The sequence below is a fragment of the Oryzias melastigma genome, linkage group LG20 (assembly GCF_002922805.2).
Source record: "Oryzias melastigma strain HK-1 linkage group LG20, ASM292280v2, whole genome shotgun sequence".
Classification (NCBI taxonomy): Eukaryota; Metazoa; Chordata; class Actinopteri; order Beloniformes; family Adrianichthyidae; genus Oryzias; species Oryzias melastigma.
In genome coordinates, this window is record NC_050531.1 from 4,467,786 (window position 1) to 4,536,649 (window position 68,864).

The 68,864-nt window shown below is 38.4% G+C and overlaps 1 protein-coding gene across 1 annotated transcript; it reads right to left on the minus strand.

The window, feature by feature from the left end:
* Positions 1 to 21,753: 21,753 nt before the first annotated feature.
* On the minus strand, positions 21,754 to 27,574 carry LOC112151458 (dermatan-sulfate epimerase-like protein). Its single transcript, XM_024280414.2, has one exon. It carries the CDS (start codon positions 26,517 to 26,519, stop codon positions 22,905 to 22,907), a length of 3,615 nt encoding a protein of 1,204 aa, XP_024136182.1. The 5' UTR covers positions 26,520 to 27,574; the 3' UTR covers positions 21,754 to 22,904.
* Positions 27,575 to 68,864: the final 41,290 nt, after the last annotated feature.

Here is a 68,864-nt window from a genome sequence, read left to right on the forward strand (position 1 = left end):
ATATATATTTTTTTAGAGCAACAACAGCTTGGAACTTTTTCCACTAACTTAAATGGAAAAATGTTCAAATGATGCTTTAAAAAAACAACTGAGGTCACATTTTGGAGCCGCATATTTTAAATTCGGTATATATCAGAGTAAAAGTTGAATGAGATGCAAAGTTTGATTGTGTAAAGCATCAATATTATTTAAAATATGAGTTTAATGTGTTTCCATAATGTAGTTTTGAGATAGCAATAAATTGTGTTTTTTAAATATTTTTATGAATTGTGTTTGATGATGTGTTTCTTATAAAGTATTCCAGGAGGTGTAGCTGTCTACTAAACACAGCTAATGGGGATACTAAACAATAAAACAACACATTTGTTTGAAATGTTACCAAATACACTGTATTTTTTAAATTTAAAGGTTCATAATTGGGTAATTTCTCAGTTATTTATTAAAAAAGGGGGAAAATATATTTAAAAATATTCATTTTGGTGAAATACTTGTTAGTATAACCTAATTACTAAATATTTATTAGATTTATCACAACATTTATGCAAGAAAAATTGAATTTTTATAAGTTTATAGTTTGTACTGAATTTATTGTTGTTGTGTGTGAACATACATAACAAATGAAAAGGTTTAGATAGAATTTAGATGCTGTACTTTTAAATTCTGCTTTATAACAGATGTTCTTCCTCACCTTTCATTGAAGCTTCGCGGAGCTTCATCCCACCAGATGCTGATTATTTAATCAGCGTTAAATCCTTGGTGCCATTGTGTACCGAGCCTGCAGCGTCCTTTGTTGCAGCACATGGTCCACATCAGAGGGTAACCTGCATTAAAAAGTACACGCTATTTTTTTGTTTTACAGCTGTAGTCATGAAAAGATGTGAGGACGTGTTGAGCTCTGGGACAGCTTTGTTCTCGGCTCACATCTGTTCTGGACTGTTGTAGACGTGGTCCCTCCGCTCTTTCTCTGAGACGAAGTTCTGTGTTATGTGTAAACAACACAAACACTTTCCTGATGTTGTTTTTGGAGCCCAAACGATAGTTCTGTTATTTATGATTCTGCTGTATACATTTAGGACATAGTTTCTGCAGAGCGGTAGTTGAGGAAAACAAAATTGGGCGGGATGACAGGTGCGAAATGGGCCTGCCCCCTTTGTTTACATTCTGTCCCACTAGCTTACAGCCCCTCACAGTACGAATGCAACAAAAATGGCGAGTAAATGTCGTTGTAGGGCCCGCCCCCTCTTCCCATCCCAATTACTCTGTTTACACTCTCTCCCACTAGCTTACAGCCCCTCATACCCCCAACCAAATGATTTGATACTAGTGTGATAAGATTGATACTTTTGTTGAAATTTTCTGCTAGCTATTGTGACTATTTTAGCATTTACTAAGATTTTTAGGCTATTTTGGAGTTTAGCTAACAGTTCCAGCTACATGCTAGCTGTTTTAGCTAAATTAGGCGTTTTTTCAGGTTTTTAATTTTTTTTTGGAGTTTAGCTGTTTCAGCTAGCTGTTTTGGCTAATTTAGGCTCTTTTTCAATTTTTTAAGCTATTTTGGGGAATCCACCAATCAAATGTTTGAGGTGGGGCCAGTGGGCAGCACATGCTTTTACTGAGGCGTCTGATTGGTCAGTTTATAATTTGATTTGAAAGATAAGATGTTTATTTTTCTGTAGAAATCTATGGGATTTTAGCTTCTTGGAGCCAGTGGGTACTTCCTGTTTGGAACGCAAAGGGGGAGGGATTACTCGGTCCAGTGCTCATATACAGTCAATGATCAGAAAAGAGCGTCACATACAATTTTCTTCAAACTGCATTTTTTTTTCCTCTGCTCCTGGTTCAAAATTAATGAATAATGAAATACTTTTAAGCTTCATATTCCCTATAGGTGAGAAAAATGCTACAACAATGCCCATTTCCTCAAACTTTAACATTAAAACCGGTTATCAGAGCGCGGTTGTTGCCTTTACCTAAATGTTCTGGCCTCTCTGTCAGCGGCCGATGTGACCTTCCACCTGCTGCAGGATGCTGCGCTGCTGTCAGATTGATCATATCAATCCTTCAGGCATTTCATCCTGATCTACTGAAACAGAACAGGTCACCGGTGACCTGGAACCAACAAATCATCTCACCAATGTGCCACCAATGATGACCCCTTTTTCCTGTCACTTCATCCAAGACGGTTTATTACATCTTCTGTCTGTAAGAAAGTGCTGTTTCTAGCATTTATTTACTGGCTGCTTTATTGCACTGGAGGCACTCTTCTCTCATAAAAAAGCTGAATGTAGTTCGGTCTCAGCTGTCTTCAGTTGCCTCCTCTCTTCAATCTTAAACATTTTTTTTCCTCCAATCAGGCCAGGAATTTTGATCTCTGAGGAAAATAACCATATGAGCAGAGAATCTGACCATCTGGCTTCCTCTCCAGCTCAAAAATCGCGGGGGACGAGAGGAGACTGACGACCGTCTCTCGGCTCTGCCGCCTGCCAGTGTCAAGATGCCTCTTTTAAAAATAAAATTGCTGTTGTCAGGAGCTTTGCTGATCCGATCCGACGCAAATCTGAAACCATCTTGATGGGGATTTTCTCTTGCAGAGAGGAGAAGAAGTCTTGCTTGTTTTGGACGGATTCCAGACGTGGGCGGGACATTTATGGGAAGTGGATAAAATGTGTGAGCGGGATAATGATCTCGGCTTATCGCTGAGGTTCTCAGAGTGTGAATGGCCCTCTCAACCATTTGTGGGAAGCAAATTTCCATTACTGCTGTATCAAAAAGTCCATGACAGAAGTGTCAAACTCAATCGCACAGGGGGTCAAAATCCAAAACACACCTGAGGTCGCGGGCCGAACAGGATAAACATTTATTGAACACTCTAAAACTTTAAAACCATAACTTTTTAACATAATTATAAACTAGATATATAGCATTAAATGCAATGATACTAGCGTGAATGCTGTAAGTTGAATTTAGTAGCTGAAGATGCTCGTACTGATAACTGAACATGCTGAAATTGATTGCTAAAAGCTCTGAAGTTGATAGCCAGCAAAAATATTAGCTAAATGTCAAATTAGCCTAAAAAGTTAAGTTAGCCAAAAAGCTGAAAAAATAGCAAAACTTTAGAATAGTCTAAAATATGATTAAAAAGCCTAATTGAGCCGAAACAGCTAGCACATATCTGAAATATTAACTAAATTAAAAAATAGCCTAAAAGAAAACAAAAAAATAAATAAAATAAACTGAAAAAAGCCTAAATTAGCCAAAACACCTAGCATGTAGCTGAAATGTTAGCTAAACTCTAAAATAGCCCAAAAAACTGAAAAAAGCCTAAACTAGCCACAACAGCTAGCACATAGCCGAAGTATTAGCTAAACTCCAAATGGGGGGAAAAAAAAGGAAAAAAGTGAAAACAGCTAGCACATAGCTGAAATATTAACTAGACTAACAAATAGCCCAAAAGAAAACTTAAAAAAATAGCCTTAATTAGCCAAAAACACATAGCAAGTAGCTGGAATATTACCAAAACTCCAAAATGGACAAAAAAACGAAAAAAAGCCAAAACAGCTAGCATGTACCTGAAATGTTAGCTAAACTCTAAAATGGGGTAAAAAAGGAAAAAAGCCAAAAAAAAGCTAGCATGTACCTGAAATAATAGCCAAATTCTAAAATAGCCTAAAAAACCTGAAAAAAAGCCTAAATTAGCCAAAACAGCTAGCATGTAGCTGAAATGTTAGCTAAACTCTAAAATGGACTGAAAAAAAACTGAAAAAAGCCTTAATTAGCCAAAGTAGCTAGCATGTAGCTAGCATGTCTTAGCTAAACTCCAAATGGGAAAAAAAAGGAAAAAAAACAAAAACAGCTAGCATATAGCCGAAATATTACACAAAAATAGCCTTAAATATCTTCATAAATGCCAAAATAGTCCAAAAAGCTAGCAGAATGACAATTTTTAAAACCTTAAAAACCAAAACTTTTTTGCATAATTATGAATAATAAAAGAGCAGGAGTATTATTCCAGAATAAACCAACTGAAATTTTAAACAACTTTTAATATTTTACTCTCCATAAAAATATATTTTGTCAAAATTGTTCAAGTTAGAAACTTAAGATAACATGGGGCCATTTATAAAAATAAATAAAATGGTCTGGAGGGCCAGATCCGGCCCCCGGGCCTTGACTTTGGCAGATGTGATATATGAGATTAGAATATGTAAGCCAGGATGAAGAGCTCTAGTTATCCCGATTCCTTAGCTCCAATCTAACTTCCAAGGAACGCTCAGACCAGAGTCATCAACAACATCATTAATTAGACACGAATGGCTTCTGCTTTATGTAATGTGGCAACTGGAATCTCAACACATGAACTCTTTGGAGCCCATTATATGTCTGTGAGTGTGAGTCTGCAATAAAACATGAAAATAATCCCCCCGGCGGACATGCTCGGCAGAAACACGGTTCAGGAGAGCGTTGGAGGCTGCAGCGCTCTGACAGCCGGGTTCTGCTCACTGGGTCTCCGTAATGAAGGTCCACTGAGAGTGTCATACAGGAAAAGGGATTCTCCTCTGTCTGCCAGACAGGCGGTCTCAATCACCTCAGAATGGAAGCTCTGGTTTCCAACATCTGTCTTCACATGCAGAAAGAGTTTCCCGGATCACAATTTATTGCATCAGAGGACTCACACTGGTCACATGGAAGCTGAATCTGTATTTTTATTCCTTCTCTTTTTCCAGCGGACACATCATTTTGATGCTGTTTTAGAGCTGAATGTCTCTGGAAAATACAGTTTTCATCCTGTCATTACTTCTGACACCATTACTCTCAGTCCAGCTCGTCCCCCAGAGAACTTGTTTCTTCTTTCTGGCCAGAATATGTCCTTAAGGTCAGGATTTTTCCACTAGTACCATGGGAATTTAGTCAATTTCACCTAATTGGTCTAAAAACAGCATTTCAGGATATCAGCTCCGAACAGGATCATGCTGAGTAGTTCAGTTTGAAAGATCATAATAACTTTACCAGCATTTTGCCTCAAATTTGGCCAAATTTTGACCCCCTAAACAATGCGACAAAGTCACGGCCCGGGGGCCGGATCCGGCCCTCTGGGTGATTCTATCCGGCTCTCCAGATCATTTTAAATTTTATAGTTATTTATGGCCCGATCTTATTTTGGGCTTGTTTTTAACTTGTATAATTTTGACAAATATATTTTTACAGAGAGTAATATAATATATTTAAAGTTTAAGTTGATTTATTCTGGAATAATATTCCTGCTTTTTAATTATTAATAATTATGTTAAAAAGTTACGGTTGTAAAGTTTTGAAAATTGGTATTCTACTAGTTTTTTGGACTATTTTGGACAGGACAAATTTAAAAGGAAAAAAAATGTTGGGACTATTTTGGCATTTAGGAAGATTTTGTTTTGGCTTTTTTGGAGTTTAGCTAATATTTCAGCTACATGCTAGCTGTTTTGGCTAATTTTGGCTTTTTTGGTTTTTCAGGCGTTAATAATAGCCTTTATGCTTTAATAATAAAGCATAAAGATGCAATCCAGCATCACTGTTAAACTACATCTCCCATGATTCACTAATAAAGGAAACAACATTAAGCTTAAGTTGCCAATAGACACATTTAGCTAAAACTACATTAAAATCAATGTTTTTTATTTCTTAAAATTTGAAGGAAATCTTTTTTAGTTGAGTTAAATAGTTCATTTAGACAAAAGAAAGTAATAAAACCTCAGCTTTTATTTTCTAGTTACAATTTAACTTATAAACATTTAACTTATAACTTATTGACATTTTCTGTCAAATTTATCCAACATGCTGCAGTCATACAATTTTTTTAAACATGACAAAAAAATATTTAGAAAATAAATCACTGTTTAGAAAGAATATTATGGTTTTAATTTCTTTTATTTTGAGTGAGGTTCCATAAAGTCACATGTAGAAACTCTAATTTAAACATCCTATTACAGTCTTTAGTTAAAAATTATTATTGAAAACTTTAAAGAAAAACAGATGCAACTTCAAGCATTTTGTTGCTGCAACTATTTAAAAAAAATCCATGCGAGATTTTATTTATCTGGCTTAGAAAACAAAATCAAAACTCTGAATTTTGCTGAACACTTTCTGGAAGATCAAAGAAAACTAAAGTTGGAAGAACATCATCAATGAACAAACACAATTCCAAATAGAAGATTTTTCTTGCTAATCAGCTTAAAGTTAATGAGGAATAAAGGAAAGAGCAGGGCATTAAAACAGACGCCGGAGTCTCTTTTTATTTACTTTTTTTGGTTGCTGGTCTTATTTGTAATTTTTTTATTTTATTTTTTTTGGAGGAAAAACTAAATCTTTGCTACAACAATTTTTTTAAAATTAATTAATTAAGACGTTTTTGCATACGAATACATTTATAAAACATTTTTTAATATATTATTTACATCTATTTTATTTAACCAGAACTTTTCTAATATATATATATTTGCTTTAAACATTATTAATTAACCATAGCTTAGACTTTCATCTAGGAATAAACTCTTAGCTCCACGACTTTATTGAAGTGTTTTTAAAAATATACTTTCAATAAACGCTGACTAAAGTGCACACTCAATTAATGAGAGCGGAGCATCATAACTGTGGTTTGGTGCAGACTTTTGGGTTGTACGCCTAATAAAACACATTTTTAGTCTTACTCTGATTTCTGTTAGTAAAAATATATATAAATAATGTGAATGTTCTTAGTTTTGAACTGTGCATCTAAAACCTTTGCTCAGTCTTGCACAAGAAAAACAAGCAAAAAAACAAGTTTCTGCAGGAAGAAGTGTCAAAAAAAGCAAAATATTTAGTAAAATAAAATGAAACGAATGAATCATAAAGTCACTGAGATGCAGCCGCCTATAGAACTCATTCCAACCGCTGACAGGCTTGTTTGACTGACTCCTCCCCCTTGGCGGTCCAATCAGGAAGGGCTAAAATCCCATAAACTTCTATGGAGAAATAAACAATTGATACTCAGTCATTCGATTGATCAGATACTTTTTTCTCATAATATTTGTTCTATAATGGAAGTTAAAACTGACCAATCAGATGCTTCAGTGAAAGTAGGAGGAGCCTACTGGCCACCATAGCAACAATGAGTCGGACTAATTGCTCCAAGTTGATGTAGTCTGGTCCACATCACGACATAAACTTTATTATTTAATTGACATTGGGCGTAAATTATTTCCTTTCCAAGGAAAGAAAAATAAAGTGATTTAGATCTTTGACCCTCCAGGTTCTGTTCCTGGTAGATACTTTAAAAAGACATTTTTCGTAAATGTTTTGCTCATCTGCTCCTAAATGACTGTAAATGACTTTTTTATGAATACACGACAGTGAAAAGAGTTTGAAGCTTAAGAAACAGCAGCGCTGAGCGCAGTCATGCGACGCTTCCTCCGATCCAGGAGTGACTGAAAACCATCCGCCGGAGTAGGGATTAACCAGAATGTCAAGAGAGACAGGTGAGGCTGGCAGGATATTAGCTCGTACCAAAGGCTCTCACTTTCAAAGGCACAAACGTCTCAAAGCGCCGTCTGTTTGCTCTAACTCTAGACTTTCATTTGACTTTCTGTTTGGCAAAACTCCATGTTTCTGTGAGGGCAGAAGCATTTACTGAAATCAGCTGAATCCAAACAAATCCCGGGAGAAATGTGTTCCAACTGTCCTGCTCAGCAACGAAAGCACAAATATTTAACAAAAGAAGAAAAATCAATTGTCATTAAAAGAGAGAAACGACTAAAGAGAACAACGGGAGGACATAAAGTACAGAAAACGTCTCGCTGTGGAGATTTCCCTCCGAGGAAATCCAGAAAATCTCAACGGATTTAATGTTTTTAAATTCTATTGACATCTACTGCAACTGAAATGATGTTTTTTTGATGATGGAGGACGTGTATAAAGAAATTAAGATTAAAGTAACATTTCTATGTAAAGTTCTGTAAATGTGTTCTGTTTCCTGTGACCTGGAGACATGAAAAAAGAACTTGTTTTATATCTCTTATTCTCTAAAATTTAGATTTTATGACAGTTTTTCTTCACCAAACAAGAATATTTGATTTTTTTTATTTAAAAATATTAATCAAAGTTTTATTACAATTTAATTTTATTTTTCAAAAATACTTTGGAGAATAGTTTTACCAATGCAGATGAGATTTCTTGATTTGAAGATAAAATTTTGAATTTTACTCCGTGTGATACTTTAATTTGAAAGGCTGCACAGAGAACGTCTAACAAGTCAAGGTGGAAATTGAGAAAACTAGGCCATTGAGTAAAATATTTCACCGGACTAATTTAATTTAATTTAATTTAATTTAATTTAATTTTATTTTATTTAATTTAATTTAATTTAATTTAATTTAATTTAATTTAATTTAATTTAATTTTATTTTATTTTATTTTATTTTATTTTATTTTATTTTATTTTATTTTATTTTATTTTATTTTATTTTATTTTATTTTATTTTATTTTATCTTATTTTATTTGATCTTATTTTATTTGATCTTATTTTATTTTAATTTAATTTATTGTAATTAAATTTATTTAAATTTTATTTTATTTATTTTTTCTATTTTATTTTATTTTATTTATTTGTTTCTAATTAGTTTAATTTTACTTTAATTTAATTTAATTTACTTTTTTATTTTATTTATTCTATTTTATTTTATTTTATTTATTTGTTTTTAATTAATTTAATTTTATTTAGATTTAATTTATTTAATTTATTTTATTTTAGTTTATTTATTTGTTTTAATTTAACTTTATTTTATTTTAATTTAATTTAATTTAATTTTATTTTATTTTATTTTTTTATTATTTATTTATTTATTTTTAATCTTATTTATCTAAATGCTTCTCCCCATAATCAAAAAATGAACCAAAAAAAAATATTTTTCTTTCAAATGTCTCTGAAAGACCCAATACAATGAAAATAGAGTTTTGAGTCTTTTTAACTTGTTCTTGTGGCAATTTTCCTTGAGATTTCTTAATTTGAAGTTAAAGTTTTTAATTTTACTCAAAGTTGTATTTTAATTTGAGAGGCGCTGCAGAGAACTGTCAACTCAAATTAAGGAAATTAGCACTTGAAAACCCGCTGGGTAAAATTTGTGACCAATTTAAAAAATATATATTTTATTGTGTATTTATTTATTTGAATGATGTTGAATAATTACAATGGTTTATTAGGGCCAGTTTATAAAAAAAAAAGGAAAGAAAAAAAAGCTAAATTAAAATCATGACTTTAAATCTTGTTAATTTACAGAAAAAAAATAGCAATTGTTAAAATTACAAGAATAAAGTTACATATTTATGACTTAAAAAGTCAAAGGCTGAATTTATGACTTTTTCTCTTGTGAAATCTGTTTTAAAGTCTCATAAATGTATGACTTTCATTATTTTTATTATTATTTAATATGATTTATTTTATATTAATCAATAATAAATATTAAAAAGGAATATATGCTTGTATTAATAAATTTATAATATTATTTTTTTAATTTACTATTTTACTTATATAATATATTATAGTTTTTATTGATATATTAGTTTTTTTCTTTCTTTTGTGGCCCTAATACTCCATATGAAAACAATTGTTCCCAAAATAAGCCCAAAAAACTTTTTTTTCTTTCAAATTTACTTTAAAGATTAAGATGGAATTTATGGTTATGATGTGAAAAAACATGTTCTTGTAACATTTTTATAACTATAAAGGAAAAGAAGCTCTAAATAGCATTTAAGATTATTTATTTAAGCAGTTTGTTGTGAATAAAAAAATACAAAAAAGATTCTATTTGCGATGTAGAAAATACGCTGGGCGGGGCCAAAAGCTCCCTGCTCCGCCCCCATTCTGATGCATTGGATTACAGACAAACTGATCCATTAACGTCTTCGTTTTCCTCTTCTGGATCTAAGCCGTACATCTGGATCGCTCCATTATTGTTCCACATTTTTGGAGCTAGCATGTAAACAGAGAGGGGAAAGAGGGGGCGGGGTTGCTCCGACCACAACTAAGAGGTCAATTTCTAATTAACTTCTGCCGCTCTGCAGAAATACATCCCAGAAAACAACTTTTTTTCTTTTAATTGTGGCTATTCGTGCTTAATCATAATTAAAAGTTCAAAGTGAATACTTGTAAAATAGATCAACAAATGATCGTATTGGGATTTTAGTGATTATTTTGCTCCATTTTTCTCCATCAATAGTAGCATACTTGCTAAAAATCCCCTGTTTGTCATGCTAATGAGGACCGAGTCTGACATCTGAAGGACACTCTCCATTTGTTGTGGAAGTTTCAGCAGCGGCTGAAAGGCTGACCGACCCTCTTCTCTCCACAGTATCAGGCCGCTCTCTGACTGCAGGCGGCGGCGGCAAAGGTTAATTAATGAGCAGTGGCAGGAGCGATGGCTGCCGGCGAGCCAGAGGCCCTCCCGGGACCGGGATTCACCGGAGGCGAAAGATAAAGGTGGAAAAGGAAAAGGGTATGACTACTCAGCTGAAATTGAGTCCCCCCTTTTCTATCTGGATAACCTCGGTGAGCGTGAAAGCAGCACGATCCCTTCGCCGGGCCTAATGCACGGAATTAGATTCAAAAGCAGCTTTGCCCATTTAAACTTCGTCGGCCGGTTCTGCGCCGGTTCTCAGACATTAAAGACAAAAAAATGAAGCCAACTCCTGCCTAAAATTTGTTCTGCAAATCTACTTCTTGTGATCAGACTTCAGAGGGATTTAATGATCCCTCGTAAATTCCAAGGACTGAAACTTTTCTGTTTTTATCCGGATTCTATTAAATTAAAGAGGTGGAGATTATCTTGTCGGGCTGCTTTAAATCTGAGAGATTAATGAGGGAAACCAGAACAGAAGTGTTGCTATTGTGGTTAAGTTCAGAACAGATCTTTGTTCGCCCACTTATGGCTTTTATGTGACCTTCCCACCGATGAATGTGCCGTTTGTTGATCCATTTTGGAGCCTCCACATGTTTAGATTAAAGCGTTAAAATGAACAAACATGTAGAAAAGTTGTGTTGTTTGAGTCATTCTAACCTGATGCAAAGTTCAAACCAGATCCATCAATAAAACAATACAAAAAATGAACTTTTATCTTTACATAAGTGGTAGTTTAGGTCGCCATGACAACCGTCTCATACTGTTTTCGTCCTTGTCTTACGGGTTAGAAATTGATAGGGCTCGGTATCGGTTACGATTCGATTCACAAAGAGCCTGAAACGATTCGGTTCCTATTTTTTCCGATTCTTCAAGTTCAATTTTAAGTTATCAAATTTATACACAATTGTTAAGAAATACATTAAAAATATTTTGTTTTAATTTGAATATATTTATATTAATCAGATATAGTTCTATAAAATGTATTAGTAAAATAATGAGATTGATAATATCATACAGTGTTATATAGATTCTCTAAACAAAAATGTTCAGATCATAAACATTGTAAACACTGCTGCTTCTCCTGGAGGACGTTTCAGTTTGGCCACTAGGTGGCGATCGCGCTATAGAAATACACTTAATTCAAGAAGAAGACAACAGTATTAGGGGAAAAAACGAAGTTTTAGACCACAAATAGTTACTTTAAAAACTATTTTTTAAAGGAGTTTGGAAACCTTACTGAGTGTAAGTAAATAAAGTTCTTCATTTAGTCAGCAATGCATGTTTTTGGTCAACCGAGCGTTAGCATTAGCCGTCCTATGGGAAATTCTAATGAACGTTAGCATCAAGCTAGCGGACTGTAGCTTTGTGTGCTAAATTGATTATTAATTTATTGGCCATAAATCGATTCAAATCGATGCTAATCGATTTAGCAAAAAAAAAAAGAGAGAGAAAAAATCAGTAGTCTAACATTTTGTATTAATTTCTTTTTAGTAAAATCAGATTAAATTTTCTAAAATCTTGGGATTTTTTTTTTCACAATTTCCTAATAAAAAACACATTTTAAATAGATAAGAAGGTGTTCTACAAGTAAACATGGTAGTAGTAGTAGTATAATTATATTTTCAGTGTTACTCTTTCCTCCATGAGAAGGGAAAAAGAAGTGAGTAAAAAAAAGATTTTTGTTAATTTTTTATTCCAAAAAGGAGTGTCTATAATAAATGTGTCAGCAGCTCATCACATGGTGTCACAGAAACGGCAATTTTCAATTTAGAACAACATTTCATGCGTTTGTACGTCAGGCTGGATGATCAGAGCCGCTTTGCTTTTTAAAAATTCACCAGAAATCCATTTTAGAGGTAAAATGATTCCTAAAATCTAGAATAAAGTGCAGTGAAGAGCCTTCCTGCTCCTCTTCTCACACAGCGTGCTACTAATTGTTGTTTTTTTTTTTTTTTTTAAACATTCGTCCTCCCACTCTGAGTTTTATTTGTGAACCAGGCTGGAGGATTATCCTCTTTGGTTTTAATGGTTCACTTTTCTACCATGAACTGAGCAAACAGCAGCGTTGATGCTTTTCAGACAAAATGTGTTTAATTATACCTTTCCTGTTGGTTTCTTCTGTGATTGTTTTGAATTTGTTTTTTCACTTTTCTTTTGCAAATCGTAAGACTTGCAAACTGAAAATATGATTATAAGCCACCAATCCGAACAAAAATGTTATAATAATGTTGATGATCTCATTATACTTGAGTAGACTGTCAGTTTTACTGGTAAACTTGAGCGTTGACGTGTTTCCGGATGAGTTCAAAATAAAGCAGGACGAATTAATAGAGAATTACAGCTGTTAGCTCTCCAAAAAATGACAGGTTTCATAAATGAAATTCACATATTCTTAATTGATCTCAAATGGAAGATTAAAGTCCCATTAAAGTCATTGAGTCTTCTGCAGATTTTAGTTATTTTAGTATTCTTAAGTGATATAAAAAGACCTATTATCTCTCATTATCGCTGACAGCAGAAATTATCTTGTGTAGTTTGCTGCAGCAGACTAGAACAAACCTCTGAATAAAGCTGATTTTCTTTAGGTTTTTAGCAAAGTTCATTATGTTGTGTACTTTTTTTTTTTTTTTTTTTTTTTCCATGATCTAGTGCGGTAGATCCAGGACTCAGAACCAGTCTTCTTCATGGTCCGTTCACATCAGAGGCGTCCAGTTTCAACATTAAAAGGTAATCAATCACTAAATCCGCTTTGTTGACCTCTATAAATGGGTTTTAAAGTGCTGTCGGTTGCCTCATTTTTGACAATTTAAAATGAGCTTGATTCATTCATGAAATTGTGGTCTAAAAGCCGTCTGTGAGCTGCCCCCTACGGGTTGAAACGAGGTATTACAGTTGCATTTTGTGATTGGTCAACTGTTCATCCCACGTCATTTAAGAAGTTTCACGTCATCATGCTATGCAGCTCCAGTATACAAGCCCCGCCCATCTTTGAACGCCGAGAGTTAGAGTTTATCCTGCGACGCGAAGAGAATTGGAGATTATCCCGCTAGCTCAGGGGTACGCTCTTTAACACTTCAAGAGCCATTTGGGTCAATTTCTCACTGAAATCCCAGCAGGATCCACAAATTAGGACACTGATTTGTTTTTATATTAATTTAACTATTATAATGACTATAAATTAACTATTTTTAAATTTTTTTTTGTCAAAAAAATAGTTTATAATTTTTGTTAGATTTCTCATGACATCCTTTCAAAATAAAAGACATCCTGTGTCAGTTAGGATCATCTCATTACAACAAATCATTAGATTTTCGATTTTCAGACAAAATATTGCTGATTTAATTAACTAAATCACAGCTAATTCAGAGACATTTTTTTACAAACACTTAAAATCCTTGAATTTGTTTAAAAATAAAAAACCTGTCCAAAAGCTTCTGTCCTTGTTTGTAAATGAGTTGAACACATTTTATTTATTTTTACTTACTTTTTACAGTTATACTTTTAAAAATGTTGTATTTTACTTTAACCAGAGAGCCACAATGAAGGGGTGAAAGAGACACTTGTGGGTCTGGAGCTGCAGGTTGCAGACCCCTGCTTTAAGTCGATAAAGTCGGAGCTCATCTGGAGATGCAGAGAGCGTTGGCGAATTTCGCGACCCAGAGAGTATTGTAGCTCATCATTTGACGGCAAGAGCGTTGGAGCTCACCTCGCGATACTGGTAGCGGCGGAGTGAAACTCGCCACGCCGACAGAGGCGGCGCTCACTCCTATGCCTCCAGAACCTTATGATTATTTTTTTTATTATTATTTTAATTCAGATAATAATAACAAGGTCCTATAGTAACTAGGGCTTGAAATCTTAGAGTAACTCACGATACGATGTGATTCACGATACCGATAGTTAGGGCTGGGCGATATGACGATAAAAAACCGTGTACGATATCCAAAGCTGACGATAGGTCATTTTTAAGATATCGTTATATCGCGATATTCTACGAAAAGCTGCAAGAGCGAGAAGGCAAAAGCTTGTTGACAGCTGTGACTTTAAATCCGAGCTGCTGCTGCTCCTCCTCCTCCTCCTCCTCCCCGGTGTGTTTTTCCTGTTTGGAAGTCACGTGACAAACAACGGGACAGAGTCGCGTGCGCCGTCGAGTAATGAATGACGGAGGTCCGAAAAAGTAACAAAAGGAGACGCAGTGTCTTGCAATCGACTTCAAAAATAATCCGATGGAGAGGAATCATCACGGGACAGGAATCGCATTTTAATAGAGAGAAATCAGGCTGAGAACTTTGAACTGTGTGCTAAAGTTTAGGCTAAAGTGGGTGCTAGCAACCTGTGACAGACATGCTAGTTTGGCTCTTTAATGTATGTTTTTATTAATGTTTCGTGTTTTTAAACATAGCGGATGTTAATCGCACGTATTTACGTTCAACCTGCACAAAAACTGATGGTAATTCATGTAGGAAACACGTAAAATGTTCTGTCAAGATGCACGGTGCTGCATTGTTTTGCTAGCTCTTTGCATAGCTTTTGCTAGCTACTGTAAGAGCCTAAATCTTATCGTCGGTCGCACTCCCCTTGTAAGAAGTGTAAGTGAGTTTGCACATAATTTTCTTAATCCGCGGCGTCACCGTTGAGGTTCTTTCTTGGTCGTACGGACCGAATAAAAGCCCAACTAGAATAAACAGCGCTAATGCTAACGCTAGCTTTCTGCTCAGTGACATAAACACAGCAGAGAGCAGATGTTAGTGAAGGAGCTGTGGATGTAAACTTTTTAAAACTGCCACAACATTTACTGCTATTATCTCTGTGTTTTGAATCTTAACAGTTTGGCAGATGTATTTGATGTTATCATCCAAGTTTAAAAATGTTTTTGTATCAGTTAAAGATGCTAGCTGGAGCCTTTTTCTCAAAGTACAACGAAATCGTCTATTTGAAGGTAAATTCTGAAGCAATTGAGATTTATTTACCATGTATGTAATCCAAAAATAATTTTATATATAATATTATTATTATTTTTATTTTTATTATTTAGCACTTTGAGCTGTTTTTAATAGAGAAAGGACTTTACTAAACTTTATCAGTCATTCATGCTATAAACTTCATCAGTCTCCCTCATTTCTGGTCTTGGGTGATAATCATTTACAAGCTCTGTTTTATGGATTTTAGCACAAAGGAAAAATTAAAACTCACTGATATTTAGAAGATGTTCATTTGACAGCAATGCATTACCTGTAGCAGTAGAAGACGCAATTCTTGCAATATTTACAGGTTAATCTTAATAGATAACTATTTAATTAGAATAAATGTAAATATTTGTTCAAAAATATGTTTACTTCTTTCAACTAAAATGAATATAATTAAATTTGAATTTATTTTAAAAATATCGTGATAAAATCGAAATCGTGAAATAAAATTTTAAAAATCGTGATTTTATTTTTTTGCCATATCGCCCAGCCCTACCGATAGTATCTTGATATGGCAAACATTGCAATAATCAATATATTACCTTGGTAATCTATGATATATAACTATTTTTACAAACAAATGTATCTTTTTATTTTCTTCAAAACCTTCTTTTAGAACAGTTTAAAACACAACTTGTTAATCTAATGCCCTGTCCAACAATAAAATAAAATGATCAATAAATACTAATGTGTCTTTACAATAAATACATAAATTTTTGGGTAACTAATAAACAAAGCTTCAGTTAAGAACCAAAATTCAGAGTATATCATATAACCTTCTCACTTCAAAGAGCAATAAATGTGAAAACAAAAATTCATAATGCTGCATTTATTTACGGTAATTTTATATCAGATCATTGATTATTATTCATATTATAATATCATTTTTTTACAGTGCTTGTATCCATATTCATTCCCCCTCCTTTTATTAAAACCTCCTACACTTATCTTTGATAATCAACACTTTAATCACGTACTTCATGTGTGTACTGCTAGCATACACACCTTGGATCAATATCGCCGCCCGCTAGACGTCTCATTTGGACGGTCAGGCCTCTCTGCTAGAATCAGGTGGATTTTAGCGCGGTGTTTGGACGGGTTACTCCTGTTCCCGCCCTGAAAGATCATGATATGTTACATTAAAAACAGTCCTCAAGGTCGGCTTCTACTTGATAAAAATACAGACACAGCTCGGACCTTTTTACTCGCGGCCATTTTTCCTTGCCGTTTTCATCTGTCAGCAGAGCAGGTGGCGAGAGCGCACGAGGAGCCCCGCCCCTAACCACTGCATGTGTTCACGCCGCACCCACGGCCGCGCGACTATGTTTTTAGGCATTTGGGCTAAAAGCGCATTGGTAAAACCGGTAAAAACTGATGACGGTTTTGCTATGGCATCCTTGCATTTCACTGTCGTGCTCAGGCAAAGCGCCCCCTGGTGGACTTCTTTGGTATTATTTTAGGACACCGATTCAGGGAAAGAGAGGACCGGTAATCGTTTGTGAGTTGTAATATCACGATAGTTCGCCATACCGATATTTTGTCCCACTTCTAATAGTAACCTCTAGCTAACTTCACTTCAACTGTCAATCACAGACCACACCTTTCCCGCTCAGTCCACCTCCCCTAGCCCCGCCCCCTTTTTGCATTTTTCAAATCTGGGCTGAGAGTGGAGTCAGCCTCCACCCTTTAAGTCAAAGTATAAATGCAAACCCAAGACCTGGGGTGCGATTTGAGCATCGCGATGATTCTCAAGTTAAAAAATCGGAATTTTAATAAAAAAGATGTTCCAAGTCAATAACCAATCAGGGATGAGATCAAGACATATTAACAAACATTGAGCATTCTTGCCCCCCAAAAAAGCCAGTAAATACTTCATAAAACCCTGCAGTTGTAAATAAGTATCTTTATCTGTAGACAAAAACAATCCCGTTTCCCCCTGCCAGAAAATATTGTGTTTCTCTTAGACATGTGCGCACACGGGTAAACACCCACCAAAAATGATTTTGGCTCCCACACAAGATGCATCTGAGCGGCTGTCGTGATAAATGTTTGAGGAAGCGCTGCAGCATAGTTTTATCTTTTCCTGAAAGCATTTCAGGAGTTTAGCGGGGACATTTCTCCCCGGTTGTGAGTCAGTGGAGCCGAGGTTATTAGCTATCATAACATGGCACTCGGTAAAAGCTGAATAGTTGAAACAAGCAGCGAGTGCAAGTCCACTCTTGCAGAAAGCTTGCTTCCAAAAGCATTTGCCCGAGGTTTTTCAGTGAATAATGTGCCTCTTCGTGGAGGGATTAGGCACAGAGGACTCTGCCAAGCATTAGAGCGTTACAGCAGGGATCAGGAATAAATGAGTAACGAAATGACTGAGTCACCACTCCGAGACACGACTCGTACGCAGATTTTTCTACAGTCAGAACTTCCTGACATGTTTTTAATTGTTGCCTCCTGCTTGCCAAGCTCATCAGACGTTTAAGCTATTAGGCGTCCGTCATCCATGTCTAATAAAATGGAGATTTTGCTGGTGCCTAATTGTGCTGGTGCAGAGACATCTGCGTGAATCAGGCGTTGGTTAGCAGCGATCAAAACCTAGAAGGAGCCACATAGTCTCACTTTAGCCTTTAAGAAATTTTGATTTGCATTCATGACCTTCTTTTTCTAAATAATAAATATTAATTTTGTCTACTTTTTTGGCACGAACAAAAGCGAAAATATAAAATGAACCTAGTATCTCTCAAAATGTGTTTTTGTTTACTTATTTTCAAAATAAAAGATGATCTATCTACATAATTTATCATCTATGTGCACCTCAGCCATCAATGTATACATTTAAATAATCTAAATTAAATAAATGCTAAGTAATTTGTATTTTCTTTTTGTTTTCTTTTTCCCCTCTTTGTCTTCAGTAGTGCTGCCACAAAGGATTATTTTAATAGTCGATTAATTATCATTTTTTCCGATTAGTCGACTGTCATGGGCAAACTGGATGTAAAACACATCTTAAACATCATTAGCTTTAAACTAACTAAAAACTAGATATATAGCATTGCCTGTGATTATGCTAGTGTGAGCTGAAATTGATAGCTGAAGATGCTAGTGCTGACAGCTAAGAAATGCTAAAATTGATAGCTTAAATCGCTGAAGCTGAAAGCCAGCTAAAATATTAGTTAAATGCGAAATTAGCCTAAAAGACTAAGTTAACCAAAACAAATAGCATGTAGCTGAAAAATTTGCTAAACTCCAAATTGGCCTAAAAAACAGAAAAAATCCTAAATTAGCCAAAAAAATCTAGCATGTAGGTGAAAAATTAGCTAAACTCCAAATTTGCCTAAAAAACGGAAAAAAATCCTAAATTAGCCAAAGTAGCTAGCATGTAACTAAAAAAATAGCTAAACTCCAAATTTGCCTAAAAAAGAAAGAAAAAATCCTAAATTAGCCAAAAAAGCTAGCATGTAGCTGAAAAATTAGCTAAACTCAAAATTAGCCTTAAAAACAGAAAAAAATCCTTAATTAGCCAAAAAAATCTAGCATGTAGGTGAAAAATTAGCTAAACTCCAAATTGGCCTAAAAAACGGAAAAAATCCTAAATTAGCCAAAATAGCTAGCATGTAGCTGAAAAATTAGCTAAACTCCAAAATATGCTGAAAAACCTTAATACATGCCAAAATATTCCAAAAAGCTAGCAGAATACCATTATAACTTTCAACTTTATTACACTCCATATAATATAAAGTAGCGACTAATTGATTATTTAATTAGTCATTGGCTATTTTAATAGTCGATTAGTCGACTAATCGTGGCAGCCATTGCCCTCAGTAGTCCAACACTGCTGGGTTTTGTTATCTTAGTTTGGGGTTGGTAGTCTTACATTGCGGCTTTGTTTATTTGTTTGCTTTAGTTTTTGTTAGGGGGAGCCGCTGTCTCCGACGGTCGACATGACTGGGTCAGCAGTCTCCATGACTTATATCATGTTTGGACAAAGAACCACCATGGAGAGATAAAAGAGCCACATGTGGATCTGGAGCTGCAAATTCAGCTGTCAAAAAAGACAAGAAAATGCATGCAAAAACAAAGACAGTTTTAAAATATTTCGATCAATTTATTTCTTTCTTGAAATCATCGTCTGCAGCACAGAAAACCCCTATAAAGAAATGATTGTAATTCAAGGCCACAGAAGCGAGTAACCAGATCCCCACAAGCAAATACAAAACAGAGTTGGTTAACAAGATTGCAACACCAAAGTGAAAGCATGTCTGCCAAGTCTACAGATTCAAAGACCACAACACATCAAACAGGTTTTCCCAGCCATTCAAGGGTTTAAGTGTTCACAGAGAGGAAAACAAACAGGTCTCCTTCTTGCGGAGAAACGACGGATATTTCCGAGTGCAAAAGATGAGTGCACCATCTGCATGGTGCGTATGATCCATTTACAGTACAGAAATGTTTAGACGGCATCAAAGCTGACTACATTTCTTGCCCAAGCCACAGCTTAACTTCACAGAGTCAAAACGGTCTCTTTTTTTTATTCATATTTAGATTTAAAGCTCATCTGACTGTCTTGCTTTACTTTTTCCAGACAAAAAACCCAAAGGAAAGTTGACTGAACGCTAGAACGTTTACATTTCCTCCAGTCCTTTACGCGGAAAATATCACGGCAATAAAACACAGCCTAGAGTCCCGGTTATGGCATTTTCAGATTAATATGAGTAGCTGAGGGGAATGCTTTGGAAATTGCTTTGACTTGAAATGTGTCAAAGCTAGAATTTTTTTTTTTTTTTCCCCCCAGTTTGATCCCTATTAAGCATTTGCCTCTGATTCAATAAATGCTAAAGGGAGTCGCTATAATAATCATTCCTGATCCTTTGGGATATAAGCTATAAATACTTCTGACTTCTTCCAGTCGTCATTTCATTTCAGGATTTCTCTCCTAATAAACCAAAAACGGTAAAGACGTGCGGGTTGGAGAATGCGCCTTGTGAGAGGGAGCGCTCTCGCTAGGAGGTCTTTGTGAAAGTGCTGACAGCCAACCATCTTTGAGCTTTAACGTTAAATCTTTCCATTGATGTAAAAAAAATGCATTCCTGTGTCTGTATCTCTGAAGTCTCATTTTCCTCTAAGCTTCCAGCCTTAAAGGGAAACAAAACTCATAGGTTCTGGTAGGAAAAGCCAAAAAGCTACAAAACTTTTAAATAAAGTCCATCCAGAAAACCAGACAAAAACAAATAAAAGTTACATAAACACAATAACATAAAAAGAGACAAAGGCCGAATCTGAATTCTTCTCCCTACCTCTACATTTACCCACCAAACGGAGAGTTATGGAAAAATAATGTCTTCAAATTCAGATGACACTCCCACTCGATGATGTCATCAATAGTCATTAATGAGCTAGCGTGGAGCCACTAGTGCTCGTAAATACCGACACATCCTTCACCAAACTCGTCACATATTGACGTTTGGTGAAGGATTCTTCCGCGTCGCTTTTTGAAGCATTGGGTGTCCCGAGCTCGTTGTTTTTTTGACCTGCTAGTTGTTCCTGTTAAGTCACGGGTCCCCAACCTCCGGGGCCGCGAACCAGAACCGGTCGGGCACCGGGATGTGGAGCGCACTAGTGCCTCAACCCAGTAACGGTTCGCCTCCAGGCCCACATCTGGTACCACATCCAGTACCTCGTCCGGCGCCTGGTTAGGGTACCAGTACCGGATTAAGGTACCGGCCATGTCCCGAGGACCAGTCCCCGTGTGGTACTGGATCCGGTACCACATTCTAAGGGTCGTTGCACGTCAAAAAACGATGAGTTGGGGACACCATAAGCGCCAAAAGGTGACGCGGAAGGGTCCTTAACCAAATGTCAGGATGGGAAAATGTGTTGGAAATACATAACATTGTTTTAAAAAGGCAATGCTAAAACAAAAATGTATCATTTAAATTTAATATAAACTTCTGTCCTTCACTTCCAATGCCCCTACATTTGGAGGAGTAGGGGAATTAATTTGGATTCGGCCAAAGTCTTTATTAAGGCTACGGTCACAAATACGACGGCAGAGTCTTCACTCGATTTTTTTTTTTTAATTATTGGCATGGTCATGACTGTAAACAGCTGCAGTCAGGCATGCAGAATGTCCCGCTTTTTATTTTTACATACCATGATCTATCAGGTGGTTGGCGGCTGGTGGCACTAGATATAGAAGGCCACCGTCCAAAGACATTTACACATCATCCAGTCTGTCTCTATGTCCAATTCCCATCCTAACTACTAAATAACTATATAGTGCAGGACTTTCTAGTGCCCTGGATTTTAAAAGCAATTCAGACACCATGCTCACTACTTTTCCTTCTTTTTTTAAATGGCAAGTATGACGTCACCAATTTCATTAAGTGAAAATCTAATCAATATGAACATTTTATGACGTATATTTGAGACTCCACTGTGTTCTGATGATGAAAATGTGGATGGTTTATTAAAAAATAAAGTTTTTTTTCCCGCAAAAATTGTTTGACCGCATTGTATTGTGGTCTATGTTTGCTAATGTATTGAGCATTGATGCACACTAGTTTTTCACAAAGACTTCTGGGAAATTTCTGGAGGAGTCGATTTTGGAATTTGAACAGCACTAAGACGTGATGAAAGTGCAATATAGAGAGTAGGGAAGGAATTCAGACATAGTGAGAGCTTCAACTCCAGCTGTCACCGACCTGTGGTCGCCCAATGTCACTGGACCGCCACGGTGTGACCCCAAACTGTGACCCGGTGACCACTGAACAATGTCAACTATTAGAGAAAAATTGCCGTAACATTTTCACTTTGTTTTAAAAGAAAGTTTGGATTTTTATGTTTTAATTAATAATTTTGTGATGGACTCAAGCTCCAAATAACAAGACTATAAGTAAAACATACATTTATACATAAAGGTAAGATAAATATAAATATAAAAAAGCTAAGAACAGAAATAAAAAAAACTAATAAAAACACATATTACAAACTTAAAAACTGAGGGACTTAAAAATATGTCAGAACTGATATTTAAGAATGTATTTATCAGGTCATCTCTTTATTTAAGAGTTTATTTCAGTTTATTTGTCAACTTAATGATACGTTGTGTCTTTTAAATGGGTTTTTATAAGCAAGATTTCATTTTGGTTATTATTGTTGATCACTTAAAAGCTGTAAAATAAAAAAAACTTCAAAACATCTGCAGCCACCTGTAAAATTTGCCCAAAAATTTGCATTTAAGTCGCCCCGGTTTAGCCTTTTATGATATGTGACTGTAGCCTTAAACTCACAAGTTTTGACTAAATGCTTACTCAAAAAAAGAGTAAGGGAAAATAAAAAAATCAACTCCCTTCAACTCATTTTAATATAAAATATTATTCTCTCATCTAAGTTTGGTGCCGTCATCTATGAGCCTTTACACAACAGAGAGAGAAAACGCATGGACAGGACGGTGAAGATTCTCAAACGTTACCATCAGTGCAAAAACAAAAGACTGGCAGCTGGATTACAGTAAAGGTGACATCAGCTGATCAGCAGCGGTCAGCTGGAGAAGCGGCTGTAGCCCAGCCTCTTCATCACAGCTCCACACACGTCCTCGATCAGTCTGACATCCTTTCTTGGCATCTTCTGCCTCCACATGTTGATACTGGCTGGTGAGACCTCCCCTTCGTACATCAGGTTGTACAGGTTGGTGGAGGTGGTGAACATGAGTTGATTGAGGGCTGCGGGGGACACGGGCACCCCCAGGAAAGTGTGTATCGCCTCCGCCGTCTCCTGAGGGAAGCCGACCAAGTCCTCAAACCTCATGAGGAGGTGGGCCTCCTCGGGGAGGCTCTTGCTGAGCCTCAGAGCTGCGGCGGTGTGAGCCAGCCACAGGTGAGCCAGAGTCAGGACGGGGTTCGTCTCCGAACGAGACAGCAGCCTCTGCAGAACTTTAAACTCCGGGGCAACAACCGGACAGCCGTCCCCGACAGAGTTTTTGCTGAAAATCAAGGAAAGGTGCTGCGGGATGTTTTTCAGAGAGTAAAGGCTGGGTTTGCTGTTATAAACCATCAGATAAATCCACGCTCGGGGGTCCCTCACCACGTAGATCGTCCTCAACGAGGGTCCCACAGCTTCCTGAAGGAAGGGCAGCTTCAGCGTCCAGCTGCCGCTGCGCATGTTGAGCACCACCCTGGCGTTGGGGTACTCCGCAACGTGGCGCCTCATTTCCCTGATGTACTCAGCGTCTCTGTCCAGGCTGGCCCGCAGCGTGCCCTTCAGCTCCGACGCCGGCTCTCTGCGCCTGGACCTTTTTTTCCTGTCCCTGGAGGGGCCAACCCTCGCCGTCTGTTTGACCCGGCTGCCCTCGGCGAGCTGGATGTTCTGTAAGTGCAGCTTGGTGTCGTGCACCAGCGACTGCAGCCAGCCCTGGATCATCTTAAACTGCCCGTTTACAGCATCCGCCCTCGACCACTCGCACGCGTCGACCAGAGAGTCGAACTCAAACTCGGTCTCGGGAACGTCCACGTGTTCCGTGGGAACCCTGATGTAAACAAAGTCGGAGGTGTTATAGAAAAGGTGCTTAAGCAACTCCGCCCCCGATCCGGGGAGGGTAGTTATTAGGACGGTGGGGAGGGGGAGCCGCTGCTGCTCGTACAGACGGATCTGTTTGTTTACCTCGCTCCTGGCGCCCGCACCTTTCCATTTCACCCCGCAGAGGAGCTGATCGCAGCTGCTGGAGAGGAACAGCAGCTCGGCGATCCACAGGAGGAGCACGGAGAGCAGCGCATAGCGCATCAGCCTGCTGAAGCAAACGTAAAACTTTCTCTGCAGGGTCAGGAACCCGATGGCCACACAGAGAACCACCCCCGCTATCACGTTAACGGTGAACCCAATGTCAAACAGCTGGCTGTCGGTGGCGATTTGTTTAGGGATGAGTTGAGTCCCGATGCCGTATCTGGTGATTTGATATCTATCCTCCACTTTGCAGTGACCTCCAAATCCTAAATAAGCCAGCCGGGCTCCAATAGCTTGATAGTTTGTCGCTATTGAGACAATCTTCTCAGTGTTATTTATGGTTAAGGAAAGCCTCACCCCGTTTTTGCTGCTATCTATAAATCTACAGTTAGACACTTTGACGTACGGCCCGTGTAAGATGTAAGCCACCCTGCTGACTGTACCTGTCATTGGAAAAGTGACATTAACATACTGAGTCCACCTCTTCTTAAACTCCGCCGCCTGCTCTGCCTCCTGTATTCTGGTTTCAGGGCTCTGACCCTGGCTGTCAAACCAGAACATTTTATAATGGGCGTCCCACACGTCCATCATCGCCCCGTTGAAGCGCTCCATGAATCTAAAAGGGACGTATTTGAAGTCGATGTCTAGGTTGTGGAAAAAAGTGCTGAAAGACTTCACGGGCGAGTCGCCCCACTTCTCCACATGATCGAGCACCAGCAGCGTCTGGGAGTTGAGGAGAAGCAGCGCTCTGAAAACGCTCTTTAGCCTCATGGCGGGGGAATAGGCCCACGCCGCCTCGCCGCTCACAAACATGGAGTCGCCGTGTGAGGAGGCCGCAATCACCTCCCCTCTGGCGTCACCCACCCCTTCGTCCGTCCAGCGCAGCCACTTAGCGCACTCCCCCAGCTGACCCTCCCAAGGACTGTTGCATTGGCTGGTAGGGGAGGGGCCAAACACCAGCACATTGTTCAGATAGCTGTACTTTGGGCCATAAAGTGCTTCAGACACAAACACCTGCCCGTTCGGAGCAAACGTGAAGGAGTTCTGGTCGGGGTGCTCGTGTCCAGGGTTAAAGCTGTTCCAGCCGTCCACCCAGGAGTACGGCTTGTCGTGAACGATGTCGTAGACGGCGCGGCCGCCCAAACGGCCAGACTTAAAGGAGACAAACGTGTTACCCTGACCGTTGGGAAGCCCGGCTCCGTAGGTAACCACCCCCCAGTTTGAGAAAACGTGCATCCTGGCTTTGCCGAAGTCTTGAGGGGGCTGCGGTGCCAAGTGGGCGCTGTACCAGAGGAACTCGGTGTGGAGCGTGGCCCAGCGCTGAGCCGAGGACTGCCCCATGGGACCGTCTTTGGGTCGGTGCTTTCGGATCTGCTGCGCCAGCCAGTTCCCCGTCCCGTTCTTCATCACGAACGTGTCGAGGAACACCAGCTGGCTCTCCGGGCCGTAGAACCAGTTGTAGTTGGAGTCTGCGATGCCCACCGTTCTCTGAAAGCCCGGCAGCAGCGTGGCGTAGTAAAACCAGAAGTGGCTCCGCAGCCAGTTGTTCTGCGTGTTGTCGATCTTGAAATGGCGCTGCGCCAAGAAGACGTACTGCGTGATGGACTTTGCCGTGTAGCTCCCGTACGCCACCCCCTCATCCAGAGAGCCGTCAACGACGTGATTCAACAGGAACATGGTCTTCTCCATGTAGTTCACAGCCACTTGCTTCCACATCATTGACTCTGGAAAGTCGTGCGATCCCACCACAATCGCACCAGTCAGAATGGCTAAAATGTTTGTGGTTTGATGGTTCTGGAGGTACTGCTTCCCCCAACCTCGATATTTAGAAACCTCGTACAGCGCTTCTGTCTCTGAGCGAATTTTTTGTAGATACAAACCCCGCCTCCGCTCATCCAAGTTAGAGTAAACAAAGTCATAAGCTGTGGCGAACCCGGTCAGAGAGTGCGCCATGGGAACCTCATCGTTTGGCGCACTGGTCACCTTCCAGTCCGGATACCCCGCCATCCTGTCCATGAACTTGATGAGGAACTGCAGGGCGGCAGAATCCTCGGGACACAGCAGGCAGTAGAGAGCCAGAGGAGGCAGGTTGTTCCCATAAATCTCATTCCACTTGCTGGTAAACTCCTCATGCTTCACGGGAGGCATGTAGAGGGGGAAGTTGGACAGCATGGTGAGCACGGCTGCACGGATGACTTTAAATATGTGGCTGTGGGTGGTGGAGGACCGCTGTCTCAGGTGCAACACGTCCGCTTGGTTAAAATAAAGGCTGGGGTGGGAGTGGAGCTTCCACGGCTCTGTGGCTCCAGCTTTGACCTGCTGCAAGTCTTCTGAGAAAAAGTCTTTCTCTGTGAAGTTGAAGACTCCAGAAAAAGCTGCTCCCACCGCCAACAGTGTCGGGAAGAAAAACCAACAAGCAGTGCAGCTACCACCCATGATGAGTGACTTTTGTGCTCATTTCACTCTAGAATAAAAATAAAAAATCGATTTTGCTGCTTTGTCCCATGAGGTTGTGATATAATCCACATGAAATATATTCCATAAAGTGCAAGAAAGTCTGGAAAAAGAACTTTAGTGCAAAAGCAAATCCATTCTTTAAAAAACAAGTTTAAAGTTGAGCAAAAAAAAGTCACCAAAATGCAAAAAAAAAAGATTATTTTAGGTAATTTCTCACATAAAATCCAAAATGTTTGCGTAAAACTAGCTCCAAAAAAGTGACGTTTTCCCCCTAATAACTTATTGATCTGGAGGCTTCAACATGATCAGCCCCAGTCCGTGTCAGGTCCATTCAAAGCCGGCCAGATCCTCCGTGTGCAGCCGGTCCCGGCGGCGGCATTCTTCGCGGAGAGCATCCCCGCCGACCGCTACCGACGCGCCGCTTCTGCGCGCAAAGCCGCACCAGAGCGTCCATCTGCGCGCATCGCCGCTCCGCTCCCCGTCCTCCGGCTCGCGCGTTGAAGTCAAAGTTCCTCCGACTCCTCAAGTCTTCGGAGAGGCGGGAATCCTGCCGACAGTCCGCGGGAAACTGTGAAACATCCTCCCGACGGAGGAACGGTCCACATGGAGACGGCTGCTGTCAGCGCGCATATTTGTGCCACCGCAGCTGCTGGAGACACACATCCACCGGCGTGTGAGCGCGTGATGAGTGTGTGTGCGCGCGTAATCTCCCGGCGTGTCTCCGTTCTGTCCTCCCGACTGTTCAACACAGCCGGTTTGATTGTTTTTTCCTGCGCAGGAGGAAAGACTCTACAGCTCCACCTGTAGAGGGCGCTGTGACTTCACCAGCTCAACCTGTCTGATTTTTATGGAATGACACATTTCCATGGAGCTTTCTCCAATAGCAATATATTAGTTTAAGTTTTTTAAAAGACAAAAAAGGTATCCAAGTCCATTTATTAATAAAAGAAAACAGCCGTTATCTTTAATTATCATTTTAATATATTTTTTTCTAAATCGAAAAAAACAGCTCCAAGGTTTTTAAGGTTATATAAGACACATTTCTAGGTTTCACATTATGTTCAGTCCACATGCTTTTGGCATCAAGGGCAGATCAACAAAAGCAGCAGAGGTTATAAAGGCTATTTAGCTCTGAGATTGCCCTTGTTAATCCTTGCTAAGATTATCCTTGCTTAAATAATTTTAAAAAATGATATATATTAAGGCAAAAATAGCAAAACTTTGTTTTTCCTCTTACTTTTTTTCATTTAAGGAAACAGTTCACAGCTTTTATATAAACTTTAAACGGTTTCTCAGGTCAAACTAATAATGTTTTTCAATGTTTGAGAAGAAAAATCTAAACACTGAAAACATAAATTGAAAGCAGGAGAGAGGATGACACCCTTGGTAACTATTGACTGTAGATGACATCTGGACTAAGTGAGTGTGATGTCATCCATAGAAAATGGTTTATTTAGGCTACTTGTGGCTCCAACCAAATGAAGTAAATTCAATCGCCTTTTTTTTCTTTGCAATATAAATGCCGCCAAGACAACGTCAATAAGCAGTAATTGGTCAGAGTCACGGTTTCCTTAGCAACCGCTCTCACCAATCAGGAGTCAGCTTGTTTGAAGACCACACACCTGCCACTTTAAACATGAAATCTGTCAGTTTTGAACGTTTGGTTAGGCTACTTTCATTGAGGCATCTGATTGGTCAATTTATAACTTAATCGACTTTTAAAAAATAGGATTGTCGGGAACATATTAAAAAAATGTGGTAGAAAAAGTATGGTTATTCTGACCAATAGAACGGCTATCTCTAAATTCCCTCCCTAATCCCTAACTACTAAAAACGATATAGTGCAGGACTATATAGTGAATTTTAAAAGCAATTCAGACGCCATGCTCACTACTTTTCTTTTTTTTTTTTCTTAAAACACTGGATATGACGTCACAGATTTCACAAAGTGAAAAATATATCAATACAAACATTTAACAGAGTTTGTGACTTCAGTTATAATGATGAAAATGTGGACAGTCTATTAAAAAAATACACTTTTTTTCACAAAAACTGTTTGACCACAATGCATTCACTAATGTAGTGAGCACGGTAGTTTTTAGCAAAGACTTCTGGGAAATTTCTAGAACACTTGATTTTGGAATTTGGACAGCAATACAAAATGGTGAATATAGTGAGTAGTAAAGGAATTCAACAGCTGTTTCTATTGAAGTCTATGGAATTTTGGCTTCTTGTAGCCAGCGGGTACTTCCTGTTTGGAACTTGAGGGGGGCGGGGTTTCTCAGTCCAATTCTCATATACAGCCAACTGTCTCCACATCCTAAAATAATGAGCCACTCCTATGAAAATAGTGTCTTTGTTGTTTTTAAAATCCTCTTGTAGTGTTTTTTCTGATGATGAAGGAAACACAAAAATTAAGATTACAGTTGAGTATTTATTTAATTTGTTTTGAATCATGGGAACACAAATTGATCCATGAATGTCTTTGTTTTCTCTATCTGAGCTGGCAATTCAAAACAGCTGAAAAGCTCCGCTTACATTTTTTGTTGGACCAGTTATGTTAGTTTAAGGTTGTGAGGGGCTGTAAGTTGGTGGGAGAGGGCTGGTATGATGGGAAATCACCAGTGACTTACTACACAGCAATAGTCCTGCCCACATCTCAGAGGTGAATTTATAACAAATGACAGCCACTCTGCAGAAACTTTGTCCAAGAAATTAACAGTTTTTTGTCTTTTTTGTGGGGGGACATTTCTAAGAACTGTATAATCACAGTTATCTTGGAACACTTTGAAAATAGATCCAAGGATTATTGAAAACAAACCAGAAAGTACCAAATGTTGCAGTTCCCCATAAGACCACTGGAGGCTGGTGTCAGAAAGGAGCATCTTCCTGCTGATGTTGAAGCCTGAATTTACATAAATAAATCAATAGACAGTCTGGTTTTAAACCCTTTGTTGTTTCTCAAATCGACTCTTCTGATTTCATTAGAGCACATTAAGGGGCGGATTCCGGATTTATATTGTCCAGTCCAATCGGTGTTGTTGGGTTGGGCGGAGTGAACCGGTCAATGTGCCCGTCCTACTTCAAGCCTCATTTTCACTTTGCAGAATGCAATGGGTGACAGATGATCTATTTAGAATACCTCTACGGTTGTAACTCAGCAGTAGCTGACTGATTACCAAAGCACCTAAAGATAATTAAAAAAAAAAAAAAAAAAAGAGCAGAGTTGGCTCGCTCACTTAATGAGAGTGTGTAGAATTTCCATCACGGGTTTCAGCATCAGTGCGGCATGACAGGAATGTTGTAGCTGCAGCGTCTGTGTTTACAGTTAGAGTGTACTCCATGTTTGGGTTTTCTCTGGGAGCCTCGGCGTCCGCCCACAGTCCTTAAACAAGCATCTTAGGTTAATTAGTGATTCTGTTTCCTGTTTGAGAGCAAACATGGGAGTTTAGTCCCTTTCCACAAGATTCTCCTAAAGTTGCAACTTGACTATTCTGACATGTTTATAATAAGCTCCTGACCATAAGAAGTTATTATTATACATCAGCTGTGCATGTTGGGGGGACTTTTGGTCAGTGGGAGTGTTTAGTTAGCCTGGATTTCAGCAAATTTACTGGTTTTGTAAAAATTTTTGAGGTTTTAAGTGCATTTTACTGTCCATTCCTCACTAAAATGAACCCCAAACATATTTTGATCCGTTCATGCAGCATCCCCTCCCATACCCATGAAAACGAGCGGGTGGAAACTTGCTAACGTAAGCACGATGCATACCGCCCCTACAGGGAGAGTCTGTGCTGCAAGCTCCGCCCCCAGACTACAACGAAAACACACCCACCTTCTCCGCGGTGCCGCCAGAATGTGTCTCCTGGCAGGATATAACTTTCTTCCTGTACCAGGAATCGCTCTCGGACCCATCTTACAATGTAGTCTCGGTTCTTGTCCAGTCGGACTGAACTTCTGTTCACTCTGAGATTCCTCAGTCTGAATATGAAACGAACTGAGAAGAACAACTGAGGCAAAATGGCCGCCGTACCCGACAGTCATGTTATGTAAATGCATTAAAAATGAGGTGATCTGTGAGCCGCGGACAAATGTAGATGTTGAATTAATTGTCATGTTATCCAAAAGGAAAAAATTGGTCCAACTATTTACTTGTTAGAACGTTTATTTTAACACCAATGAAAAACGTATAACTCGCTTTTCTGTCTCATTATATGCTACGCACGCGAGCTGCTGCTGTGACATCATCTTAAAAGCTATTGTAGCTCCAACAGAATTCTCTTAAAAGCAATGCCATAAAACCACAACGATGAGACACGCAAACTTATTAAAATGTGGTCAGATAAATTCATGATCTTTTAACGTGATCCACATTGATTCTTTCAACAATCTACATGTCAAAAACACTTATTAGCGTGTGTACCTGTAGCTATAGCATCGGTAACCGTCATGTAGGATTCCTTCGCTGTACCATAGCTGCAGTAAAAAGTCTTGAACCTGGTCTTCATACAGGCTCAAATCTATCCTAAAAATAAAAAGTGAAAGATCCTGACAAACATTTGCAAAACGCAGCCCATCCAGTTTTCTCTTCTGTTTTGACCCGTTCCTATAGCTGCTGGCCAATGACTGAAGAGATCTTTGGTCATGTGGTTTTGTTTGCAAAGTTTGGTCACACTGAGGAGGCATAGGGAGGAAGGCTCAAGGATGACATCGTGAAAGAAGCAAAAGGTGGAGCCTCAAAAATGGTTTTAGTTCCGGCTATTAAAATGGTCCACAAAAATGACTAATATTTCATAAATACTTGGTCTTTTAGTGTTCCGAAGGTAATATATGATCATATATATGGATATAATTTACTCTGAAAGGCTTAAGAAAATCCCGGTATGGCCCCTTTAAAATACTAACTGCTTATTATTAATCTATCGCATTAGCATTCCCAACTCGACACCCAAAAATCGAACCGGTCCAAGGGTTGCTAATCAGGGGTCCCCAACCCTTGGGACCCTTGGTAGCTGGACCTGATGAAGGACAAACCAGTCTGAAACATTGCAACCAGAAGTTTAAAGCCTGAAACAGAATACTTACCTGTGCAACCATGAGTGAAGCTGAACAGAGAAAAGAACAAGAAGAAAATTCAAAATGAAAATGAAAACAAGTGTGCTTATGTCTGAAACTAATTTGCCTCCACAGAGATGTATATAAGGCACTCAGAAAAGCCTATATTGGCAATACATGTTGTCCAGGGACGTAAGAGCCCAATTTTTTGTACACTCAGGTGAGTAATATTTGGAATCAGGGATGGCTGGGGAAAGGTTTGCTCCCATTGGGATCAGAGATGGATGTTGAGTGTGCGCTGCCACTCTTCCTTGGTCGAGTGGCACCTTTTCTCATATCCTTCCTAACCCTAGCCCGATACCCTAATGTGGTACCGTTTCCGCGTCCCGAGGGTTGGGGGAACCATGATTTAATGGGAACAGCTAGGACGTCAAAAAACGAAGTTGGACCTTTTGCCCTTTCAAGAAAGCAAAAAGTATTTGATATAAAGTCATTTTCTGATTGAAACATTGACTAGTTTCAAACGATGATAATGATAATAGAACATCAAAACTAACTACTGTGAAACTATTTTCTTTAAAAAAGTAACTAAACACAACATTTTGTGCAGAAATGTCTTGATAGAGATGACACAATACCACATTTCCTCATATTCCACTCATTGAACAGAAACCATCATGTTTGTTTTTTTCCTTTGGGGGTTAAAAAAAAGCACTCTTGTGGTTTGTGCTCTTTCTAATAAATTTTCTGCTCACTTCATCATCGTTAATTATCTCAATCATCAAAATTCAATGGAAGCCTTTGTGCCTGGTCTCCACTTAAACAATAACAGTCACCACTTTGCATCAGTGCATCAATGCAGCCTGGTTGGCTTCTCTCAATGTCAGACCTGCAGCACTTCAACTCATCAAATAAGACTTTTCTCAGACATTTTATAGCATCCATTGTTCTTGTGTGAGCATTATTTTAAGAAAAAATGCTTTTCCTAGGCTGTTTTATCTATGAAATCTCCTCAGTTTTCAAGGATTTGTTTAAAAATAGGTTCAAAATGGACCAAAAACTTTTGTTGTCCAGTGATTACACTCAAGTTCAATTTACCCCCGAGGTATATCTCAGTTTACTCCTAAAAAAACAAAAAGCTAATCTTAACAACCTTTATTTCAACAACTGACATGGTTAGAAACACATCTGTATAAATTATTTATGTGTTGAAGCATGGGAGATTTTGCCACAGATATTAATATGTAAAAAATGTATTCTGTGTTCCAACAAGCGGGGAATCACACTCCTCAGCCTCCCTGGGAAAGTCTATGCCAGGATACTGGAGAGGAGAGTTCGTCTGAGGGTCAAACCGGAGATTCAAGAACAACTGTGCAGTTTTTGTCCTGGTCGTGGAACCAGCTCTGCCAACACGTTCTCATTCCCAAGTAGTCGCATACTGACGTTTAGTTAAGGCCCTTTATACGTCACTTTTTGAAGTTTTAGGTATCACCCAACTCGTTGTTTTTTAACGTGATGGCTTTTCGTAGATTCAAGGGTCCTCAACCCTCGGAACGCGACACCGAATCTGGTATCGGATGTGGTACAGGATCCTCCTCGAGACCCGTCCAGTACCAATACCCTAACCTTAACTTAGTACTGGATCAGGTTTGGTACTGCATCCGGTTCGTGCCCGATTCCACATCTAGTACCAGTTTAGGTCTGGTACTGCATCTGGTCCGACGTCAAGTTACCGATGGAAGCGCCGCAGTCTTTACATAACTTAAAAAGTGTGAGAAGAAATCCCACTGCAGGCGTTTACGTCCTGCGTCTGCAGTCAGGCCTCTGCGTCGTGCAAATCCATTTCGTTTGGTTCAAATTTCAACGGATGACACAGCTGAACCGCACAAAACAAAGGGGGGATTAGCGTGAACGTATGTGAGTTTGGAGTTCGGCATTAGAGTCTGTGGCTGCAGCCATCCACTACCTAATATGAGCCATTGGCTGTAGCTAGGCTGTTCCCGCATCGCACATGAGCTGTACCACTAGCCGTGTGAGCCCAGGGTTAGGGTACTAGGTTTGAGTAACAGTACGGAGTTTGAGTACCGGTTCAGTTCATAGCCCCGAGGTTGGGAACAGCCAACACGTCAAAAAACGACAAGTTGGGGACACCCAAAACATCAAAAAGTGACATGGAGGGGTCCTTAACCAAGTGACAGTATGTGACGAGTTGGGAGTGAGAAAGCGTTTGACCACATCCCCCATGGTGTCGTGGAGGGTGCTCTGGTAGCACAGAGTCTGGTCTGTGAATGACCAGAGCAGGAGCTTGGTTTGCCATCAGTAAGTCAGACCTGTTCCCAGCAAGGCTGTCCTTTATCACCGTTTCTGTTCACAGTTCTTGTGGACAGAATTTCTAGGCGTAGCCAGGGGTTCTGGTTTGGGGACCACAGGATTTCATCTCTGCTCTTTGCAGATGATGTTGTTCTGTTGGCTTCATCGAGCCAGGACCTCCAGGATGCATTGGGGCTGTTTAAGTGTGAAGCAGCAGGAATGTGGGACGGCACCACTAAGTCTAGGGGCATGGTTCTTGACTGGAGAAAGGTAGTTTGCCCTCTCTGGGTGGGTGGAGTGCTCCTGCCTCAGGTGGAGGACTTTAAATATCTTGGGGTCTTGGATTGGAGCGTGAGATCAGTCCGTGGATTGTAGTGGCGTCCGCCATTATGCGGTCACTGTACCATTTTGTTGTAGTGAAAAGAGAGCTGAGCCAGAAAGCAAAGCTCTCAATTCAACAGTCAATCTTAGTTCCAGTACTCACCTATGGTCATGATCTCCGAAAGCGACTGACACGAGATTCCTCTGGAGGGTGGCTGGGCGCTCCATTAGAGATAGGGGGAGAAACTCAGTCACTTGGACAGAACTCTTCCTCCTCGAGAGGAGCCAGTTGAGGTGACCCAGGGATCTGGTTCAAATGCTTCCTGGACGCCTCCCTGGGGAGGTGTTTCGGGCATGTCCCACTGGGCGGACACCCCAGGGAAGACCCAGGACACGCTGGAGAGAATGGCCTTGGAACGCCTTGGGGTCCCCCCAGAGGAGCTGGAGGAAGTGACCCGGGAGAAGGAAGTCTGGGCATCTTTGCTTAGACTGTTACCCCTTAAAACCTGGGCCCGGATGAGCACAAGAAGATGATTGGAAGGATTCTATCTTTCAGGAATAAATAAATATTTATAAAATTACCAAGCGCAAAAAAGATTCTCCTAAAATGGATAATCCAATTACAAAACCATGTTTTCTTGCCCAAATTATAAAGATAGGTTAACTTATACTTTGGCTTTTTTTTAACCTCAACTTTTACTTTATCAATCTATTTCTTAATGGAGCCTATCAAGCCACTGTTGGATGAACTGGCTCCCTACAGAAACATACAACCAAACACATCCCACTGTACTTTTGAATTGACAAATTAAATATCCTTTTTCTAATGCAATGATTCCTGTAATAAAAAGCTCCAAATCACTTTGTCCTCGAATGTTTTATCGTGTTTCTGACACAGCAGAAAACACTCTTCCAGCGCCTCCGGTTAGAGAGGTGTGTGACAATTTCCTGTCCACAGCACAGTCTGCTCATTGATCACTTCATTCTATGTGTATTAAGTTTCTGTGCAACATCTCCATTTAATGATGGACTGCCTTCCCTGGAACCACCTCACATGTCTGCCGCGCAGCATCATCTCCCTGAGGAAGTGTGGTTGCGTGACTCCACAGATTAAAAGCAGTTGGCTTTATCATGCCGCTGCAGGAGACACGTTCAGTCTTCCATATGGAGATTCTGAAGAAACACTCGTGATACCCTTGAACTCACATCCATCAGAGCCCATCATAAAACCAAAGATTTTATTTTCTGATTCAATGAGTGGATATGAAAAGCACCGGCTGAGCTAGCTGTGCCTTTATGTCTGCAAACAGAAACAGCAATGCCGCGGTCTGCTGAGTTTGTCCTGTTATCTCTTTATCCTGGTTTATGTTGTTGCATTTCCGTAGGTCATGTTTATACATCTGTATTATTTTGTAGGCTTGAGGTTTTGTTTATTTTTTGGCCTCTTTTAAACAAGTGTGCACCTTCTGAGACTGGTACACCTGTGTAAAATTATTCATCCTGTTCCTCATTCTATCAACACTCCTTAGATCTGCTAGAAGTGGTTCATTTTTCATTATTTTCACTCTAGTTGCACTTTTTATTTTGTATTTTTACTTATCAGGATATTCAATGAAAATTTTGCAAGATTTTGCAAGGCTCCAAAGTTAAACCCATATTTGTCTGTTTTTTTTAATTATTTGTATTACTTTCCCAAAACCATTACAAAAAAAACACCCAAACTTCTTTTATGACAATGAAAGTGGAATAGAAAAAAGAAAAGTTATTATTTCTGCCCCATTTTACGTGAAAATGCAAAAGACACAACACATTGAAACTGAACAAAAGCTTAAAAATGATGACAAGAGCCAAAGTCGAACAACAAAAACCACAACACAATTACAAAAACCAAAGCCTTTTTTTCTGTTCTTTTGTAATTGTGTTGTGGCTTTTGCTGTCATGTTGTGGGTTTTGTCATTGTGTTGTTGCTATTGTCATCATGTTTTGGCTATTGTCTTTGTGTTGTGGCTTTCATTGTTTCCTTTTGTCTTTCGCATATGTGAGCTGTGTCGGCCACCGTAGTATGCACCGGAACACAGTTTGAACTCTAACTCCAATAAGCGTTTATCGGCCATCGCTACACAATATAAACACAACAGACATCCGGTGTCTGTGTGACCCGGAGAAGATGGGCGGATCTTAAGGGAGTCCGGTCACTATTGTGAACTGACGTCATTTAGAGACACCTCACAATTGGAAGAGTCAGTTTTCCCCCGTGTACTCATGTTTCATTATCCTCAGTTTTACATATTTGCAGATTTTTTTTCGTCACGTGACTCTTCCAGTTCATCACAAAAACTTGTATGCGGTAGTGAAGTGTATCTCTGAGTGGAGAAGTAAGGCACACCGGCCCGTTGACTACCCCCTCTCTCCACGCCCCTGCATGGAGAAATAGCATCAGCTGACTCAGAAACAGCCAAAAAAAATCTTGATATGTTGAAGAAGATATTCACAGAGGATTGTTAGCATCTGGGGAGGGTGTTTCTTATAGATGCCTCTTCTCACACTTCTATGCATGTGGTCCTGGTTTTGAGGTGCAGAGACAGAGTGACAATCCTCACGTTCGTCATAAAGTATGCTGTTGTTCTGAATTTCTACATATTGCAGATGTCTCTGGTCCCAAATCCCAGCGAAAAAGGGGGGAGTAATGTATACGGTAACCATCACAAAACAACCAACATTTCTTATCATTCATAAATTTGCAATATTGCATTTTTACCTTTTTTTAATGTCTATTTATTTGCCTGCATGCATTTCTGAATTAAATGCTGTTAAAAAGATTTGTCTCTGCTTTAAAAGGGAAAAAAAGAGAACATCTGCTAACTGTGATTGGGAAAATGTGTGTAAATGTTGACATTGTTTCAACAAATTAAAAATAATATAAAGTTTATTTGGATGATTATGTCTAGTATTGCCCAAAAGTTTTTCAGAAGGGTGATTGTTGCATTCAATCTTCAGACTTGACAACCTTTATCAGCCAAATCCAGCCAAATCCCCAGCATCAACATCTCCGCAGTGACATTTATGAGCACATCTGGCGGCCGCACACGGCTGTGATGTCGAATCTGCAGTTTCTTCCTTCACACTTTGCCAAAGTGACAAGAACATTTGTTCAATTCATTTTCTGCCCAGCAATTTTCTGCATCCTTGAAAAGGCTGCATTAGACAAAGGTCAACAAATCAATGAACAGCTCTGAGGCATCTGAAAAAGGAAAAGACACGCTTTTTTCAGTGACACTTATAGATTCACAGCAAGAAATGTCCAATATTTTGTCTAAATGCTGTGTTTAGAAATAATAAAAAGTTCCAATAAGTTTGGTTGCTGATGGTGAGCTTTTATTCCATTAAATAGTTTAAAAACTTTCTTTCTATCTTCTGCTTTTAATACAAGAGGTTAAATGCATCAAGCTCAAGCACACAAACAACTAAATGTATCATATTGCAGGCTGACTGAACATATACTGTTCAGGTTGTCCAACTCCAGGTCTCGAGGGCCAGCCTCCTGTTGGTTTTCCTGAAACTCTATCTTATTTACCTGGATCAGGTGTAGCTAGCCAATAAGGAGCTTCAACGGCAGGTTTGTTGGAAGACATGCAAGAAGGACACTGGCCGTCAAGCCATTCATTTCCATGTATGTTTCCAAGTTGTTATTTTCTTTTATTTTAATTCCCAATAGCAAAGTGAAGTGCTTGTTGATTATTGATTAATCTCATCAAACATTATTTCATGATTTCAGTAAACAGTAACAATCATACATCATGTAACTGATATGTAATACTCATTATCAAAATACAATTTCATATTAATGCAGAAAAAGAATCATTACACATTGAAATCAAGTTTTAAAGTAACGATAGAGTGCTTATTGATCATTCTCTGAAAGAATTCTTATATATTTTCAGTAAACAATTAACCAGACCAATTTTGATCTTAAAAATAAATAAATAGTTTATGAGAATCCATCTTCAGTGCAGACAGACAAAGGTTTTTGGAGCCTGATGACATTCATTTGTGTAATGACGTCAGGTTGTTTAGCAACAGAACATATTTGTGTAACAAACCGCCTTGTTGTTACTAGGTTGGTTGATGACATACTTCTGTCTTTGAACTGGCTTTCAACAGAAAAGCCTGAACTGCTCTACTAGACTTTCTTAAAAACCATCATGTCATAAAAAATCAAACAAACAAAAAACTTGTGCAATGACTTTTTATGTATAAAATTGCCCGTCTGCTCCATCTTTCTGTGTCTCACCAGAGAACTTTTCAATAGTTTTTGTTCATTTCATCTCTTCTGTTTGTGTTTTGTTTCATTTCCACAATAAAAATGTCTCAAAATGAGCTTGGATTCTAAACTCCTCACTTATCTGCCCCAGCCATCCAAAAACTTTGAAGTATTACTTTCAGACTCGATGATATATTTTCCAATCATCACGTTCTGACCTAAAGTCAACCTTGTTTTAGCGTGAAGGGTTATTAAATGACTTCAACTACCACAAACTAGTATCCTCATTATTCTCAGTGAAAACAGGTTGAGCTGGAAGACTTCAAGTTGTTGCTCAGCACTTGTTGCCTAGCGACATCACACGAACATCTGATCAGAGACGACTATCGGCAGTAACAGGAACCTTGATTGACAGGTGGCAGCGAGTGTCCTTGTGCTGACTGTAGCTCTCCTGCTGTTTACGCTGGCTGTTTGAGGCAAATGTTCCCTTTGCTTGTTAAGTTTTACAAACCTCCAGCTGCAGATGGAGAAAGGAAAGACAGCGGCTGACAGGCTGCGTCCTTATTAAAAATATGCCATGCTGGGAGCAAAGGGAGGTGCGAACCAGCCCCTTGAAAGACTCCTGTCTATTTTTTTTTTTTACCCTGCAGTGAATTTCAAATTCCCCCAAAGAGTCTCAGGTTGCTCAACATGGCTGCTTGCTTTTTTTTAGTTGGAGGTAGAAGCAGGAAGGCGATTCTAGCTCAGGAGAATCCGAAAACAGCAGTGTGTCTCCAATTATCCGTCTGCTGAAATCAATATCATTTAGGCCCATCACAAGCTTTTAATCACTTCAGCTTGGGTACAGCAAACATCTAATGAGGCAAAGCAGGGCTGTAACTTTAGGGAGGAATAAAAAAAATCACAAATCAATAAATTTAACTCTCATACGCGGACGAAAACACCCTGACATAAACATCAGCAACAATGACCGAGATACCTAATTGAGATAGGAAATGAGTTCCACTCCAGCTTCCATTCATGTCCCCAAGAGTCTTTTTCATGACAGACGGACACACTTTAAGGTTTTTTTCTCCGCTTTTAGAAAGGCAACAGTAAAAGTTATGGGTGACATAAAACAACAGGTGTAGATGATGGTTGAAGGCCTAGATGTTACAGTCAGATGGGGCACATTTATAAATGGTAAATGGTAAATGGTAAATGGCGTGTACTTGTATAGCGCTTTCTACCCTCCTTCGAGGGCCCAAAGCGCTTCACAGTCACAGACCCATTCACACACTGGTGGTGGCTCCGCTGCCGAACACTGGCGCCAACCTCCCACCAGAGGCAATTCGGGGTTCAGTGTCTTGCCCAAGGACACTTCGACACATGGGCGGGCAAGGCGGAGTCGAACCAGCTCACTTCTGATCAGGAGTCGACCGCCCTACCACTGCACCACGGCCGCCCCTTATAAACTGAAAGTGTGTCAGAAGTGACCAGTGATGGCAAAGTTTCCTCAGCAGAAAGCTTTTTTTTTCTCATAAAAGTGAGCGGTCCGGAAAAAAAAACAGTAACTCCAAGGGCCTCAGAGTGTGAAAATGTACAAGAATTCCGACTTGGCTTGGAAAAACTTATAGATGGATGGATGGAGGGATGGAGGGAGGGAGGGATGGATGGATGGATGGATTTTAATAATCCCAAAGGAAATTATTGGATCTGCTGATCCCACACACAAGATAAAAGGATAACAAACCCAAAAACGATAACAACTAAAACAATAAATAAGGATAAAAAGACTAAAATTGGTCTAAAAGTATACAAAAAGAAAGTCAAAAGTTAACTCCTGCTCTTCTGTCCTGTTCTCCCAGAAGTAGTTTGTACCATTTGTTTTCCAATTCATAAGTTTTGCGACTCACTGTACCTTGTATTAATGAACAATCTTAAATAAAAGAGATTTTAAATGTTTTGATTCTCTCAAAATCAAGTTAATCCTTATTTTCTTGAACTCTAAAGATAAATTTGTCCACGCAAATTTGGAAGGTTTTCTCTCTTTCTGCAGTTTGATGGGACCTGCTGTTTCTGGACTTTACTATATATTTTCCTGCTGTTTATTGGTGGCAAAAACAATTCATGCAATCCAAGCTGAACAACAACAGACAGAGGAACATCTTAATTAAATTAAGCCCATTTTCTCATAAATTTGTTTTTCTTTAATTGAGTATTAAGATAAGCCAGCGGCAATGCTCTCATTCAGAAAATCTTAATGTTCTTTTGTTGCATATTATCAAAAACATTAAAAAACTTTCAATAGAAACTGTGTGACAGAAAAATTTGATGTGAATTTTAAATGCTGCACTCAAGAATGATTCATTGACACATCAAGAATCCCCCTGGAAGCTGTGGTGTTAGCTTTGTTTGCTGTCGTTCGTGCTGCATTTTCTGACATTTGAAACTGGTTGATGACGGTTGTTCTTATTTTCCACCAAAGTTTGCATCTGTCTAATGTCGTGAAAAGCTGCTGCCTCATCTGAGCAAACATCTGTTGTTACCACTGTTCACGGCATGTCATCTGGATTTCACTCTGTTGTTTTTATAGTTTTCTGTTTTTTATTGTCAACTCCTTTGCGATTCGGGTTTAGTTTATCTCCTCTTTAACAGCGAGTGACCTCAACACAAGACTTGAACTGTTTCCATTCTGTTTTGTCACCAGATGGAGGTTAAGAAACGGTTGAAAGCTGACAATGGATTGTCCCGACAACACAGGTACGTGAAAGCAGGCGTGCTCCTTTTGTACTGCATGTTTATCTGAGTCCATTCTCTCTCCTGTCTTATCAGCGTGTGCCTTGTCTGGGTTTTGAACCGGTTGCTTTAGCTGGATTCGGCCTATCTGCCTGTCTGTTCTTTGTTGCCTGTTGTGACCCTGTAACAACTCGTCAGTAAATCTCACTGTTTGTCTTCTGTTTGAGCTGGGCCCGCTTTTGAGCTGAACCTTAAAAACCTGCTTGACTCTGCAGTTTCCATACCAATTTCAACATTTGCATTTTTGTGTTTTTCACCTGTAAAAACAACACAGTGCGAGTTAGTGTCAGGGGCTTAGAAATCGGTGAAAAATCTCTCCAGTGAGATTCTCATTAAAAAAAAAAGGGTGATTTGACTTTTTCCCTTCATGTCTGAGCTGTTTTATTCAGTTATGACTATGACATTTTATGATGCAAATCGCATACATATATACATATATATATATGTATATATACATATACTGTATATCTGTAGATATATACATATATACAGTATATATCACACACACATATATATATATACTGTATATGTAGACATGTATACATATATATATATATATATGTAGATATATACATATACACAGTATATATCACTCATGTATACATATATATATATATAAATATCTATATATTCATGTATATGTATTTTCATATTTTATATATACCTTTTTGCATTTCATTATTCGTGGTTTCACGTATTCGCAGATTTTTTTTAGTCATGTGACTCCTCTGGTTCGCCACAAAAACTCTGACAACCCAATACACCTTTCCCACCCTAATCCTTAACTACTAAAAACTATATAGTGCCGGACTTTATAGTTCCCTAGATTTGAAAAGCAATTTGGATACAATGCTCACTCCTTTTTTTTCTCTTTTTTCTTTTTTCTACGCTGGAAATAATGTCACCAATTTCACAAATCAAAAATTGAAACAATACAAACATTTTTCGACTTATACTTATGAATCCCCTGTGTTCTGATGATGAAAATGTGTATTCATTATTAAGAAAATACAATTAAACACGTTTCTTTTTTTGTATAAAAATTGCATCAATGCTAACTACATTAGTGAATATATAGTCCACAATGCATTGCGGTTAAACAAAGACTTCTGGGAAGTTTCTAGTGCATTTGACTTTGGAATTGTAGATTCGGACAGCACTACAAAAAGGCGAATGGACTATATAGTGAGTAGGGGAGTAGGGAAGGAATTTGGACATAGCCCCGGTCCCACTGGCTTTCACAGCGTTATCACTGCTGTAGCACAGAAAAAATGTCATCCCGGGGTACAGACGCTGTTAGGAGGGAACTGGTAGTGCAACGGGCGATATAGGGGCGCGGATTTGACGCGCATACACACGTTACAAAATTTGGCAGCCGTTACACGTGGATATAATTTTTTAACTGCACAAAAATTGAGTACCGCCGTGCAATGGCTGTGAAACGGTGGTGCAAGAGCCATTTCAGTGCGAGATCGGACTGTGAAGCGGACGCAGGTACACGCACTTGGACTGTGAAATTCCTCGCTCGTGCACGGCTGCAGCACTGCAGTTTCCCCGGCCGGTCTGCGCTTGTATCGCCACTTACATCATCTTTTTAGCAGCTGATTGGGGGAGGACACGCTTATATGCGAGTAGGGTGTGCTCTGGCGGAGGAGTGGCGGAGGAGCGGCAGAGGGAAGCGCGTGTGCCAGATTTTCCAACTTTTTTATCCGTGATACACCCGTCAAATCCTATGGGACCGGGCCTTTAGAAATGACGTTGGGGAACAGTCCATTGTTCTTAATTGAAAAAAAAAAAACTTTATGTGGAGCAATATTCCAATATTCTTTAAGAAATATTTACAAAGCATGAAAAGAAGTGCTTATGAGGGGTTCATATTCCTGGATTCGGTGTACTCTTCGAGGTTAGGGGCCAGAGACATATATATATATATATATATATATATATATATATATATATATATATATATATCCTAGATATACAGTTTGGCATTCGTGTAAAGCATATATAATGTATTGTAGCGCTACAGTAAAACACACATTTACATATAAAGTCAGTTCAGTCTAATGGAGACTTTTCCTTTTGATTGTTAATTGTTGAAAAAAAATTATAATTATTTGTTTATATGTTTGAAATAAATCTATTCTTACAGCTAAAAAAAAAGAGGAGTTTTAGATCCACAAAGCTACAATTAGCTCCCTAAAGTTATCCGGAATCAAGAAAAATATATATTATTTTAGTGGATTTTTTGGTGTCAAGCAGAGAACCAGTTACAATAATATCATCAAGATTTAACCTCCCAGTTGTAAGCCAGCAGATTACTTTATCGATGCAGCTATTGACCAGTTGCTCCAGTCAAACAGAACAAAATTAAAATGATGTAAAATCTGTAGACTGTCGTGACTTTAACAACTGTAATTTAAACGAAGATAAATCAACGATCTGATCGATTGCTGAAACGAGAATATGACAAATGCTCTCACACGGAAGCTTTGAGTTTGGTGGAAATTCCTAAATTGTTTGGACAGCTACAATAGGCAATTTTTGAAGAATAGGAGACTTTTTGGGAACAAGATCTTGAACCAAACATTCCGAATACACAAATGCTGTGTGAGAAATGAAGGCAACATAACAAAACCCCCAAATGAATTTTAGGCTGATGTCTCTGGTTCAGTGTTTGTGCATCACCGCAGTTTAATACCTGTAAATGTTGTTTACTTTTTTCACTATTAGTTTTGAAAATAGCTATTTCCGCCTTCAACCAACCACACCTGTAACAGAGAAAAGGTCTCCGGTTTTGATTTTATTTTTGTGAAATTTATTTTGTAAAGCTCTGTAAATGAACCAGACTGAACAGTTTAGACTTCATATTTCATGATTCAAAGGTTTTTACTATTGTTAGTTTATTTTATAAAGGTTTTTAGATAAAATTGATAATATCTGCATAATAGGGTTCATTTCTTTCTCAAATGTCACCCCCATTAAAGCGTTGTTGTGTTGTTTTTGGTACAGCTCGTGCTTTTTAACAAAGAATCAGCCAATAAAAAATAAAAAAACACTCTTTTATCGTAAATGTGCAGAAGCTCTTTTACATGTTATAATAACAGCTCAAAGTGGACTAGGACGATATTTGATGCAGAAAATCAATGACAAGAGGGTCATTGATTAAGCTAATGCCTCATAACGTTTAATGTGCTTGTCTTTTAATAGCAGGATGACATAGATTACAAATGTTTTGTGGTATTATGGGTTTTTTTATTCTTACATCAATGTTTCTGCTAATAAGAAACCTTTATATCTCGCAGACACCTGAGAAGATATGGCTTTGCTGCAATGAACTTATCAAGTTTCTATTTCCTTTATTTTATAATTTAGTAAGGTGAAAATAAATACATTTTAATTTCAGTTTACAGTATTTTGTGGATGCATGGAAAGGCACCTAAACAGAAATAAAGAAAAATCCCAATTTTGACATTGACTGTAACTGGCTCCATGCATTTCAAACAGGCTCCAAAATGGTGGCGTCCTTATCAAAAAAAAATGCAACGTCATCAACTTAATTTCATTAGAACTTTAAGTAAACATTGAACTCACTTGGTCCAGTTCTAATAAATAGTCAATGCTTTAGGCTTGTGAAATGGAGCCTATACTTTTCCTAAAAACAGCTGGCGACCATAAAAGCTTTTGACTGCAAGAACCTTAATTCTGGTTCCTTTTTACTTATATAAAAGTTAACCAAGTAAAACAATGTAATATGAAAACCAAATAGGCTGATATGAGCATTAATCTAAAGTAAATTCAAAGCCACCATAGGTTATATAGGTCAACTACTAAGACAGCAATGTGAACTCTATGGTACATTATACTATATATAGAGCTGTCCAAATCTAAAATTAGTGCCCTGGAATTTTCCCAGAAATCTCAATGAAAAACCAGTGTGCATTTTATTATTTTAACTTATTTTTTATAAATACTCAGAGTTTTAATCATCAGAACACATTAGGATCATAAATAGTCTTCGTAAAACGTACCAATTTATCAGGTCAAAAGTAGTCCCTCACAAAATAAAAATATATTGAGATACACTGAAAAATATATGTAGATATATTGCCAATATATTAAGAAATATATCTCAATATGTCAGTCATTTACCCATATATTTTTGAATTGCAATATATGGATGGTCAATCTGTTATGTGTATATATATATATATATATATATATATCATAGTTCAGTACATAGAGCAATATATTACAGTATAAATCACAAAGTATTTTATAGCATATTTCAGTATAGAGAGCAATATATCACAATATAAGGATTGTTATATTTCAATATTAGAAACGGTAATAGTTGGAGTATTTTTTAATATATTTCAATATACTGATAAATATTTCTTCCATATATGGAATAAACTGTAAGTTTCAGTCTCTTCTTTTACCCCTGTTATTTCTATTCCTGTGTTGATAGTTAAGTTTGGAGACATAATCAGTTATGATGACAAATTCCTGCAGCCCAACCGAAGACAATTTATGAAAGAGGACAGTTTAAAAGTGTACAACAAAGCATATAACACCTTTACTGATGTTTTACACGGATAAAGATTCACTTCACTGCGAGCCAGACGAAGAACTCGTGTATTTTATTGCAACTAATGGAGATCTATTGCAGCCCAGTGAGATATAATCCCTAATTATTGTTTGGAACACAAGTTCCAGTAACTGTACAACTGGTGTCCATTAGTGTATACTTTCGCACATTAGCAAAGATAAACTGCACAATATAACTATAAAACATGTATTATATAGTTGGTATTGATCTCATCTGTTAGTTTTGTGATTCTCTTTAGGGGCTTAATCTTAATCATTGAATTTGTTTGGATTAAGACGTGAAACAAACTGAATCGGGGATGTTAAGCATAAAAATTAAAACAATGTTTTTTACTTAATACTTGAATTTGGCCTCCAAATGCATTTAAATTATGTTTAATGACCCAATTAAAATGCATTTTCTTTAACAAATTTTCCTTTCTGTGAAAATATGTATTTTTGTTTACTTCATGTTTATTCCATTTTCCATACTTAACTCTATTTTACTCTGCTTTTGTACTCAAAATGCATTAAAGTCACAGCTGGTAATTGAGTGGCTGAAATACAAAAAAAGATTTAGTCACATTTACTGAAATGCTCACAGCACTCTGACAGCCATACGTAGAACTAACAATCTGTCAGGAAAAATATTACTTTCCTTCAGCTCCTTTAAGAGCATCTTATGCAATTTCCATAACTCCAGCGTGGCTGAGTGCAAACAACCCATAAGAGCCAGTCCATGCATGAAAGCGAGCTCGGGCCTGATACTGAACCTCACAATTCCACTAATGTGATCACCGATGCGTGAGTGTGTATGATAGAGAAAAGCAGCGCAGAGACATAGAGGAATCGTGTTTGATGTAATGCAGCTATAAAAAAATCTGAGATAAAAAAGATTCATCGTGGTAGAATCCAGATGGTGCTTCTGCTTGTTCTCCACATTACAGTGTTGAACAAGCCAAGCTGGTGTCAGTTTTCCTTATGCGTGTATGTGGTGGTTGTGGGGGGCTGTAATGGTGAACATTAACGTGATATTTAACCACCGACTGTATATGGAAAATTGGGAGGAGCCACATCACCCAAAGAAAATGGTGGCTTCTTGGAGCCAACAATTTAATTATATTTATTTACCCCAATATCACAGAACAATTGACTCATTGGGCTTCTTACCAGTACAAAAGCATAAAACATGAACATGCTGGTTGCTAAACTAAACTAACCTGGGTGTCCCTGCCTTTAAACCATCCTTCGTGGTGGAGGTCCACACCCAAGACGAGCCAGAGGCGAGGTCCACAACTAAAAACAGGAGCACAGATGAACCACCAGGGGCCCGTTTCAAGAAGCAGGTTTTGTTGGAACTCTGAGTCCAAATTCAGCAAAACTCTGAGTTTTCGGTTTCAGAAACGGAGGCAACTTAAACCCGTGAAAGTGGGTGAAACCAAACCTGGGCAAAGCTGAACTCAGAATCAATCACTATGGCAACTGAGTGTGTGAACGTAACATGGTCTGGAGGAGGTTTCCTTCAGGAACTTAGAGTTCTCTGTGGGCTCCGCCCCTTTTTAAAGTGAAGGATGTTTATTTAGAGAACATTCATTTTAGAGACGTCACGTTTCCACCACCCAGAAACCTAAATAATATGTCCATTCATAGAGGATCCCGTAGACGAGGAGGCTGGGTCAATCCGGAGGGAATGTCTTTTATGCCCGGAGAGGATTTTGAGGACACGAGTCGATTGCCTGCCGTTTCCCAATTCATTCTTATACAGTTTTTCCAGGGAATCGTTATTAATAAAACAGAGCTTTCTTTTCATCTTTTTAAACCCTTAACAACAGAAATCTTTAAACCTAAACCTGGAGATGTCTGTTAAACCATCTACCGTGCTGCAGATAAGCAACCAAATGATAGTACGATGGTGGGCGCGCCTGACTCACATTGCGGGAGGTGGAGTTCGAGTCGTGGCATTGGATTATTATGCAAAAAAAAAGATTTTCATTGAATATTCTGTTATTCTTGAGAATTAAAATTAAATGCTTATTTTACCATATTCCAGGCAGCTACAGTGTTTCATTTTTGCGTGCAGTGATATTGGTGTGTCTGTGTGTGTATGTGGTGGTGGGGGTGGGGGTTACGAAAGATGGTCATCCAAGCAAGTACAGAGATTACTGATTAAATTATTGACAGATCAAGAACCATTCCTTACTCAACAAGTGATAAAATAACCCTCCTGACAATATTTTGTTTGAATTGAAATGATTCAAATGTAGACATTCGCATTAACTCTGCAGATATTTTCTCTCTGTTTTACCACTACACCTGTGTTGCTTCTCTTGCGGATAATGTGGTCGTAGTCGGCATATGCTCGTAGGAATTCATCAATTTCTGTCGCCGGAAATAAGGAGCCCAAAGGTGTTTGTTCCCGTTGCCATGGTGAATCGTGCTGTCTTTGCTCCATTGATAAGGGCTTTTTATTGTTGCGACGCTTGCACCACATTCCGGTTCCAACAACTTCAAGTTGATTGAATCAACTCTTTTCAGCTGTTCTGAAACCGAAAACTCTAAGTTTGAGAATTTTGAGTCTGTGGACTCTGAGTTCAGGTTTGAACTCTAAATTTAATCAATAATATAAATCAACCTTTACATGCCAATGACACAACACAAAACTTTCAAATCATAGTCATTGCAAAAATACACACACACCAATTTGAATATTAATTTTTAGTTGGTATAAATTATAGAATTTGAAAACAAAAGACACAAAAATTAAAGTACTCAGACATCAAATCGGTGAAGATTTGACACCAATAATCGACACCAATACACACCTCCACAAAGTCTTAAACAACTTACAATTTCTCTTACTCAAAGACTCATTCGTAAACATGCCAACTCTGGACCATCCAAAAAAAGGATCTCAACCTCATCTTTTGATATTCTTGGCATCTAATTCTCCAAATGACTATAAATAATCACTGCCTTTCCAACATCTACTTAAACTGACTTGGAAGTCTCGTCTGATGTTCCTCTTTGAAGAAAGCAAGTAATTAAAGATCAGTGGGATTCTTTATGATCTAGAAACGTGTTTTTCTTGGGAAAAAAGGGAACATGAAATGCTCCACCTGTACATCTGTGATCTTGAAGGATTTATGGAAATCTGTAGATTTGTTACATAACTTTTTTTGTTTACTTCTACAAATCCTTTCCTCTGATAGTGCAGAACTCTCTCTTCTCCTCTTTCAGCTTAATTCGTATTTTGATCATTTTCCTTTAAATATACTTTTATCAATTTGTTGTTAATGTTGTGATAAATAGGGGCTTTATTTATTTTTGTTGGTTTTATATTGAATGTTTTTAAGCTTTGGTCTGAACGTTGTTCTCTACATTTAATCTTCTTAGTGTTATTTTATAACAATATGTCCAAAAATGTTGGTAGACTACAAACCCAGCCCAATAAAATGCTGTAAAGTTGCTTTAGTCAGAGGTTTCTTTAGGCCTGCAGCTACAAAAATGTCTACTACGTAGTGATTTATGGACTAACTACACAAAAATGTGCTTTAAAAAATGCAAAATTAGATTTTTTCTTAAACATCATTATCATGCCCAAAGTTTTATTGGTGTTGGTTAACTTTTTTGTGAAAAGAAATAAAAAAAAACGTGAATATTGTCATCTGTGCCATAATTTATGACCGTCATTTAATAGATGGAAGTAAAACAAAGGAGTTGTTAGTAAACAGTAGTAAGATGTGTGTTATAGTGACATATTTTTGTTTGTTTTCGGTGTAAAGTCAACTCCAGGCCTGGAGGGGCGCTTTCCTGCAAATTTTCCAACATGCCTTGTTCTAATTGGCTAGACACACCTGAACCAGGTAATGTATAGAGCTTGAATATCTGGAAATCATGCAGACATTGCGGCCCTCGAGGCCTGGATTTGCCTATCTCTGGTTTACAACGTGGTTTTTATTCTTGTTTTCCTTCTGGTTTGTGCTGAGCTTACACTGGAGTAGTGTTGGGCACCGAAGTTCGGCTCCAAGTAAGATGACTTACGCGGTTCTAGCGAAACTGACAGAAGCTGCTGCAAACAGTGCCCCATTTCAGTGCTAAGTTTCCTTGAAGGTCTATTTGTCTTTGGACATGTCAATCAGTCCTCTCTCTTCAGTACTTTGAAGTTCTAGCCCAGAGGTCTGCAACCTGCGGCTCCAGAGCCACATGTGGCTCTTTTATCCCTTCATGGTGGCTCTCTGGGTGAAGAAAAATGAAATAGTCATTTAAAAAAATGTGGAGATTAGCTATTATTTTAGCAACATGCTAACATTTTTGGCTAATTTGTTATCTACTGGAGTTTTAAGGCTAATTTAAGGTTTAGCTTCTATTTTAGCAACAGACAAACTTTTTTTACTAATTTAGCTTACTGATTAATTTTATGCTAACTTGGGTTTTTTTGCTAATAATTTTGCACCATGCAGATGTTTTCGGCTAATTTGTTATCTACTGAAGTTTTTGGGGGATAATTTAGAATTTAGGCTTCTATTTTAGGAACAGGCAAACTGTTTGAGTAATTTAGTTTACTGAAGAATTTTATGCCATTTAGGAGTTCAGCTAGTAATTGAACAATGAGCTAGCTTTTTTTTTGGCTACTCTGGCCTCTATTTAAAATGTTTATGCTAATTTGGAGTTAAGCTAATATTTTAGCAATATGCTAAACTTTTTGGCTAATTTGTTATCTACTTGAGTTTTTAGGCTAATTTAGTGTTTAGCGTTTACTTTAGCGACATGCTAACATTTTTGGCTAATTTAATTTACTGAGGAATTTCATGCTAACTTGGAGTTCAGCTAGTAATTAGGCAATGAGCTAGCTTTTTTGCTAATTTGGCCTCTACTTAAGGTAAAAGGTAAAAATATTTAAAAAATATTTAGTATTTTTTATATTTTTGCTTTTGTTTGTGGCAAAAAATATACATTGTTCATATTTATAAAAAAAAATGCAGAAACAGCGTAAGCAGCTGACATATATATATATATATATATATATATACACCTTATACACACAAACATTTATACGCTCCATTCTGATCAGCTTTTTATGTATTGTAAAAGCGTTCCCAGTGGTCTTTTAATTAAGTTGTTTCCATTTTTAGCCAATATTAAAACATGTGTTTGGTTTATTTGGACATAGTTTCTGTAGAGCAGTAGGAGTTCATTCCAAAGTTGCCTCTGTATTGTGGGTGGGACTGTTGCCAGGGAATATACCGGCTCGCGGGCATCCTTCTTTTTACAAGCACCTCGCTAGCTTACAGTGCCCCACACCCTCAATTTAACAATAACCCTGCAAGAAAAATGGCGAGCAATATTTGAGCTCTACAGGTGGATTCATCAGAATACCGCAGAGCTTGTTGATTGTAGCACCTACATCACAGCTACAACTGCATTTTTTCTCCTCCTCCTGATTCGCTATGATATGAATTAAGAGACACTCAGAAATTGTATTTTGAGCTTAATTTTCTTTATATTTGTTCTCCATCCTGAGAACAAATAAATGTTAAAACACCTAAAATGTCAATGGAGTGGGTCTGGAGGAACATAGCATGAAAGATTAGACTTTTGTTGACCCTTCAGTTTTGAGTTCTCCAACAATATTCCTGGTCTACAAACTAAGGCCTTGCATCATGTTACAACAGGCCTGAGGAGGTTGACCACGAGAGAACTTACGTCTGAAACTGACAGCTCAACAGAGAAGACCGACGTTCATGTGTTCAAGTTGTCTAGAAATGTAAAAACAAAGTAGATGTTGAATAATCTTTAAATCCTCTGTATTCTCTGCCCTCAAAATGAAAAAAAAGACAAAGGATTTCTGAAAAAAAAAGTTCTAAAATAACCAATCTGTACTGGTGTCAATACGACCTCTCCCAGGTGTGCAGTACAAGCTCCCAAACCTCACATGAATATTTCAAGATCTTATTCAAGAGGATCATTTGAAATTTAAAAGAGCTCACCTTTACGTGCACTGACAGGAAAGGGGAGGAAGTCTGTGTAATCTAGTGAAAAAACGAGCAGCCGTTTGAAGTTCCGGCACATCTGCAGGAATTTACTGTATGTTGTTTTGTTTCTCCTTCTGTAAGGAAGCCAGTAAAACAGCCGTCTGAACTGATTCCAAATCCCAACCAGTGACGGGATTTTTCTCCGAGGACGCCAAATGAACCGTCCCACTGTGACTGATACAACATTTACTGCCAATGTAGTGGAATGGCTTGGAGTGAGATCACAACTTCTGCAATGTTACTTTCAGAAAGTCTCAGTTTAACTGATGCTGTCAGGAGTTATCTTTTCGCCGCAAACACATCAAAGAGTCGGGAAGAGAATCCCTGCTCCCCCATGCGCGCATTATTCAAATGGGCATCTCATCGCTCGGGTTGTACATCTTGTCAGCTCGTGCGGCTGACGATTCTCCGCGAAGCCGGGGGAATTGGAGATGAACTCCTGGTGTCAATCAAGGTGTGAAACCGCGGTATCTCTGAAAAGACGGGCAACAAAATGAGGCGCAGTGCGGAGATAACCTCTTCGTTTTGGCCGCATTCACCCTCCCTGTTCCCAGAGCGCCATGTGACACACTGTTCATACATCCGTGACACGATCTGGTCCTAATTAAAGAAACATAAACCAGTTCACGAGCAGCAAAATGTCTCCGTGTGTTTGTGGAACAACTGAGGAATCCCGAGCTGACGTGAACAAACTGTTTCCTCTTCCAGCAACATCTTCTCTAAACTCAAAGTCCTGCCGCACTGATGTTTCAACACTTGTTTCAGGTGTTTCTGCCTTCAGGCGCACACACTGTGATATTTCATCAACCTCGGATCTCTGCTAAGACATTTTCAATACCTAAAACTGTCTCCTGGCATTTTTAAGCTCGATTTAACCGTCAAATAAATAGAAACAAACATTTACTGGGCTAAGAAATCTGAGAACAATTGCATTATTTGTTTAAAACTTTCCAACTTTCCAGCAGCGGAAACTTCCTGGAAAAAAAAATAATCAAATAAGAAACAGTAGATTTGAACATTTCAGAAAGTCGGGGGGGCCCCTGGAGGACTCATTTGACTCTAAGCAGGTAAAAGATTTGAAGCAACTTTCTAAGAATTCAACTTTAAAGACCCCAATTAAATTTCCCTGACAAGTGCTGTTCTTTAGATGCACTTTAGCTGAACTTGTCACACTGTTTAGTCATAGAAAACTTTAATATTTAATAAAGTAAAGCACTGATGAGAACACGTTGGGTTATTGCATAAGCTCCGATGCCTCCAGAGGGAAGTGGTTTAGGGAAGCTCCATGCACACTTCCAAAAATTTCAAGGTGTATCCCGCACCAACGCTCAACTCCCCACTGGCCTGAGCTCTGAAACAACTCCAGCTGAAGCGAGAATAACTTAAAAAATAATGCACTAAATGAAGATATTTTTTAAAGTATTTCTTTGGTTTGGTGTAACTAATGAATAAAGGAGAATAAGTCGAGTGTTTGCTTGTTAAACCAGATCCAAACCGCTCTTCAATAAGCTGGAGTTGAAACGGAGACAAAATAAAATAAAAAAAAAAAAAAATTCTGGATTAGAATGATGCAATTTGCCTCATCTAATTAGGTCTTTAGACGATGTATCATGAAGTAACGGAGTTACACAGAATCTCTTTTCAGTCTTTGTGTTTTGGGTGTTTATAGCATGTTCTTGTGACCATTTTGGGAAAAATTTAGCCTAAAATTAGCTTCAAATTGTTGTCAAGTTACAATATGTGGGTCAAAAGCTCCCTGCTCAGCTCCATCTACTTGTAGACGACTAGATCCATGCATGTCTTTGTTTTCCCTGTCTGTGTCTGTATATAGAGAACTGGACTGACACATAAACAATGCCTTCATTGAAATGAAGCTATTTTTACACACTATGGACGTCGCCATGTTGGAGCCAGATAACAGTTGGAGTCATTCTGAGTCAACGTTTCTAAGGCAACTCCAATCATTAGTAAGTAGGGCTGTCACTAACATGTAATCCAGGAGTCAATTAGTCACTGATTATATTTTTGATCAGTGGATTAGTCAACGATTGTTGTTTATGTAAGGAATGAGCAATTTTAATCATAGTGCTGGTACTCAGTCCATGGAAGTTGCATCATGTTCGGTACATTTAATGGTCACAGAAATTAAAGTTGTACATATACAGTTCATGAGTTTCAATTTCACCTTATAAAATATAAAAGTACAAGGTCTCATGTAAGCTAAATGCTAGCACAAGACATAAACTAAAGAGCTCCTGATCTCTGCTCTAAATTATTGTCTAAACTTCCCATAAAAATAGTAAGCAAAGAAAGTAAATATATTTTTTGTCAACTTTGATGTTAACTTCAATAAACAAAAGACAAACGTTATTGTTGTTTTTGATAATTTAACAAAAAATTCTAAAAACAGTTTTTCCCTCCTCAAAGTTCTGCATCACTTTACATTCTAAAGAATGTCGGTTCAAAGTCGGAGTGGAAAGCGGCTTTTCTCCGCGGTATAGCGTCACCATAATTAAAAGAGTGTAAATAAATAGCAAATTTGTTTTTTCAGAACTTATGTCAATAAACTGAACTTCAGTTTAAACACAAAAGTTTTACTTTGAAAATGAGAAGCTTCACCAACACTTTATTTTGAAGATTTGTTTACTTCTGGAGACAGTAGGGCTGCAAATTTGAGTTATTTTTAGTTTTTATAAACGTAGAATCCAACATTATTCTGCATGAGGATAGAAAATATTACACCCATTCTCTTATGACAAAATGTGAGTAAAAATGACACTGATGAAGGAAGTGATTGTTGTGCTGCCGTGAAACGTAAGTTTGTATCTGTCTTCTTCTTCTATGGTTGAGGAAAGACTATACTGGCTCCAAAACTTTGTCTTTTACTTTGTGATCCAAATGACTTTGTGGATGGTTGTTACCATAATCATTTAAAATGACCAGAAAAGAAAAATTCCGATTTAGCATCAACGATTTTTTTTTATAGTAGATCAGTCAATGATGTCGGCTAATTGTTGACAGTCCTATTAGTAAACTGGCTCACACCGCTTCCAGTGAGGAGAATCTGTCAATAAAACGATGGAGGTGGGGGCCACATGCTTTTTACTGAGGGATCTGATTGGTCCATTTGTAACTTTAATATCTTGAAATAAAGAAAAAGTATCCTGGAAAAAAAAGAATTAGGATTATCTAGAAGATGTCAAGAAAAGCTTGTTGTGGAAAACAAGTACTTCCTACTTGAAAAAAAAAAAGGGGGGGGGTCACTCTGTCCAGTTCTAATATACAGTCAATAGTTTGGAGGAGAGTTGGAGACCACTGGTGTAAACCGATGTGTGATGGGAAGTGGGGGCGTGCTGACTCTCTGGCACCCACAACTCAGAAGAGAATTTCTATTGAACTTTTGCCGCTCTGCAGAAACTATGTCTTCGGGCAGGAGTGTCAAAGTCAATCGCACAGAGGGACCAAAATCTGAAACCCACTTTAGGTCGCGGGCCGAACAGGATAAACAGTTATTAAACACACTAAATTACTACATTTTTAAAAATGTTAGAGGCGTAACTTTTTAACATAAGGTTTAATCAACTTAAACCTTAAATAACTTTCAATATTTTACTCTCCATAAAAATGTATCTGGAGGGCCGGATTCGGCCCCCGGGCCTTGACTTTGACACGTGTCCTAAGGTTTTGTTTTGTTTATGGCTAAAAAAACAGTATAATCATAGTTAAAAGTCCACCGGAAACGCTTTGAAGATGATGGGAGTGAGACTTTAAGCTTAAGTGGAACAGACTTTTCTTAGTGCCATATTTTGTCTTTATCTTAAACATCAGAAACTATATCTATCTCTTATCAAACTGCTAGCAACCATTCGATTTATCTTTTTCTTTGTGAAACTGTCACACTTCCAAACAAAATACTGTCTGAAAATCCATCTGTTCGCTTTGCTGTTCTGGAATAAATCTGGACAGAGAATAGAAGCCACTGACCTGTTTTCATTTCCACTTGTCCTCTGTGGTTTTAAACACGTCCTTATTGTCAGACTGACTTCATTTCCTGGCCGAGGCACACAGACCCGCGCTCGCAGGCCTGGCTGGAGGAGGCGGCTCGCTCGCCACAGAAAGCGACTTCAAACGCCAGGAGTGACCCGTGGCTAAACGTTCCCCGGCCACATTGAGCCATCGCGTCTCGCTCTTTGTTTAGGTTGCAAGCCAGATGCACCTTTGATGTTCTCTGGCAGGAGTTCTGGTCAGCCATTTGGTTAAAACTGCAGCATGTTTCTGTGATAGTCTTGTTTGAAAGGCTTCCGGCCAGAACAGCCAAACTGCAGAATTGTGCTCTGTAAGTGGGCCCGTCCTTCAACTGTTCAAAGCAAATTGATTATTTTTCCTTTTTTTTATTGAAATGAACCATGCAGGACGAGGAGGGAACAGGAAAAACATGATGAGGACGGCGGATCCCCTATAAAGATGTCTCCGGAATACAGAGAAAGTTGAGATTGAAACATTCTTTGATGAAAAATGGAATGGTGAACACAGGCTTGTCCTCGCTGAGGGACGCCTCTTCAGAAAGAGAGCCGCCTTCCTGAGCCTTGATGTAAATCCCTCGACATCTCCTGATGTGATTTTTAATTAATTCGGAGGTTTCTTTTAAGGAAGATGGAAACTTTTCCCTCACAGAGAACATCTCTTTGACTAAGTGGAATGACTTTTAAGCATGTCCTCGTTCAGAAGCAACATGACTCCCACCAAGGCTTAACATGAAAGGAACTGGCAAGCTGCAACAAATGTGTTATGATACACAGAAAAATCTGATAAAATATGTATCCGAGGAGGTCATTGGACCGAAAAGAACACCAGCAGGGATCCAGGATTTGAATATACTATTTCCTGAAAAAGCTACAAAGGAGAAAATTCAATAGTCAATTAAACAATTTGACGTTTTATCATTTGTCCTGCCTTATTAACAGAAGACAAAACATATTTTTGAACATCAGAACTGAGTGAATTTCTGGACTATCATAAGGGAGATGTCAGCGTGGGCACACATTTCTTGGAAGTAAATGTGTGACATAGAAGTAGAATTAATTTTTATTTATTTATTTATACTTCATAATTTGGGTTTCCTGTTTTTCATCTTTGAATCAGTGCTAGAAATAAAACCAAAGCAGTAAACTAATGTTTGATGTAAATGCAGAAATGTCTGAGGGGTGTGCCTAGCAAATTGACTGCTTTTAGGACTGGACTGAGTGACTCCACCCCCCTAGTGTCTCAAACAGGAAGTATCCGCTGGCTCCAAGAAGTCAAAATCCCATAGACTTCTATAGAGATATGAACAGTCTGGTACCTTTTTTTAACACGTTATATTCCTTATTTTTATTCATAATATTTTTCTGTAGTGCCAGCTATTCAACTGGCCAATCAGATGCCTCAGTAAAAGTCTCCCTGTCACAAACGGGCAGACTGCTGGTTCCATGTGCAAGCAGGGTCAGAAACAGAAGATCAGGTCCAGGTAGAAACGCTCAGTAATGCAGGCAGAGTGGCACAAACAATACTTCGCACTGAGTGAGGCTCTGAGCACTGCTTAAGTGTCCTGTGGGTGATTGGAAAATGAGAGACAGCTGAGCTGCTCCAGGAACTGTCGAGAGGTGGAGGTGTGGACTTCCAATAAGCTCCTTATCTCTCCTTAGCTCTCTCTTCCAAGGCAAAGGTCCATCCTTGAGTATCATTCTTCTTGCTTCTTGTCGTTGATCTCTGCGTCTCAAGGGTGTGGCCTCCTCTGACTTTACTGGACTTTCTGTGGGACTTCCTAGTCATCTGCCCAAGGGTGTTGTTTAGGGTGTTTTTCAGATGGATAGACCTTGGACCCTATCTAGGCTAGAGCTTCTGTGCACTATTGTTCTTTGGCACAGGGAGTTCTAGTGGTAGTACCTCCATCCCCAGTCTGGATCCCTGATTTTGGGCTGCCTGGGTTGTGGAGGCTTCTCGGACTCTTTATTCAAGTGGGTTCAGGAAGGTGAAGAGTGATACCGGCATCTAGTGATCTGCTGGGGATGTGAGGGTATTTTTGCACCGTCCATAGTATCAGTACCATAGACTGTAAAAATTAATGGACAAAGCAAGCACTGAGGTCCCCCAATTTATTTTTTAACCACGATTCAATTGCCAAACGATTCATAGTCTATAGAGGTTCATTTTGAACAATTAAATTCATTGACCTAAAATGGATCCAGAACATCTTTACGCAAAACTTCCACCAGTGTGACTTAGAGATAAATACCTGGTACTGAAAAGTTCAGGTGAAGTTTTCTTGCATGTATTTAAGATAATGCAAGTGTAAAATAAATATGTGTACAAACAAATGAGTAAAAACAAATTCATGTCAAATTCAGTCACTGTTGTTTTTTTAACATCAAAATAATAAAAACAGGACATTCTACCACACTCTATGCTCACGTCTTTGTTAAATTCAATGTGCTTCCATACATTGGACAGGAATGATGGTTTTACTGGGATCACATGTATGTTGTCCGTGGCGATGGTCATGTTTAAGTTATAGTTAAGTAATGCTAACATGCCTCACTCCAAATGGTATTTTCCAATAATGTTTATTGGTTTATCTCATTTTGAAACTTTATTTATTTTTTAGGTTGATTTGATTAACAACTCGCCTTAGACAGATTGATCTGGTTGGATCATAGGAATTTAAATTGATTAATCGACTATTGACCACCCTTACACACACAGACGGTTACACGTCTAAAACACAGTTTTAATTAGTATTTTTATATATTTGCAGGGTTGTTTGTGTATAAACTAGTCAGTTTTTGCATTTGTGGATCTGCTTAGTCATATGAATGAAGGCCAATGCAGCCCATAGGAAGGTGTGTCGATATTTGAATATAAGGGTCCTTGTGTGTAAAAGATATCTTCATTTCTTTACCTACTAAACCTTAACCCAGAACCCTTGAGAGTTCTGTTCTGAACAACTCTACTTCACACACTTTGATTACCTCAGTGATCAAGCATGTCTTTACCAGCTAAAACATTTAGACGACCCACAGGATCCTGACTTCTTCCATCTATGTAACCCATAAACCTCCCCTTTATATATGATCCAGAAGTTTCTGTTTGCCTTTTAGTCTTCTTGTTCCTCCTCCATCCTTCCATCCAGCACCCCTGCTGGATTGTCTCCAGGGCGTCTTTGCACATCGTGTTCTTGAGCAGCCATGAAAGCCTCCGTCCTTTTTTAAATTCTTCTGCTTTCTACCCTTCAGAGGTCTTTCTTAGTGACTTTTTTGATGATTTCATGATTTTAATTTAGTCTGATTTCTGCGAGAAATAAGACACCAAGTCATGACGCACATTCTGAACGTAGAAATAAATATTCCCTTTTACTTCTCCAAACCCCTCATGGTTTCAATGAGCTTTGAACCCCAGTGCTCTTTCAGCATTAAAGTGCTCTTCTGCTCAATGTGATGTGGCATTTCATAGAGTTTCAAACTTACATCTGCCTCACACAAGCTTTTTCCACTTTTAAATTACAAATGATCTCAAAGTCACCTCTCCTAAAAAAAAAAGTGTATTTTTTCATTAAATTGTCTGATCCCATTCAAACAGCCAGTGTTACTTGGATACCAGCCCCTGCATATAATTAATTTGTAATTCTTATGTAAAACCTGCAGCCCAGCTGCCTTTTAAACAGTCTCCCAGAGACATTTACATGTTTTATAATAGAGTCTGTATAATTTTGAATTTACACAAGCTGTAGGACGGGAGGAAATCGCACCAGCCAACAGGCTGTTGGTGTGTTCAAGCTATGAGAAAGGAAAAATCCCATCATGGCCTGCTTGGATTGATTAGCTTCGCGCTCCTGCCTGTTGATTGGCAGCTTCCGTTCTGCATCCCTCAGCAGGGTAACAGCAAAGACTGTCAAAGTGCTCTTCTGATTGAGCCACCCAGCCGACACTGAGGAGAGGAGGAAGGTGGATGGAAACGAGCTGGTTTGGTCTATAGAAGTGATGCGTATCGTCTCGGGTGTGGTTGACAGGACTGTCTCATATTTATGGTTCTTTAATAATTTCGCTTATTCTTATGGTGCGTTCACACCAAACATAATTCCGCCACTTCTCTTTTGTTGCTTGTCCAAAAATATCTTGGTTAACTTGAGGCTCCAGATTTCAGCCTTTTCACTAACATTGACTGTATTTCATTAACAATACGTGACAGACTCAGATGATGTAGAGAAATCATGTTTATTTACTTTGAGGTGTTGTACAAAAGAATTGGTAAGCGCATCTCCATGTCTGGGTTCATGAGATCATTCAGAGGTTGAATCCAAATTCTTCCCCTACCCCTATAATTGTAGAGTAGGCTCCCTAAGCCACCCAGTGGACAGCATAGTTTGCTAGCGAGCTCTAATGAGCTCCTCTGTAGCGAGCTATGTTGTATTAAGCTAGCGGCCTCCCATGTAGCGAGCTAGTAAACTTCGTTGTATTGAGCTAGCAACCTTTCATGTAGCGAGGTAGCGAGCTCTGTTGTATTGAGCTAGCAAGTTCCTCTGTAGCGAGCTCTGCTGTAGCGAGCTACGTTGTATGAAGCTAGCGACCTACCATGTAGCGAGGTAGCGAGCTCTGTTGTATTGAGCTAGCAAGCTCCTCTGTAGCAAGCTTTGCTGTAGCGAGCTCCGTTGTATTAAGCTAGCAACCTCCCATGTAGCGAGCTAGCAAACTCCATGGGATTGAGCTAGCGACCTTCCATGTATTGAGCAAGCTCCTCTGTAATGAGCTCTGCTGTAGCAAGCTACGTTGTATGAAGCTAGCGACCTCCCATGTACCGAGCTAGCAAACTCCGTGGGATTGAGCTAGCGACCTTACATGTAGCTTGCTAGCAAACTCCATGGGATTGAGCTAGCGACCTTCCATATATTGAGCAAGCTCCTCTGTAGCGAGCTCTGCTGTAGTGCTCCAAAACTTCCTATTGTGCTTTATGTTCCAAATGACTTTGTGTCTGGTTGTTATCATAATCATTTAAAACAAACATACACACACACAAAAGAGATGTGTCGACGATACCAAATTAGTGTTGACAATTTTTTTGTCGACTAATCGATGACAGGCCTGATAAGGAGAGATCTTGAGAATGTAAAGAAAGATTTATTTATGATACAAAATGTGCATGAATTAGTCCATAGTCTTTTGGCAGTGAACAATGTTATTACTAATTCATTTCAAATTCTGTGCAATTGAAAATAATTGTAATTGCATAGCAGCCACTAATATTAGTCCTCAACTCCTCATCCAAACTATGCAAAAGCACATAAATCCACATGGCTGGAAGCATGACAAAAGGGAAAAAAATGATTTTAATGCAGCAATTTCTCATTTAGTTTGACGACAGGAGAAGTTTTTAAACATTTCACACTATTAAAAATGTTTGCATCACTGCGTTTTTCGTCATGAAGATGTCAGGTAGAATGATGCATTTCAGGTTTGAGCCGGACAGAGACGTTCGCGGGGCCTCCTGCACTCCTACAGCTGAAGCTAATTAAACCCTTCTGCAATCCCAGAAGTCAACAGGAGAATTCAGCTTTCTCAAGAAGACCTCTCAGCTGGGGGGGTTCAAAGGCTGCTCATAGATGGGTGTTGAAACAGGGATTTTTCTGTTTATAGCTTAGAAAACCGCTACAATAATGACTTCATGTTGGTTAAATTATTTGGAGCTAAAATGAAGCTCAGCGAGTCAGAAATAAAGAATTGGCCTTTCGACCTCCAGCATGCAAGTTGATGCAATTCTAAAAGAAATCTCTATAGGCTCCGTTGTTGTAACATTTATACGGATTGTCTTTTAAGGATTTGGAGGGGTTTTATTCTCTCCAGCAAAAGGAATTTTCAAAATAAAACACCATCTTCCAACTTTTATAATAATTATTTAAACTGCAGATCAACTTTAGTTTTCTAAACTTCTCTTTACAAACAAATAAGATGCATTAAAAAAAAGAGGGGCTGTAAGCTAGCGGGAGAGTGTGTGAACAAAGGGATGATGGGAAATGGTGTCAGATGAACTCTTGCAGCTCTGCAGAAACTATGTCTTTGGTATATTAATAATTAAAAGGAAAGCATTGAAAAAAGATCAAATGATGATCAGAGTGGGACTTTATTTTATTTTATGTTTGAAAATACAAGTCATATAATTTAAATATTGGTCATTTTTATGTAGAATTCCAACTAAAACAGTAAATAGTCCTCTTTTCCCTCTGTCTTTTGTTGTTGCGTCATCGTTCCGTGGATAAATGGCGCCAGCAGTGAGCATTTGCATGGTTTGGAAGACAGGACCCATTTATCTTAATCAGTACTAATATCGCCATCAGGGAAATGGAGGGGCCGGGCTATCTATCACATTCGTCCCTGCTTTCTTTGGGTGGAAAAAAATTACTTTCGATCAATCTCCACAAGCAGATAAGTCTCCCTCCGAGGCCGCCAGTTGGAGGCTGTTTTAAGTGGGAGGATGTCGGGTCAAATTCATATTATCCATTAGAGACCGCACAGTCTGAACGGAATCAAACTGATTAGAGGAGCTGGAGCTTCAGAGATGCCATACCAGGGGTGTCAAACTGAATCGCACAAGGGGCCAAAATCCAAAACACACCTTAGGTCGTGGGCCGAACAGGATAAACATTTATTGAATACTCTAAAACTACATTTTTAAAACTTTAAAATTGCAACTTTTTAACATAATTATGAACTAGATAGATAGCATTACCTATGATAATGCTAGTGTGAATGCTGAAAGCTGAATTTGGCTGTTGAAGATGCTAATGCTGATAGCTGAAGATGCTGAAATTGATAGCTGAAGATTCTGAAATGGATAGCTAAAATTGCTGAAGTGGATAGCTGAAAATGCTAAAATTGATAGCTGAAGATGCTGAAATTTATAGCTGAAAACGCTGAAGTGGATAGCTGAAAATGCTGTAATTGTTAGCTGAAAATCCTGAAATTGATAGCTGAAAATGCTGAAATTGTTAGCTGAAAACCCTGAAGTTGATAGCTGAAGATGCTGAAATTGTAAGCTGAAAATGCTGGAGTTGATAGCTGAAAAGGCTGAAATTGATAGCTGAAAATATTGATGCTGATAGCTGAAAATGTAGAAATTGATTACTAAAGATGCTGAAATTCATAGCTGAAATCACTTAAGCTAAAAGCTGAAAATGCTGAAGCTAATAACCAGCTAAAATATTAGCTAAAGGCCAAATTAACCTTAAAAACAAACAATTCAATTCAATTCAATTCAATTTTATTTATATAGCCCAATATCACAAATTCAATTTGCCTCATTGGGCTTCATGCCTGTAGTTTTTACAGATGCACAGATGGAGTCATAAAATATGCACAATAGGTAAAAACTAAACAAAAAAAAGGTTAGCAGAAACGGCTAGCATGTAGCTGGAAAAATAACTAAACTTAATAATAATGAAAAAGTACAAATTAGCCAAAACAGTAGCAGTAAATGGTAGCCTAACTCCAAAACAGCCTAAAAAACGTTTTTTTAAACCTAAATTAGCCCAAACAGCTAGCATGTAGCTGAATTATTAGATAAGATCCAAAACAGCCAAAAAATCATAATAAATGCCAAAATAGTCCAAAAATCTAGCAGTAACTTTTAACAAAATTATGAATAATAAAAAGGCAGGAATATTGTTCCAGAATAATTTAACTTAAACCTTAACTAACTTTCAATATTTTGCTCTACATAAAATATATATTTTGTCAGAATCATACAAGTTAGAAATGAGCACAAGATAACATTGGGCCATTAATAACAATAAAATGATCTGGAGGGCCGGATAGAATTACCCGGAGGGCCGGATCCGGCCCCCGGGCCTTGACTTTGACACATGTGGACTACACTAATGGTGTCAGATGTTCCCTCTTATCATAAAGTGTTTCTTCATTCTTACAACTAATTAGCAGGAAGTGATAATAATTGTCTTATGTCTACATTTTACATCAGCTTCCACTCCTTTATTATAATAAATTTACACATAGATCTACTTTATCTGCATTATTAAAAAGTAAATTGATTTCCAGCTAATTAAAACCAACATGTTGACAGTTTTTTGTCTTATTTTATGACCGACTTCAAACCCTCCCATTACTCAGGACGTGAATGTGCTGTCAAACGTGAGTGCGGCGCCTCAGAGCGGGTGACAGATAGGTGCTTTTATGCTCCCATAAACATATATTTCCCCCAGCAGTGGCGTTTGCAAAACAGCCTCCACGTTTTCCCACCAGTCAGAGCGAAAGGACGCAGCGGAGCAAAGACGTCAAAACAACGGCGCTCCACTGTTCGGGAAAAGTCAAAGAGAAGCGGGACGGGACGTCAAGAAGAAGAGGGGTACCGGGCCACAGCATCCCCTCGTCACAATCAATCCACTGCAGACCAACCGTAATCCTATTTGTTCAAATAAATAATGAAAAAGCTGCAGCCGCTCATGGAGGCGCACAGAGGGTGGTAATTGCTGCATTTCAGACTGGATCAGATGGGCTCGGTGGGAGGCTGGCTCAGCTCCACTGTGACCTTGTGTGTGTTTGTAATTTTCCACAGGCTTTAGAGGATATGCATCGAGCCCGGGCCCGCCGTGGGTGCACAGGAATCCCAGCGCCTAGGGAGAGCGCCAAGGCCATCTGAGCTCACAGTTTAGCGAGAGTCCTGCTCACGATTGAAAAAAAAAAAACCTTTGGAGGAGATGGATGACATGGCAGCCATTAGGAAAGCACAGGGCTGTAAGCTGAGTGTTGTGTCCTCTGTTGTGCTCTAATGCACTGTAATGTGTCTTGTTCAATTTGTTTACGTGCAATGCCTCAGTGCGTTACAAGGCCCAGTGAGGAGGCAAATAAAGATCTGGAAAGCTCAATCCTCCAGTTGAACCTCACACCACTGCAAGTTTTAAAATGAGTGTTTATCCTGTCCTGCCAGGCCGTTTGCCCTCATAATCCCATTATCCTTGACAAAATATTTCATTACCCAGAATATTTTGCATGAGTTCCCATCCAGACACGTTGTGGGTCACGCTGTCTGCGTACAGCAGCGAGCGCCGATGTTCGCTCTGACAGCAAAATCCATTTCCAGGGTTACATATTGCACCAAAGTCAGGTTTTGCCGTTATGGTCCAAATGGCTGCCCATTTGGAGAAAGTTATGAGCTGTTGTTGTCAGTAAGGTGGAGCCGCTGCCTCCTACGACCCATCTCTCTCTCTAGTTTTGACATTAAGTAGAGTCAGTGAAGGGTCAAGTCATGAAACGCCGCTAGAAAACAAGTATGACTGATCCTCGGGCTTCAGCATCACGGTTCTTTAAAGATCTGCTCGGTACGGTGGCTCTGAAGGGTCACAATACAACACATTAACTTACCATCACGACACATTAGGCCAAGGGTCGGCAACCTTTAACAGTAAAAGACCCATTTGGACTCTTTTTCTACTGATCAAAACCTAGAAGGAGCCGCATAGTCTTACTTTAGCCTTTAAGAAATTTGGATTTGCATTCATGACCATCTTTTTTTTTTTTTTTTTTTGAATATATATGAATTATATCCATTTTTTGGCACAAACAAAAGCAAAAATATTTTTAAAAAGCTGGCATTTCTTAAAATGTTTTTTTTAAACATGTTTACCTTTAGTAGAGGCCAAATTAGCGAAAAAGCTAGCTTGTTGCCTAATTACTAACTGAACTCCAAATTAGCATAAATACCTCTGTAAGTTAAATTAGCCAAAAATGTTAGCATGTTGCTAAAATAAAATCTGAACTCTAAATTAGCCTAAAAACTCCGGAAGATAACAGATTAGCCAAAAATGTTAGCATATTGCTAAAATATTAGCTTAACTCCAAATTAGCATAGAAAAATAATTAGAGGCCAAATTAGCCAAAACAAAAGACTAGCTTGTTGCTCATTTACTAGCTGAATTCCTAAATGGCCTAAAATTCCTCAGTTAACTAAATTAGTCTAAAAAGTTAGCCTGTTGCCAAACTAGAAGCTAAACTCTAAATTAGCCTAAAAACTCAAGTAGATAACAAATTAGCCAAAAATATTAGCATGTTGCTAAAATAATAGCTTTTCTATCTCCAAATTATTTACGACACAACATTTTAACCTCTCAACACAATACATTAGAATCACAACACAACATATTAACTTCAAGACAAATTAACTTTACAACACAATTAGGTTCAAAACACCACACGTTTTTTTGCAACACAACACATTAGAAGCACAACACAACCTAGTAACTTCAAAACAAATTGACTTTACAACAAATTAACAACACATTAAGTTCACAACACATTAGGGTCACAACACAACATTTTAACCTCCTAACACAACACATTAGGGTCACAACACATTAACTTCACAACACATTAACTTCACAACACAATACGTAAGAGTCACAACACAACATATTAACTTAAAAAAAATTGACTTTACAATACAATTAGGTTCAAAACACCACACTTTTTTTGCAACACAACACAGAAGCACAACACAACCTTGTAACTTCAAAACAAATTGACTTTACAACAAATTCACAACACATTAAGTTCACAACACAACACACTAGAGTCACAATACAACGTATTAACTTCAAAAGAAATTAACTTCACAACACATTAAGTTCACAATACAACACATTGGGTTTATAACACATTAAGTTTACAAAAAAACACATGTTGTGGACTTAAAGTGTTGAGTTGTGACCCTTCAGGGCCATCACAGTTTGGATTGGAAAAAACAAAAAATAAAATTCATTTAAGATCTTTTAAATAAGCTCTAACAATCACATACAGATCAGATCTACCACCACGAACTGCTGCTAAATCATTCTAGTGTCTGTTATATCTTAACATGCTTAAGGTGGTATAAGTGTCATGAAGCCCCTTTTCTCTGAGTACTTTAAGTACTTTAAAGCTCATAAATCTCCATAATTGCTAGTCTACGGGGTTATGAACACTCAAGGAGGTCGTCAAATGTCAGAGTTGTAACTCACCAATCAACCTGGAGCAATCCAGAAAAAATATTGCTAAATTTAAGCCTTTTATGACTCAAACGAATGTAAGATTTGATGTAAGGGAATAAATGTTTGATTTAGAATAAAGAAAAATTATTTTTTACTGTCAGTCACAGCTGACTGGAGGATCTTTCATTCTGCTGGGAAAACGTGATCAACTAAGAGGTTTTGCAGATCCTCAAATTCAACTTACATTTGAATTTTTAATAATTCAGAAAGAACAAAAACTGTGATTAAAGTTTATGTTCTTATGTTAGGAAGCTTAAATTAGATAAATTAATTCATACATAATTAAATTACATTAAAAACATCAAAAAATGTTCAGATTGGGATATTTTGTGGGGAAATATTTTATGTTTTGACTCTATTTTATAGCTAAATTGTTAAATATGGGTTTGACACACAAAAGTGATACTTTATTCAGACAAAAGTTGTCAATTTGAAACAGTCACATTTTTATCGACCCAAGATCTGAACCATTGAGTGTATATGACAACCGGACTGAGTAGCCCCTCCCCCATGGTGTTGCAAACAGGAAGGCTTGACGATGAAATTACACAAATTGGATTTGTGATAATAAATTCTCCTAATGGAAACACGACAATTTCCAAAAAACTAATTTATCGAAAAAGTTTTTGTTCTTGGAGGGGAAGTGGTTTTTAAACATACTGAAATGTACATATTTTATTAAAATGCAATGGAATTGTGATTTAATATACGAGTCACGTGATCAATAACCGGAGATCACTAGAGGTCACACTTCATCACATCTCATCAAGCGTTGAGCGTATCTCCTTTGTAAAATCACCAACCATAATTTTCCAAAATCTCTCTCATGTAGCTCGCCGCTCCACGGCCTGAATCAGACGCCGACGTCTCCTTTGATGGATGATGAGCGCCAGTGCTGTGAAGGAAATGTGAACGTATCTGCTGTAAATCAATGTTTTTTAATGATTTATTGCGTGAGTTGGTTTGTGTTTATTCACAAAATGATGGTTTAATAGGAACTAATTGTGAAATTGTGTTTTTCAAGTTTCGATAAAGTTTTTTACATTTGTGTAGCACAGCTTGGACCTATCACTACTCACTGACGTATTTCCACTGGAGCCAAAATTTAACAATTTTCTTTGGGTGACGTCACTTAAAGTTAACAATCTGAATATTATACTTATATAGGACTTATGTGCAGGAAACCAGGATTTGTATCCCACAAGCCAGTCTTATATATGTATATAGCATTCTGCATATCCCAACCAAAATATGGGCTTCAACTCAGAAGATGTTGGGAGTTTTAAAGAGCTTAGAAATACAGAAAAGCAAACAGCAACATTAGAAGTGCTACGAATAAAACTGTTTCTGGGCTCAGTGGACCAAAGTTCAGCTTATTTGTTGCTTACATTATTTGAACAATTTTGTTATTTTTCTCAGTCAAAAACCAAATTTCAGCAACTATTAGAGCATTTCTTGAAACCTTTTTACTGTTGTGATATCTTTACCAGAAGAACACTGACACACACCTGAGAGGAGATGATACAAAGGTGCGACTGTGTTTCACGCTTTTATTAGATTTCTTGTTCCATCATTCAGACAGGAAAGTGCAGTTCAGACTGGAGATAAAACCCAAACGTGGGGAGGAGAATAAACTATAATATTGTTACAGTTGAGGCTTTTCTTATAGCTGTGGTCTTGAAAATCAATAAAACAACAATCAGTCTCGGTTGTTCTTGTCGTGGACCGTGATTTTTGGCGTCCCCGGCCGGACACATGCAGGGTCGAAATCTGTGATCTTTGATTCATGGATGATGTTTCATGTCTCGTCCCTCGTCAGATTGGTTTTGGACCAACATTAGTCATTAAAACAAATAAATGAATAAAAAAATCAATAAATAAATGGCAAAAAAATAAATGGCAAAAAGTGCTAT

Coding starts and splice junctions, on each gene's coding strand:
- LOC112151458 (XM_024280414.2), bottom strand. CDS start 26,519: ATGGGTGGTAGCTGCACTGCTTGTTGGTTTTTCTTCCCGACACTGTTG.